Source organism: Rhipicephalus microplus, chromosome 3 (genome assembly GCF_043290135.1).
Source record: "Rhipicephalus microplus isolate Deutch F79 chromosome 3, USDA_Rmic, whole genome shotgun sequence".
Classification (NCBI taxonomy): Eukaryota; Metazoa; Arthropoda; class Arachnida; order Ixodida; family Ixodidae; genus Rhipicephalus; species Rhipicephalus microplus.
The window spans coordinates 216271670-216338061 of record NC_134702.1 but is presented as its reverse complement, the minus strand read 5'-3'; the positions used below and the strand labels follow the sequence as shown (position 1 = coordinate 216338061).

Below are 66392 nucleotides of genomic sequence, written 5' to 3'. Positions count from 1 at the left end.
GTACGACTTGGTCTTCCTGCTTACTGTGGGGAGGTGTACGGCCAATATGAAGTGGTAGCTATTGTGATCAACCACGTGGTTGGACCAGCGGCCGTCGGCGATATTGACGAAGCAGAGATCCGGTGTAGTGTCTATTTGCGTGGACGTACCGGTGCAAGTGGAGAAGGCCTTGTCCGAAATGAGAATAAGGCCCATGTCATTCGCAATTTTTCAAAGCTAGTTACCTTTGATTGTGTCGTACATGTAGCCCCAGGCGCTAGGCGTGGCAATAAAATGGCCCGCAATCACTAGCTGGTTAGGCCCCGCGAGACGGACAGCTTTCTGGAAAGAGCGTGTGAACCTTTGTTTATGGTGGCTGGGACTATGGTATACATTGAGCACGTACACGCTTTGTTGTGATATGTTGCCAGGGAAAATTTCGACCATAACATGTTCAATTTCGGGCACATTGAGACTGCGCCATGCAGGTAATCTTGTTAGCGACCAGGGTGGCGGTATTGCGTCCTCCCGAGGAGCGGGGCAACCACTGGTATCCGGAAAACGTGGGGGTTGGTACTACAGTCTCTTCTAATAGCATGATGTGAGGTTTGGCTTCGTGGCTACGGAGGTATTGCTGCAGGAAGGCTTTCTTGTGGGCGAAGCTCCTGCAGTTCTCTTGCCAGATTCACAACTCGTCAATTGGCCTGGCCATCTTGAAGCATGTAGGAGTCGGCCTGAGCACCCGGCGGGTGCTTAAGGGCCGCGTGAAAGTGGTGGACTGGGCACGGCTGTTCATTGTGACAACGGCTTACCCGCGGTAACGGCAGGGGCGACGACGTGATTGAGATATTGCTCCACTTGGCCCAACCGATTACCGTGTGCTGCGAGGGTAGACTGCACGAGAGCCATCCTTTCGCCAAAAAAGCTTTCCTTAATGGCCGATAGCGTGCTCCTAGTGTCGTCTAACTCTGCCTTTAAAGCTGGCTGGTCGTGGGCGACCGCGTGTTTCTTGGGTGCGCTCTCGCCGTCGTCGTTACGGGCACCTATGGGTGGCGGCTGCAACGGGGTGACTGCATTGTCGTCGTTGTCGGTTGTGGGCGTAGCAGCGCGTGCGTATCTGTCAGTGTTCAGTTCGGCAATTGCGACTGTGAGTTTGCGTATTGTTTCTTTCATCAACGCATTTTCGTGCTTTAAGATTGCTAACTCAGATGTGATGTGTGTATCATGCTCTGGGAGTGAACCCGACACTACCTGTGATTTAGTGTTACCTTTTCCCCGGACGGCGTCCGCCCAAGTGAGAGTTCCCCGCTTATTCTTGTTGGCGCTGCCTGGCAATGGTGGTGCCGATGGGTTCGGTGATCGTTGACGCGAGACCCCGGTGAGACTGGGGTGAGGTCAGAAACCGGCGTGAGGCCCGGAACCAGAGTGGCAACCGAAGCATGATCTGGAGCGTGACCCGGGCCGGGAACCTGAACGGGAACCGTGACGTGAACCGGAACGGAACCTGGAGTAGCCTCGCGATGTAGATCCGGCTAGGGTCCCACTTCGCGCACTGCGGGAATGGGTCCGAGGGTGGCTCCGGGACCTCGATACACGCATGGTACGGTTCCTGGGACGACTCCGGGATCGGGACCGGGATCGGCTGCCATCGGATCGACCGTCTGTAGAAAGCTTCGAGGCTTGGTCATCGTCAGCGATTGCGTTGAACTCGTTCATTGCTTTGTAACTGTTGTGTCGCGTCGAGTGTGCTCGCTCCCATCGTCGTCGGCGCACCACGTATGGAATGTTGTAGCGTTCTTTACATTCCTTGTTGGCAGTGAGGGGGGCTCCTCCATAAAGCTTGCATGTCGATGTGCAGTGGTGTTCTTTTTCGGGGTTCGGCACGCTGCAGACTCTGCAGATAACGTCTTCAGGGTTCGGGCACACGTCCGCTCGATGGCCGAGCCGACCGCAGGTGTAGCAAATATCTATCTGTCTACGGCATAGTGTACATTGAAGTAGCACCGATCCGTATCGCACAAAACTGGGCACGCGATGTCCATCGAAGGCCACGATTACTGCGGTGGTACTTTTGATGCGCTTGGCAGCCAAAGCTAGTGGATTGCAGTCGTTGACAATCTTCGCATCAATGTCCACCGAACCGTCTTGCACGGGAATCCCTCGAATGACGCCTTTGCATGTAGAATGTGGTGTCGCTTTGTAGGCACTAACTTCATAGGTCTTGCCAGTGATGCGGATTTCTTTAACGCGCACGTAGCGATTAGCATTTTCTCTCTTCGGCGTGCTTGCTACTAAGATATTCTGTTTAACGTTGGGGCAGAGCATGGCTGCTTGCTGTTCCCATAAGCTGATACCTGCCGAAGTTGAAATGGCTTCAGCGATTGTCGTTGGGCCAACCCTAACGATCTTAAGACCCCCTCTGGGCCTAAAGATAATTCGGATGTTGTTCTTTGGTAGTTGAGGCATTCGGCTTGCTCGAATAGTTTTGTTCTTCACATTTTCTCTGTTGCGGGGCTTGTGCTCGTTGCGTTTTGAAGCGCTATACGACGGCACACGTTTGGAGCCTTCATTTTGGGCTGGGCGACATGAGGCGGTCTGCCAGCCTTGTTCTGGCGTGATTTCCTTCGGGTCGATGTCTTCCCCGATCACTTGGTACTCCATCGCTCAACGAGACAGTGCAGCTACGGGACGCGCAAGCGAGCACGCGTCACGTTACAGCGAAGAAAACACTCGTCAGGGCTAGCTGTCGGCGGGCGAGCGACGACGGCGGAAGCGAAATAAAATGCAAGAAGCAAGCACTCACTGCGCCCAAAGCGTGTCGGCAGAGTCCTTGCAACATGTGTCTTCTGGAAGTCGTTGCACTAATATAACGTTGAAATCGCAAAGTGGGGTTGCAAAAACGTTGAATAAAGCAGGAGCCGTAGTGGAAGTGTTCGCACGCTTCGGCTTCTTTATGTTATCAATGTTCTTCTTTATGTTGTTTAAGTTATGCGAAGCATGTCGAGGGAAGGTGCCTGTGTTACATTTTTTATTGAGCGAAACACCATGAAACTACACTAAATATATGTACAAATGTTGCACGCACAAACATATAGTCTGTGCGTGCAACACACAGACTATATATATATATAATATATATATATATATATATATATATATATATATATATATATATATATATATGTATGTATGTATGTATGTATAACATGTGTTATATATATACCATGTTATTATAGTACCGATGTGCAAACTTTTGACAGAGAAATTGATGCTTATTTTGGTAATGGTTGAAGTACTGCCCATTCTGTTTTCCTGTGTTTATTGCTTAGTGGTTTTTTTAGGTGTTCTGTTTGTACTCATATTGTACTCCCTCACTGTTATGACCCTCAAGCGAGGGTTGACAGTATTAATAAATAAATAAATAAATAGTGAAGAGTTGCATATGTTTATAGAACCAGTTGTTTGCACTTGCGCAACAATGTCAACTCGTACATAGATATTAGCAACACTAGAAGCTGATATGAAGCACTGACGCTCGCTAGGATGCTTATCCTGGACACTGCTACTTAAATTAACTTCAGCGCATGGCAGACAGCTACAACTGACGATAACCTGACGTGACGGCTGTATCAAAGGAGTGCATATGTAATGTTTAAAAAATTGGGTCTAGTGGCAGCGCTGCAATCACTATTGACGTTTCAGGAAGATTAGCGTCTATCCGAAAAGTAATCCAGAGACATGGCGTATCTCGGTGGTAAAATACTTCATTGCCACGCAGAATACTTGGATTCGATTCCAGCTGGGACACTGGAATTTATGCTTTACATTCGTCGGGTCGACGCTACCGAGGTCGGGTATTTCGTAGCGCTCGCACGCTATATTTGTCCATGTATGTTCTCGTCGTTCTTGGGTAGAGACTAAGTGTCAATGACTTGTGGCACATACCCGCATACCAGCGGCACATACGCGTCCGTGTGTGTGTGCTACTGACTGACGGGAAATGTTTGACGAGATTAGATTAGATTTGTGGGGTTTAACGTTCCAAAACCACCATATGATTATGAGAGACGCCGTAGTGGATGGCTCCGGAAATTTTGACCACCTGGGGTTCTTTAACGTGAACCCAAATCTGAGTACACAGGCCTACAACATTTCCGCCTATATCGGAAATGCAGCCGCCGCAGCCGGGATTTGAACCCGCGACCTGCGGGTCAGCAGCCGAGTACCTTAGCCACTTTACCACTGCGGCGGGGCAGTGTTTGACGATGTATGCGACGAGATTGTGACATTATTCATGTTTTGAGGAGCGCGTCATATTTGTCAAACCGGCTTACCTTCCCACGCTAATTTTGGTTCACGCAAAGTTAAGGGGGTGACCATGAAAGCACCCAAATGTAAGCGGTTCTATAGATAGATATATACGCTAAAAAAAGTTCCCCGAAAACGCATCTCCAGCTAGAGCAGTATTTTTCTTGGCTGTGTGTAGCACGTAGGAATATTGTTTTTAATCCAACAAGCACACTAGTTAGCAGTCATTGCTTAATGAAGTTTTTAAATACTGAGTGAAGAGAAAAACTTTTATTACAAGATTTGTAGCTTTTATCTGGAAATAACAGTTTTCAATTTACGGTCGATAACAATGCTGGTTATTTTCATTGCATGGTATGTTTAAAGTGCGCGAAAAAAATACCACGTAATTGCCGCCTTGCGCGTGGCACTTTGAGTGCCCTTAAATGGAAGTTGAATGAATTTGCGAAGGATTCTCATGCACGAAGGTCGCTTGAACAGGCTAACGGTGACTACGATGGACATTAGCGATGGTTGAATGATACCACTAAAAGGGGAGGGGGGGTGCGAAAAAATGAAACGAAGACAATAAACTTCGAAGACAATAAATGAAACGAAGACAATAAACGGAGACAATAAAATAGACCGAAGGTAACAATCGGCGCAGCGCCGACGTTTTTGTTTTCTATTTGGGCCAACGATAAACATGATGGTGGGAAAGGGGGCGATATTTTGGTAAAAAAAGAATATCAAAAGCACGATGAGAATACGTGGTGCACAGTTTTTTTTGGACACGCTTCGACAAGGAAAAGTCTTAGGCTGGAACGATCCGTTTCACTAATGAAGAGCATGCGAGTATGGTTCTCGCCCTCGGCCGAGCGAACGGAAACAGGAGAGACGCGGCAAGATTACTTCGCAGATGACACCCCGAAATACGTGTAATTAGTTCGACATTGGTGCGAAATTTAAAAAAAAACGCTCAAGGAGACAGGCACATTCAAAAAGCGGCGTCAGCGTACAAAATGTGTGACTTTGTATCTTAAAACAGACATTGTTGCTTACATGGCAGTCCATCCTTATGCAAGCGTGCCCAACATCAGTGCTGCGACCGGCGTTTCCAGCAGTAGCATTAGTCGCGTACTCAAGAGTGGAGGACTTCACCCTTACCATGTTCACCTACATCAACAGCTGGAGGACAGATATTTCCAAAGCCGTCTTGAATTCTGCAACCTGATACTCAGTGAGGAAGAAGGTAATCCCGGCTTTCTGAAACACATAATCTGGTCCGACGAACCTCGCTTCTCGCGCAATGCCCAAGTCAATGTTCACAATGATCATTACTGGAGCGCTACAAATTTTCACTGGCTCTTGCGGTCACAACACCAAGTGCAGTGGTCTTTCAGTGTATGGTGCGGCATTTTCGATGGAAAAATTATGGGCCCGGTCTTTTTCAATAGAACACTCACCACAGAAAATTCATCATCAGTGAAATACTAATTGGCCCAATGAGTGGCTTCACCTGCAACATCCCTCTAGCACAGCTTGGGAATATCTGGCTCCAGCAACACGCAGCTCCTCTGCACAGCTGCACGCAGACTCGAGCATGGCTTTATCCAGGATTTCCCCAGAAATAAATCGGCCGTCTTAGGCCTGTAGAGTGGCTCCCAAGATTCCATGATTTGACTCCGCTGCACTTCTTGCTATGGGGATACATTAAATACCACGTCTACACTGAAGCTATCCTACTTTGTTATTTATTTATTGGTCGGTATTTGTGTATACTGCCAATCCTGAAGGAATCATAAGCGGGGGGCGTTCACATTTATGGCAGCTTTTCAACATTCGCGTTGATTTTACTTTTTGTAGCGTCACTCATAGAAACAGTGACTGTGGTAGAAAGAGTCACCCAATTAGGGCGACGAGGATGAAAAGTGCTCGTGGGCCAAATAACACCGACGGGTTACTCGCAGCTGAGTGAAAACGTCAATCTCCTGAAGTGCAGAACAAAAAAATACTGGAACTAATAATATCCGTGCGAAAAGAAATGGAGCTTTTTCATATAGAATATAACCAGTTTAGAAACAAAGCCACGGGTGTCATGTCGCAGTAATTCTCTTTTCTCAGGCGTGATCACTGGCCATTTCGGATGACTAGTTCAAAGCAGCGTATAAAATTTGGCCCTTTCAATTTACCTCTCATAACTACCACCTGCCATCGTGATCCTTCTTTTGACACTGTTCGCGTATATGATTCCCCCAGTTTCGTTGTCCAGTGCGACGCAACTTTAATGCGCTGTCTTCAAACGGGCCCTACACTGAGGTCATCTTATTTCAGAAATGTGCTAGGATCGTTATGCATCGTGTCAATGCTTTTATTAGGAATTATTCTTTTCCCGATCTTACTTATGTCTCACGAAATACGTGAGATTTTCCTAGTCCTGTTTTTCTGGGAAGTCACCACCATTTGGTCCGAAGAGTTTGACAAGTCCAGGCGCCACACTCTGAAGCCCCTGCAGTCCATCGAGTCGCACGATTCACAACTTAGAAAGCAGGTTGCGACCAGAATGCTGAAAATAGGAGCTGTAATTGGTGGCAACTTCCCGCACATCACTCGCACAGTTATGTATACCAACGTTGACCCAAATGTACAGTTTCGTTCGACGTTTATCAAAGAACTGTGCCGAAACCCGAAGGTATTTTTACTTCTTTTTTTATAAGAAAAAAAGAGATTAAGTCGTTGTTTTTCGCTTACAAGCACTGCCGAAGTAAACGTAGGTAATCTTAGATTCTAGATTACTAAATTTTCCCAAATGTATTTATTTGATGGAATGCTCTTAAATCATGCAAAACGAACAACACACAAAAAAGAAAACACATATATAATCACGAGCTAAAATGTGTTCTGCGCTCACGGAGTTTATTGTTTCTTTGTTTTTTTTTGTTTTCTCACACGTACCCTGCTCGTTTCGCGTAAATTAGGAACGTCTTACAAAAATTACCGAACTAATTCACCATAATTATACTGATGTACATTTATCCCGCTCTCTAAATGTGGATGATTCGTGTTTCTTTTTGTCCTCTGTCACTGCTATTCCATAAAGCGCGCTCGTTGTTGGCAATGAAGTGCTGGCTTAATCAGTAAAATGTTTAGTTGCTTCATTTTCAATAGCTGTTGTGTGAGGTACGGCTTCACAAGTGTGCACGTGCGCACAATTGTGCAATACATGTTGTGCGCTGTACAGCTGTACAAGATCAGGCCTAGCTGTTCATTGTGGGACTTCAGTGAATTTGCTGAAGTAAACCTTTTAAGGAAAAGATTCTGATTGCTGCTATAGTTCTCTGAAAATACGACTGTTCATAGCTCTTGGTGTGTGAACATTTTCTTTTTATTGCCTCGTTCTTTCAAACTAATTTCTCACGAGAGTGATTTTGATCTCTAGTGATAGTGCTCGTTACAGTGTTTGTTCTTGAATCGTTGGTGTCCGTCATAAGTTATGCTTTTTCTCATTATCACACTTAGATAAACGTTTTTACATTGTTAATTTAGGCTTGTAAGAGCAATAAAACTTGTCTACCTACTTATAGACCATACGTTAAAACGTTTGAAAAAAGATAACACTTTATTTGGTCATCAGGTTGACTTTCATAATCATGCACAAATATAAACCCTGTTATATTCAAAAAAGCTCCAGCAACAACACTCTCATGACCCACTTTTCACGATTAGTTTTGTGTGTTAGATATTCCCTGCAATCTCAAAGCTCGGTAAACTGCATAAAAAGACCCTATTGATGGCATTTTGTTTTTATTTCACAATTGCAAGCACGGTTTGCACGCGGGGCTTGCTATAGTCAAGCAGTTTATGAAACCTAATGAATGCCTGGGTGTACGAGTGCAAATATACATGTTTGGTAGGCAAGCACAGAAATTGTACACATTCGCAAGCGCATAAAGTATGTTTGAGAACTTTGTTGTTGACCACTATCATCTAAGAATACAATATAGACATCTATTTCCAGCATACAACGTTAAGGACTATATCAAATATTTTGGAAACAGTTTAGAACCATATAAAAGGCAAGGATCTTCCGTAAACAAAAAGCAGTAATGTATCGTGCAGTGAATAAAAGAGTAATTTCACGAGCATAATGTTCAGAATAAGAATTCTTCATGGCTCTAATGTTCTCATCTTTTTCAAATTATATGACATTTCTTTAAAAAATTATGTAATCCACTTTCTCATTTACAGAATACTTATCATAGAACTTGTTGGCTCATAAATAAATCACTTATTCTTGAGTTTTGTCTTTTCAAGCCGATGTACCTACGTTTGCGCTACACAGTTCACTCCACATTTAAACGTCAAACCTGACGGGAATATTGATATGGGTAGGTTAGGTATTTATTGTATATTTGTGTACATAAAACTTTAATATAAATACCTCAAGTACTGTATAAAACTCTGGTTTCTAAATGTTGACGATTCCGAGAATGAGGGCGTCCGAGAAATTTTTGATACAGCTACCATGAAGTTATTAAAAACTACTTCAGTGTTTAGGCCGATTAGTCAATTAGGTGATTGTTTAGCAGACTACAAATATTCTTGTTGAGCCGCCAAACTTGCCTAATAGTACAACTGCCTGATCATCATGATATTTTTGGGGAAATATGTATTTTCCAAAATAAAACTCTCTGCACGGGCAGTAAAATGTCAGAGCGAACTGGAAGAATGACCTGCTATGGCACCTACAGCAAGTACACGGCATAGATCATACTGTTGAATGTTCTCATCTACCGAAGCACGGCAAACATATGCAAGAAAGTATCAAGTTTCTAGCTAGAGATATGCTGTTTTTTTAGACCTTGGTAATACGAAAGTAAGCTCTCCGAAGACAAATGCTATTGCAGCCTGTCGACTGCTATACAGGATACGAAAGCACCCACGCAGGCTACAAAATACGCTACACCGATTTAAGGCGGCAGATGAATTTTGTTGAAACCCGGAATATTTGGGTACCTATGAAGCATCCTCGTTAAGCCTCCGCCATCAACGTCCTTACGAGACCACTCTTCATGCACTTCGCCACAGCCGTTCGAATAGATTTAGCATCTTTCGAACTCGCTGCTACCACACAGCAAAAACGTGTCTGCTCCATCAGTCTATAGGCATCGCTATAGAACGAAAGGGAAGTGTTTCACAGAGGCAGTTAAGCGTTTATTTCGCATTATTTCACCATAAAGGTGAAGGAATGAGTACAACCGCAACAAATAGGATATTACAAAGTGTAAAGCAGCCTGAAATGTGCAGCTTGCACCTCGAGCACAAACCACGCACTAAATGAGCGTGCTCAGGGCGAGCGCAGACCAACAACAGTCAAACAGAGAGATGCACGAAAGGAACACACAAGTACATGCAGGACGTGCGCGAACTGGCATATGTCTTACTTGTTCATGCGTAAGCAGTGCACTGCTTTCGTGATTGCGACCGCAGCAGCGTGCGAAGTGACCTGTGTGCTCACTCAAATCACAAGACAAGCACGCGCACACTGCAAAGCAAGGGGCAACAACCTTTAGAGTGCGCTCAACGCTCGTCCTTAACGTCATCTCACTACTGATGACGAAAACATGTTGAAGTTGCTGAGCTCTGAGGACTGCCAACGGTATAAATAAATATATATATATATATATACATATATATATATATATATATATATATATATATATATATATATATATATATATGTTCGATATAAGGGAAAGAAGTGTATACCTAAGGGCTCGTTTTTCCGTGTTTTAACACAATATTAAATGAGATATAACAGACAGTAATGCCAAGGAATGTACAGTGGAAGTTATTAAAACCAATGGAATGTAAATAAGAAGAAAGAAAAGTGGATGAAAAAATTACCAACTGTGAGCAGGAATCGAACCTACGACCTTCGAATATATATATATATATATATATATATATATATATATATATATATATATATATATATAGTTATATATATATATATATATATATATATATATATATATATATATATATACATATATATATATATATATATATATATATATATATATATATATATATATATATATATATATATATATATATTTATATATATATATGGGAAAGAAGTGTTCACTTATGGACTCAGTTTTCCGTGTTTTGACACAATAATAATGAGATCTAACTGACAATATAGCCAAAGAATGCATAGGAGAGTAGGAGAGGTGTTACACCCAATTTTAATGTGATTGGGAGGAAAGGAAAATGGGTGAAAAGATAACTTGCCGAGAGCAGGAACCGAACCTACGACCTTCGAATAACGCGTTCGATGCTCTACCACTGAGCCCCCCCCCCCCCCGCCACTATTGGGTTTTTATGTGAATATAAACGTGGGCGGGTCAGTCAGCGCCACCTGTAGCTATGGCGGTGAGTGTGGCACACTCTTCATGAGCCTGTTCGGCGTCACGCATAAACTTATTACAAGCTTGCAGCTGACCAGTAGTCCCTCGTGTACAAGCTAGGGGCACCAAGTCTGCCAGTACGTTACCCTCGTTAATGAATTAGGGAAGGAAGTGTATACCTAGGGGTTCGTTTTTCCGTGTTTTGACACAATAATAATGAAATCTTACAGACGTTATGCCAAGGAAAGTAAAGGGGAGGTTATTAGGCCAAATGTGAAGAAAGAAAAAAAGGGGTGAAAAGATAACTTGCCGAGAGCAGGAGCCGAACGTACGACCTTCGAATAACGCGTTCGATGCTCTACCACGGAGCTACCACGGCGGCTATCCCCCCGCCACTTTATCGGGTTTATATGGGAATTTAAACGTGGGAGTGTCAGTCAGCGCCACCTGTAGCCTTGGCGGCGAGTGTGGCACGCTCTTTATGAGCCTATTCGGCGTCACGTGTGAACTTAATACGAGCTGGCAGCTGACCAATGTATATATATATATATATATATTTATATATATATATATATATATATATACATATATATATATTTCGAGAGATAACTTGCGGTTAAAAAATAAAAAAGGTACTCTTGACGGCCTAGTGGTTTTGCACCGCGAGTATGGAGATGAGAGGGCGTACGTTCGATGCTCAGTAAAGGAAAGTTTTCTGCTTGTTTTAGGCCATCAAGAGTACCTTTTTTTCATTAGCAAGTTATCTATCAATATATATATATATATATATATATATGTATATATATATATATATATATATATATATATATATAGAGAGAGAGAGAGAGAGAGAGAGATACAGAGAGAGAGAGAGATAACTTGCTGTTAAAAAAAGGTACTCTTGACGGCCTGGTGGTTTTTGCGCGCGAGTATGGGGATTAGAGGGCGTACGTTCGATGCTCAACAAAGGAAACTCTTCTGCTTATTTTCAGCTTTGCAGTGCAATAGCAAATATTTTACAATGTCACATCCGCGACGGAAAGTAGTCAAAGGAGCCGTGTTAAACTCTGGTATAGACCCCTTTCGTGTTAAAAACGTTTACTTCATGCCATATCGACTAAGGCCACGAAAAGCTGCTAGCGAAGAAGATAATGATGAATCGCCACTCAACCTTTATTCAATAACAGGTTGCTTAAAGCAAACCAAATGTGGTATAGGGTGCGTCTGCATCGTTCTCAGCTCCTGGCCGAAGGCTTTACCTCTGGAGGGATACAACGCAGCTATCGATGCCGCTATTGCGGGTGGTGACGAGATTCAGAGTACCCATTAGCAATAGGTTGAAATCAATAATGTGCCAACACGTGTCCCTCGACGTGGCGTCACAGCTAGCGCAATGCAACGCCCCTGCCATGCATGTACCTCCGTACACCCACTCGTTACCCCTCGATAGACAAACAGCAATCTTGCATCTAGTACTGCGGACCTGTATAGCTGGAGCCCTTTCGAATGACATGACGTTACTTTTGTTTTGCTTCCAAACACACCCGGTGGAGCACTCAATGCTTTCAGAATATTTACAAAGGCTTTTCGAAAAAAAGAAACTGGAACGCACTCATATCTGGTGCAACAGAAGTTATGCATATAATACCTCTGTGATGCGGTAATAGTTATATTAGGCACCCTGAAAGACGTGGAAGTGATAGGCTACACGAGCACCACAGCAAGCGCAAAAACAAAGTTTCATTTTCAAAGTTATGTTCTCATTGTACGCAACATCAACGCAGGCCATCTTTGAATGAGAGATTGTTTAGCAAGCCGTTTCTTCTGAGTGAATCGCAGAAAACCATGATCATCTTAACGGATATGTCTCACAGTATGAGAATAAGACCCTTTATCCACCCCTGGTCTACATCAAAAGAAGGAGGCACCAGTTAGCCCAAGAAATAATTGCGATGTGATGACGGTGATCATAACATCCCGAGTATATACAACGTGAGAATCCTAGGGAACAGGTAAACGCAATGGCGTCTGCGAGAAGACACCTAAGCAATCGAAAGCTTACACCCCCCGACAACGTGCCCGTAGGTCTACGAGAGTGCGAACGCTCATTCTCAGCGCGAGTTTTTTTCGCTGGGTTGCGAATAACCGTGTCATGTTTCTGACAGTCTGTGGTTAAAATTGTGTTTTTTAGCACTGAAATTCAACGCAGAAACAACCAAGTATTACCTAGATAAAGCCTAACGATAACTTGGAAGCAATCTAGAACCTGCATCATCTTTGACTCGGAGACAACCTGGAATCAACCCGATTCTTCAAACAAAGAAAGTAAGAGAACAAGAAGAAAAGCAGCAAAATAAACCAGGGCTGAATTCTGTAGGCTACACTAGGTCTGCACTGGAGACTGCAGCACTGTAGGCCTGCACTGAGGAAGGGTAAAGTGGGAAAGAAAGTTATAGAGAAGCAGGCCAATCACTGCTAATGTGCAATGAGAGACAGTAGACTCCGACGTGACAGAGAAACCTGCCTTTCGCTTTTAGTGAACGTGCACGCTGCGAAGTTTTTTTATTCAACAAATGACAGGCAAAATCTCCCCCCGGTAGTACCTTAGAGGTAAAGATCCAGTGCCTGTATATACGCAGTGATCAATGAACGGTTTTACAGCGCGAGCAGTCGCTGTTTTCAATCAAGGAACTCACTAGCAGATACTGCCTGCGTCGGTGCTGCGAGGAGAAAGAGGGGAGAGCATAGGAGAGAAGAGAAAGAGAGATAAGGGCATGCGTAAAGGGTGTGAAAGAGAAGGGGGGGGGGGGAATGGTTTTTCAGAAAAATTGCGGAAAAGTCAGAAAAAGGAGTGTGCAGTGCACGATAACTGTCTCTCATGTGAGGACACCTCAACTGATACACTCACGAGGGAACGGGGAAAAAGAGACAGTTACAGTGAAGAAAAGAGAGTAAGCTAAAAAGAATTGGGGGAGAGGGAATGAAGTCAAGGAGTAAAAAGAAGAAAAACTAGCGGGATGAGAGGAGGACACCCTTCACCGTCGCGAGCGGCTTATAGTGTTGGTCGCTCAAGTGGTATGCTCTAGAAAGTCTAGTAAGTCCGCTAGGGCAGAGTGGTGATTGTCTTCGTATCTGGTAGACTGTAGAATGTCCTTCAAGGGCGCACATGGCGGTTCAACGAGGCGATATTTCTTCACAAACCACTTATGCACTTCATCTAGAGTAGGTCACTTAAATAAGAGGTGGGACAGTGTTTCTACCACGCCGCAGTCAGCGCAGTTAAGTGAGCTCGCGCTACGCAGACAATGCCTCCGTTCCGCAGGCCGCTGCAAGCTGGTTGTCAGGGCTAGGAGAAGTTCTCGCTCGTGGCAGGTGAAACCAGTCGCTAGCATGAAAGGAGAGGATCGTCCGGCATCAACTTGAGCGTTAGGATGCTCGCGCGGTAGCTCCCGGCGAAGGTTGTTGCGTGCCGAATCGGAAGAGCTTGCGTGGTCCATCAGCTTGGTCTCGGCGGAGTGGGCTCATTTGGAAAGTTCGTCTGCAACCTCGTGCTCTGCAATAGCGACGTGTGTTGGGAGCCACTGAAGCACAAGATCACAGCCGTGCTCTTAAGCGCCAGAAGCGGGCCGTGTTCTTCTCTCGCGAGCTGGCTCAGGGCAAGTTTTCCGTCGCAGACTATTGCTGCGCTCTTGACGGCTGGCGACTCGCGTAGGAGGTCGGCAGCCAACGAAAGCCCGACTAGCTCAGTTGTTGTTGAGGATGCACAATACAGCAAGTGGCACTGTCGCTCCATGCCAAGCTGAGGTGCTATAGCCAGGCACTGCATCAGAGCCATCCCGCAGGATGAACCCATCAATGAACACTTGCGTTCTTCAGGCCAGGTTCCCGTGCATTTGCGTGGTGTGTAAAAAGCACGAGAGATGCCTGGAGGAGAGAGAGGGGGAGCGTGCGTAGACTAGAAGACGCTGCTTGTGTCGGCGTTGCGATGCGAGAGAGGAAGGTGCAGGAGATGAGGGGGATGCGCAGTAAGGGTGATTACATCTCACACCGAATTGAACCCCGCTCTAAGATGCTTCTCAGTTCAAACTACTTCGTCGATACTTTGGGCCATACAACTTGCTTATATGCTTATGCGGCTAGGATACCAGGTTATTTTACCATTACATGACTATTGGCGGCGCAATGGTACGTTCAAATTGCGGACGAGACAGGATTGTCGTGAGCGTGCACGTCAGCGTCGCAGAGCATGAAGACGCCTTCATCGGTTCATCACTTCTGAGATTCCAAACTGCGTCACTCACTGCGTCGCAGATTATCACCGTGTGACAGCTTCGGAGCACGGCTACAAGGCGCCGCCTGCATCACTGAAATGAACAAATTGCGTACGCTATTATGAACTCCCAACGGCACCGTGCGCGGCCCAATGTCGAGCATGTCGCGCGCCTCAAGCTATTTAACGCGCGCACTTGCCCTTCATTATTCTATTTTTTTCTTGTATTTGTAGTACTTTCTTGCCTTATTGTTGTTTTTTGCATGCACTCCCCTTCCTCCACCCCCCCGTGTTCTGTTTTAAGCATTGGGGCAACATTTTTTCAGAGGGGGACATGCCATGCGTGTTATTGTAGCGTGCGTTTTTAAACCAAGACCTCTGTGAGATTTACTTCGTGCAGATCACGCCTCAGACTGTGAGATGCTTCTTGCTTGTAGTAGATCATTTTAACGCAATAGCATTGAAAAGCTCGTTTCGCTGAAATTCCGGCTTTGGTGTAGTGTCGTTTGTTGTGAGCGAAAAACTATCATCCTATGCACGACCGAAAAACTAAGAATGATGTAAATAGAATAAAAAATGTTAAAAAACCCTGAGCAAAGTTGGGACCAAACCAGGTTTGATAGGGTCCAAGTGGGAACTGAACCCGGCTCGTTTGCTTCGCAAGTGAACGCTTTACCACATGGCTACATCTCTACTTGTGAAAATCGTGCAAAGAACTTGCTCTGCTTGGAAATGCAGTGAAAGTGGCTTTCAAGCTTCACAAACACACTTGTCCTGCATACATGCTTTATAGCAATATTGCGACATGAATGATTGCACTAGTAATGAGCGGTACATCGTTCATTGCGAAAAAACGTCAGAATATGTGATTATCATAGTGGCTCCATGGTTGAAAGCCGGTATACCCCACTAAAAAGGCACACACGCTAATGCGCCTATTACTTTAAAGCCACATGAGCAGAGGCTTCGTCTTCTGGTAGAATGTTGCTTAAAGGGGTCCTGCAACACTTTTTAAGCATAGTCAGAAAACGCCTATTCGTAGTAGAGGTTGCCGACAACACGCGAGCAAGTTAGAGTGCAGCACGTGGCCTGGATTTTACAATAAATTATTAATGTCAGCTAAAAATTGCTTTCCCTTCTCTCGACAACAGACAGAAGACGCTCGAAAATCACTCTTTGAAAGCCCAACTATCAGCCATTGGCTGAATCGAGCATGGTGCGCTTGGTCGGTACGAAAATTGCCGTGGGAGTCCGTTACTCCTCCCCGCGTACACGCGCAATCACACTGAAAAAACTGGGCATTCCGAAAAAAAAGAAGAAAAAATGCTCAAGCTCACTAGGCTATCTTTGTGCTTAGCTTTCGGCACTTTTGTCGGATTGAGAGAACAGAGAATAAAATTGCAGCATGCGACAAATATTTGTACTCTAGTCGCACTGGACGGACTCTTAAAATTTTACGGCGTCGAGTTTGTAATATAAAGCTGTTCCAGTATATTCATTCCGTAGTTAAATGAAAAATTCTTTCAGGGTCTCTTTAAGGACCCGTAGTGCATGCATAGGAAATTCGAAAAAGTTTAATGCACGAAATGTTTGAAGTACGCACTAGGAACAGGTTGCGCTATCACTTTCAACTCCTAAAGGCAAAGCTTTAGAAAACCCTATTTTTTTTTGTTAAGGTAGCGCGCGGGACGCGAAAAACCAATAACACTCCACACCCAAGGCGCATGCGCAGTAGGGGTGGTAACGCGGCACACCAGGTTGAGTTCGACCATGAGAAGGTTCGCCTATAAAAGAATCGTCATCTCAGGTAGCTTAGGATCCATCGTAATATTCATTCTCGAAGCTCATTCAAGAGTAGCGTTTCTAATATAGCTAGATGGGGAATGTTGTTATAAGAACCTTTTACATCAAGAAAGAGCGCAACTGCTTGTTTTTTTATGAATTTATGCTGCGCTACTGGTGACACGGTCGATAAATGAAGTGCCTCGTGGAAATCCCACAATGGAATCGGGATGGTTGTGGTGCCGTACAAGAAACCATTCCAAGTGCGTGAGAATAAGGCGCTTCATGAATTTTCCAACACAGATGGCGAGAGCTATAAGCGAGTTTATTTCAGCGCTAGAGTGAATTTGTCTGCTTTCAGCAGTTAGGCTTGTGCACTTCGATTCGGATGCACAAGAAAGAACCACAGGTTGTCGAAATTTCTAAAGATCTCAAATACGGCATCTCTCATAATCATATGGTGCTTCCAGTTCGTTAAACTCTACATATAAATCAATCAAATCTGTATTTAGATGGGGCACCAGAGGTCTGCGTTTTCATTTTTGAAGTGCAACGCCACGTTCGGTTGCTTGAATAATTTGTATGCTGGGTATAACGTCTAAAAAAATGCATTAGATTATGAGAGACGCCGTGGACGAGGGCTCCGGAAATCAAGACGGCAACTGTCCATGACCAATTAAATAATTTTACTAGTTGTCTTCCAGCTGCTTAACCTACGTGACGCAGATACCGATATGTTTTTCCGTGGGATCCTAGTCAAAAATGTCTACAGAGTGCAATAGCAGCTTCTAGCTATTCAATAGAGAATGGAGCATGCGTACTCATCACGCGTAGACCAAGAGGATGAGGAGGTGAAAAACAAAAAAAAGGGGTATGCGAGGTATGCGGCGACATCGCACAAAAGCGTGGCGGTGAAAAGGACTGTGTCATCGGTGGTGCTCGTACAAAAATCTTCTGCAGCGCCAATATCACGGTGATTTTGAGTGGCTCCAAGGGCCTAGAAAGGATGACGTTCCTGTTTTCTGTGGAAGCTTTGCAAGTGTATTTTTTTAGTTATGAATGTGCCCGATAGACACAGTGACACGCACTACAAGGTTCTTGCTAGGCATGCACCATATCAACGAAAATGAAGCGAGGTGCGTCAGCGAAGGCTCTATTGACATAGTAGATAAAACACTTGATTCTTTCCATACCAACCACAGGTGCTAAATAAATTGCTGTGCTGCTCGTGTTGTTATATTTCGCTCATAATCCATTTCTTTCAGCATGCTGGTTCACGTTCGCAAGTGTATAGCGTGTCAGAAAACTTCAGCTGAGACAGTGGTGGTCATCAGTGCTACTTCGAGAAATATGTCTCGCACTTCCCTCGGCACCACGCAATTTGTTAGAGGCCTCCTTCTTTCTGCTTGGTGCAAAAATACTTCAGGTTCGCTAACGCCGCAAAGCGAGCACTTGGTGGGGTGGGACCGATTATGCTCTCATTTGCGGCATAGTCATAGAAGGCTCACCGGACAGAGGACTGTGGCGGGCTGCTACAAGATTCCGCAAAGTACATCTGGCGCGTGGACGATGGTTTCAATATCTGAGAAAACCGGGGGCCAAATTCACAAAGCTTTCTCTTTGGCTACGCATTTTCGTAGCCAAGAATTCTCTCATCTGAAGGGATTACTATAGCGCGGGTATGAATTTAACTTATTCGGCACTTAAGAGGGCAAGGAGGACGCACGATAGCCGATGAAACGACAAGGAAAGAAAGAAGTGTATGCCGATAATATCAAGGTAGCACGCAAAGCGTCTAGCATCGAGAGTATAGGATGATAGCCAATGATTTGCTGCATCTAAGTTGCAGTTCCGCGAGCGTCTGCTACAGCGCTTACGGGATGCCGCGTACGTTGTAATAGACGTTTTGGTGGGCTGTGCAAAGCCAAGCACTCGCCTTTAATCAACGACTGTAGCTAAAAAAAATGCTCGATGGCCTTAAGCCACCGAGCAATCCATGCACTATCTCGCCAAGTACAAGTAAACAACACTCCAGGTGCACCACATAAACGAAACCACACATAAATCGATGCATGCAGTGTTTGAAAATGTGCCTCGAATGTCTTCCCCTATTTAACGCGACCAGTTACATTACATTCATTGAAGCTGTGCTGCTACTTAACTAATTCGGTGCAATCTAGCACGGTATAGTGGTGAACGTAAGGGTGTTTTGTACCTATAGTCAAAGGTAGCCTTTGTTACAATATTCTTATTACAAGACACATGAGCGACTTTGGTGCCTGCAGACGAATTGTGAATAGATAACAGCAGTAATCAAATGAAATTGTGAGCGCAATTTCGCTGGTTCCATGCACCGCAGCATTTTTATAAAGCCGGAATGCGAGAACGTGCATACGCTTACGCTTAGGTATATGTCTACGTAAAATGAGGGAGACTTGTCGGGAGGTGTCTCAGTGCTAATCCTTTTCACAAAACACGGTGCAAATATTTCGTCCAGCGTTGTTTGAGTGCGCAAACAAAGCAAGGGACGTGTATACGAGTCTTAAGGTCGAGAGACGTTATCACACGTGCGAAAACAATGAAGAGAGAGAGAGACTCTCGTTTCGGCTTCAAGAAAGCTTGAAATTGATAGATAACAAAGACAATTTTCTGGCCCAGCAGACGTCAAGGAAAGTCTCCGCAAAGCAGCGTCAGATGCTCGGAGAGAATAAAAAAGTGGAGTACGCGTTATATAGGAGTGACAGCCACTCAGAAAGCGAGTTGAAGCGTGACTGTCCTTAGATGTGAGAATCAATGCTAATTAGGAGAGTTGAGTTAATGAGACAAAACTTTCCTAAATAACGACAATGGAAGCAAACTGAGCATTTATCTAGTGAAAGTGACACTAGTGACAGTGAACTCATAATAGTTGATTAGCGTTGTCACAGGCCGATATATATTTTTATTTTCTTATTTATATTTGGCAAACTATGAGATGGTAGCCTACGTTAGAGCCGGCTATCCCAACATCATGACAGTAATGTACAAGAATAAATAGCGCACGGTTATACAGTCACACGTGGCAATTTCTATCTTCTAGTAACCTTGGGCAAACGCATTCTAACTATTTTTTCTATTTTTGACAAAGTTTCACCGGACGTTTTGCCATTTGGCTTCATTCGAAGGAATGACGATATACTAGCAATAGGGCGAATGCAAGCTCTGCTGCACTGGACGAGCGGTTACAGCACTCAACAACAATCTAGGAGGTACTTGGTTCAATTCGCAGAATCACTGAGCACTTTTTTTTTTCAAGTGGTTGCCCGGCCTGACAATATGCGTGGTGGCGGGTACTAATTTTTTGAGAAGTAGGCTTTCGCACTTGCTTCTTTCACTCCCCTTTCGACCCAAAAGCGCTGTTCTGTGCTCCTTCAAAAATTAAACAATTCAGGGTTCATAATTTTCTCCTCCATCCTCTCTTATCGCAAAAGTGTCCAGTGCTGAAATACCAATATCATACCTGGTATATTACTTTTCACGTGTTTGAATATTCGATCAGCAATCAGTCTTCACGGTGTTTTGAAGAAACTCTACACATGCAGTGAGCTAACTGCTTGCAGCCAAGTTGACTGCCTTTGTAGTGACACGCTTTAGTGCTAATTTGATGGGCATCATCACATGCAGCAAGACCAAAGAGCATGGACAGTTAGAGCTGACGCAAACAGAGTGATTAGTTTGTGTCTTCTCTCCCGCTATTTGTCATGCTGCACGCTTCAGTGTAATGTCGCTGTCAATGGTTAAAATGAACTATAGCAGTTAATCGAGTTCTGCTGAGAGGACCTCCTATTGTCCAGAATGGAACAGAACAATGGCAATTTGATTTGTGCGATAAAGAGATACCCTGCTTTTGGTTACTAGAATAAATTTCTAAACTGAAGTTTATTTTTTATTAACAACAGTTCCAGCGCAGATGAAAGGTGCATGGACAAATTTCGTGTATTCAGCTTGACTAGGTTAGTGACCTTAATTGTAATTGCGAACCGGTATCACAGTATGCATAAATACCACACACATATACAACCACAGGTGATAGCTTGCGTATTCTGATTAAAATTGAAAGGTTGAAATCAACATATTCAACCAACGCAATGTGTATGAGATATGCCATGTAGAGTAGCTATGCTCTAAACTAACCTTCGCAGGTTCGTTCCATTTTACCCAATTTCTGGCCCATGACTGTAGGTTAGTAAATGAAACAACTTCTTCGAACACACATATTCTGTGTAAGGTTACATTTATTTTCATGCAGTACAAAACAAATTGAAATGTATGATGGCTCAAAAGAAAATAACTAGAAACAAGTTCAGCCAAATTATTACCAAACTTACTCACCATTGATAAACGGATTCTCATTTAAAAAATACATACATACATACATACATACATACACGCACACACACATATACATATGTGCACCCATACATACATACACTCAGGTGCAAATATTAAAATGAATGCCTATAAAACAACAATTCTAATACACTCATTTTGAATATACTACAGAAGGTAACTTACGAGAGAAATCCACCGGCACTGTTATGTCTGAACACGGTGTTTCTCTAACCATCTCGCAAAAGCTTGATGCATAGTTTTCCGCTGCTGCCCAATGACAAGCAGTTTTTATAAAAAACACAAGAATGAAGCCCTTGACAATGTCATGCTAAATAGAAGGGCTGTGCATCAATATTTTGTACATGTCTGCAATATCACTCTGTTTTTTTACATAGCTCGGCTCATTCACAACCCACTAATAAAGCATGTTAGGGCACTTGGGCTGAAAGTTGGCACAGCGCGAGTGAATTCTAGACAATACATGAATAATACAATTATAAGCTACTAAGCTCCTTCGTGCAAACAGTGTTTATAATGACAGTTATAGGTGCCATTTCGTTTCCCCAAAACACTTCTCAAAAGTAGAATCAACTTTATTAAGCTAAAAGTTTCTATTCTGGTGTGTCGTGGTGGCTCAATGGTGGAAGTGACTCTTTCGGCCAAGAAAACAAAGACCAATGATTTTTCCAGTTCGTGAATTCAGCCCATTCTAACATTGAGGCAGCTGGTAAGAGTGCTTTTGGAGAGAGGAAACCACCACATTCCCACCAGTTGTGGCCTTGGGTAGCTACTTCACTTGGACAAAAATGATGAAAAACACTCCTCAAGAAGACTTCAAAGTTTGCACATCAACACAGTTCCCATACAGCTGTCTATTAGTCTGCTTGAAAAATATTGAGTTTACTGGTGGGCAAAGACTGTACACTATGGGAGATGATGCTCCAGTGCACTGCATGTATGTCTTGCTGCTGGCCTCAACTGCGATGTTGCCCAGCACATATGTGTAAAATAACAACTAATACTATGCCACTGCAAGGTAACTATATGTCATTTGCATGAAACAGGGACCACAATAAAAGAACATAACAACATTGCCTTCACAAAGTTCAAAAAATGTAAATAAATTTCCACAGAGTTTTCACAGTTCATCTGAGGATAGTAATATTGGTTGTAAACACATTCTTACTTCCACTAACAAACTTTTTTAAGATGCCAGATTCAATATTAGAGTATACCAGTACTTTTCTAGGGCTAAACAATTGTACAGGCACCTAGAAAAACACAATTGAATGCATGCTATAGCTACATATAAAAATAAATACTTTTATTTTTAGTCTGACTAGAGCTGCATAGATGATAAGTCACTTGCATTGCATTATGAACAAACCTGTCCGAGCAAGGTATACATTTAAAAAGTTACACTTACACAGTAGATAAGTAGACTGTTGAAGGACGGACAGGCAGTGGGATAATACCCAAGGACTGAAATCTACTGTTAAGATATACTAGGAGTAGTGATGATTCTCTTCCTTCCAAATAAAATAGTCCACATAGATTCACTTCCCAGAGCTTATACACTCATGGCATCATTGGTGCTATACATATGAGTGTACACTGAAGGATTACATTGACTAAGTACATGATTACTGCATCCATGGCTTTACTTCTTGTACTACAAAGAATGCAAACACAGTTACCATTGGCGACCATGGATGCTGTGATTTCTGGCATCTAAATGTAGAGGCACGCAGGCACTTAACACACATGTTAACAACTTCAGCTCAAAAATATTTGCCCACTAACACTGCAGCAGCCTTTAAATTAGTGTCATAGTTTGGTATCTTCCATGCAAAATTTAAATAATTTCGAATGCAAGCAAATGAACTGCTGAATAATGCACTGCTAAGAAGTTAAGCAGCAGCTGCTCTTGACATCACAATGTGCTCTTTCTGCTGTTGTAAACTTTGAGCAGGAGAACAGTCACTGGCAGTCCCTTTATACTTGATACTTGTTAATCTTCTGTGCTCTGTTCTTGATACACTGTACATGACCGTGGAGCACCGAACCCCTTGTTACTGCTGGAACTTAGAAAAATACAGATCACTGTTACAACCGTGCTACATGCAAGGGTGTATAGTTGTCAATTATGTGCTCATATTTACAGATATTGTACTTTCAGAAGCCAATGACAAGCCTCAACACACACACAAACAGTGAAGACTGAAAATATATTTAATATGATACAAGAGCAAAACTACAATGTTATATATGAAGGCATCAAACTTCTCCCAGTCATAAAAAGCCAATAAAGTTTCTTCTATTTTGACTTTACACTAGGTGCGAGAAGCAGACCACAAATAAGTTCACTAAGAAACACAAGTTAGGCTGCATTACAACACAACAGCCAATGTTCATTACATTAAGGCTGTCTAACATAGCCAGCTCACCGTACTGCGTATAGGAGCAAATGGGCAGTCTAGAAGACACAAAGAACTTGTGGATTATGAGTGTGCTTGGTGCTGACATCTATTATTCTGAATGAAGGAAACCTTTCAAAAATGCACTTCATCAGGGGAAATAATCATACGCAACAAACACAACGGGCTCCTACAGGTGCCACCGACACTCACCATTATTGTTGATACCAGTGTCTTGCCGGATGGATATGCTGCGTCCTGCACAGAACACCAAAGGAGCGCTCCATGACTTGGATTGCATGTGTGCTAGCTGCATCGCTCTGCTGCTGAAATAGGCTAGCCACAGACAGAGAAATGAGAAGCCATGGCTTTGAAACACACTGAACGTCACCTTTAGAGATCAACAATGCATACTTAGGTCAGGTAAAATTTTTTAGAAAAATATATATCACTATGCAATCGTGGTGAACATATTCGGCTGAAACACAAGCAACAGCACTGAGAGAGAAAAAGCTACATTAGGTAAAAGATGCAGTTACTGGTCCTATGTCATCTGAGGCTTCTTTAATAGGTCTTTCTCCTTGCAAGTTGTGAACAGCCAGGCAATTTTCACCCACTTGCTATTTTCTTCCAGAGCACTTGATCCACAGAGAGAGTCACAAGCTCGAGAGCTCAATAAGGAATCAAAGTATTTGTGCTCGTTTCAAAGCACAAGCTTTTGAGTCTCAGATTATTGGAGTTTCATTCATAAGCTGCAGCCTTTCAGCTTTCAACATTCTCAATTATCTTGCGATTTAGTTCTATAAATGTTGAATAAAAATTATGTGTAAGAATATTACAGGTATCCACTGAAAGCAACCATGCTTGGATTTTAATTTGTGCACAGTAAGTGGTGTTCACGTAATCGTATGCATTAAAGAAAAACTAACCTTGCAGCCAGCCGTTAGGCAGTTTTGTGCCCTCGAAGCTCCCAAGCAGATCGCAGTTCTTCCAGATGAGGCTGCCATTCATGCTTCAACGCCACATCCGCTGAATGATAACAGTCTCAGCAGTGACATAGGCTTGCATAGTTAGGGAGAACGTGTCCTTCCTATTTTTGTACAGGTGCTCCAAGTAATGATGAGGATTGATGTGCCAGAATGGGCCACCGATGCATCACAGGACCTTAACAAACCAATCTCTGCGATCTGTGAAGAGCCAAAAACGAGATATTTAAAAACAATCTATAAAAGCACTCACTTCTAATACTTATTTGAGGAAGTTATCACTTCGTTAAGGTGACCAAAATCTGCTATAATCACTTTGAAATAAACTGAAGCCTCATGTAAAATTTACGTACCACAATATATATGTCCTACTGAAGTATAGTACTACCACAGTGATAATCGTCTATAGAACTAATTTTCCAAAATAACATAATTTTTAGGTGCAACCTGGCTCCTGAAAAATAAATTCACATTAACTTTCCAACTATCAAACGTGGTCAATCGACAGGCCTAACCTCATATTCAAACAAGAGCTCACTTGTATTAAATCACAAAAAACTTTTTATGTATTTGCTCCATAATATATGTATGTATATAACAGTAGTAGTAAATGTTTCATGCTTCAACTTACCATAGAGAAACATTACATCTGATGGGCTTAAAAACTTGCACACGTTGTAGAACTGCGTGAAATATAGTACTGGTGAAATTTAGTTTAGCAAGGTGAACTCACCGATGGCAGCATTTAGTAGCCGTCGGTGTCGTGAGGAACCAAGTACGGCCAACAGGCAAAGGGCATCTGCAGACTGGAAGCTGCCAATGACAGCAATGAAGGGCTGGCCAGGCGTGCACGCCCATTGATAAAGTGTAAGAACTGGCCATGACCGGCTGTTGTCAAGGCTCTAGTGCCGCGCAAAACGATGGCCAGACGAACTCTGAAACCTGTAGTTAGGCGATATTGGCCTACAACTTCATCCAAAGCAAGGCACCGGTGAAATCTTTGCTTTTTCTGGGGGCCGGGGGGAAGCTTAACGTTCACGGGCTCTCGCTGCCACATAGGACTCTCAAGTTGTTACCGAAGAACAGTCTAGGCGCGCTTCCAAAGTAACACGATCCACAACAGAATGTAGCATCTCGCAGCTTTGGTTGATCACATCACAGCGCAAGGTCCGGGGGCCGGAGGGAAGCTTGACGTTCACGGGCTCTCACTGCCACATAGAACTCTCAAGTTGTTACCGAAGAACAGTCTAGGCGCGCTTCCAAAGCAACACGATCCACAACAGAATGTAGCATCTCGCAGTTTTGGTTGATCACATCACAGCGCTAGGACTATGGTGATCACAAAAAGGAGAAGTGACTACTTAACAAACAAAAGCGCCAAGCTCCACCACCGAAGCTTCGCAAGGCAAAACAGTTATCAACGCTGTCTTTCAACTCTCGGTCACACGAGCACAGCTTATTCACAAGTCTTGGAACGTCAACACAGCACCATTGTTCACAATGAACATCGTTTCACTCCCGAACAGTACATTGCTCTCAAGTAAATAGAAGCGTACGGGCTAACTAGTGGCGAAGCAAAAACCGAGCGCGTAGTTCATACGTTTCCGTACGTACTTGGGGTCACTCAAGTAACGTGTCAAAACGCTGTCAATCCAAAATGTCGCACAGCAACCAACTGAGAGACTGGAAAGTCAAGCGAACGAACTGTTACCGGCACACAAACACACATTGCAGGCTTCTCGAGTGCTAGTTGCCGTCGATACATCGATGCCGATCCCCGCTTGATAACCACACCGACGCACAGGCTTCGCTGCGCTTCCCCGTACACCATTTCACTGCCACAGCTTTCCGCACTGCTTACACGCACCGAAAGAGCTGCTGTAATCGCAACACATTCGGTCAAACGCTGAAGTAACTCGTGCGAGAAGCGTTTGCTGAAAGTCGCACCGACAGATAAGCTGTTTACGACGCCATGTTGTTTTCGACAACTGCGCAGCACATAAGAGAGCTCTTAAGCTATGTTCACACTACGGTCGTAAGGCGTCGATTTTTCATAACACGCGTAAGCGGAAGCACAACAAGCGTATGCGTCTAGTTCAGACTGTGAACGTAAAGGTACCAACGTTCGCAACGAACGCATAAATCGTGGGTGAGAGTGTTAAAGGCTAGGCAACTTTTGCGACTGCGATACTACGACCGTTACGACACAGCCAATGACCGATCAGCTTTCGGTTTTCAACAACCGGTCACGAGACCTGACGGGACTTCCGTCCTCCCGGCTGCAGCAGCATCGCGGAGGCGATGGCGGTAGCTGCCGGCGCGGGAAGTGCTACTTCGCCATTCCGCGGTGACGATTGGGTTGGCTTTGTTTGCTCGCAACGTGCGTAAAAAGTTGTTCCGCGCTGAGTGGTCTCACTAAGTTCTCAAGGAAGTCGAACTGCTGGGGCGACATGCGCATGAAATTATGAAACATCGCAGCGTCTCCAAGTCGGAGCTTGACGAGAAGGTTGTGAAAGTCGCCATCCACGGCCCTGTCGAGGAATACTTGGCGCACCCAAACTCTTCTCTGTCGCCTTCGCCGTCTTCGGGCGATTGAATACACGACTATAAGCTCATTTTTAGCGTGAATTTCTTCCAACTCGGCCAGCGCTCGCGTGTTGATGGGAGCCATATTGGACCGCTAGTGACGTCAATTCTACACCGACAAATATGATTGGCCTATCGTAAAAATAGTAATGTACGTAGCTGTAAATGTGAACAAAGGTATCGGCATAACTGCGGTAACGCTTTTTATAGCCGTTGCGTTCGATACGCCGAACGAGCTGTTACGCACGTTACGACCGTAGTGTGAACATAGCATTAGAAAGTACTTGCACTATTTTCACGGCGTGAAAAAATTTTGTCTTATGTGTGAGGGGGGTGATATGACGAACAGGACAGGCGTGCCAGATGAAAGAAGTGTTTTGGCAACGTCACGGAGTCAGCTGATGTAGAGGGTATTGCTTCACAACTAATCAGAAGCTGTGCCTGTCGGCCAAGCCGTTGTCTGCTCGCGTTTGTCGTCTGCTTCGATCAGAGCATGCAACAGGGGATTCGCCTTCGCAACGCTATTATTCTCAGGTCAAGTGGTCGCTGCGTCACACAAAATACATGTCAGTGGCTCGCTCTACCTTTGAATGATGTTCGTGCGCCAAGTTAAATGGATGGTAATTGACGCAGGGACGAATTCAGCCAAGGTTTGCTCCAGAATCGTGAGGGTTTGCATATTTTCGGTGTCATACAAAGTTACTAGGGTCATTTCATTCCGATTGCTTGCCATATTATCACGGTCCATATCGGTGTCTGAACAGTGAAGGGGAAGATGCATGATTTGTTTGTAGTTTCATGCGTAATCACGCGCACCCCTAATACGCTTTGGTTTACAAAGTACGCTTTGTTCCAGATCGTCCCAAAGTGTATCGAAAGCTGTATTTCAGAGATCGCAACCATTGGACAGTTAGAGCCAATGAAAGTACACTAGAGCACAAACTCTATGAACCACTCACTGAAAACTTCCTCTAATTTTTATTTCCAATAGCGTGCAAAGAATATGCTCCCATTAACCTCTTTTGTGGTAATTTCCACCAATGAGGCAAGGATCTCGAGTCGCACTTTCAATTGGATGAGATGGGGTGCCACACAACAACATAACAAATAAGGTTGATCCTATGCCACGCCGCGTTCGAATGCACCGACCATTCACGTATCACATTTGTTTTCATCCAACCACAAATCTTTACATGCGTAGTTTTATGCCATTGATGCCCAATAGAATTCTTCAATTACTGCAACTTCAAACTTATTGGACGATGGTGGTTGTCAACACCATCCACTGCGTACAAGGGAAACAACACGCGAAGCTCAAAGCGCCGAAAGAAATAAAAACGCACCAGCAGTCATCAGGCAGCCCTGAATGGGCGTGAATTAACTCAAAACCAGCCAGGGCACCAAAGTATACCGCCGCGGCAGCAGGTTCTAAGTAGCCACATTGTTCCTAAGAGTGGTCCGGACCACTCAGGATTTTCTCTCAGCCATGCTGTTTTTGCGCACAATTTCGCTTCGTGAATTCACTTACGAGCACTTTTTGGTGACCTAAGCAAATATAGCACTGCACCACCATCGCTGACATGTTCTCGGGCAGTCACAGCGCGCTTTATTTGCAGCGGCCGATGTGACAACGATGGCCTCTTACGACGTTTTTTCGTTTCGTGAATCGACTTACGCAACAAAATTTCTCTTGCGCAAAAATGTTTTCGTAAGTGAGTTTTGTGAATCCGGCCCCGGGTTATCGCGCGATATCAACCACACGACACGCATAGAACGGCGCCGCGAAAGAGGGGATGATGAGGGAGGAGGTTAACGGCGTAACGCCAGTATTGCAGCGACGATAAATATGCGCCGCTACTTTCACACGTCGCGCATTTGCCTCGCCAGGCTTTCCTGCACCGAGAGAGGGGAGGGGAACCGGGGCAAAGTTTGTAGCGCCACCGCTAGGGATCCTCGCGAAGCAGAACATTATCTGGCAGTAGAGAGTCCCGGAGTTGGTTGACCTAAAGTATTCTATCACCGTGTCTTCCTGCCTACATGTAGGCTTTAGTATTGTGTGCGTGTTGCGAGCCCTTTTTTTTCTGCTTCTACAGATTCAACTGGAGCAATGGGTGACAAGATAAGACGAAACAATGAGTGATTTGCCAAGCAGTCATTGTGATGTTGCAGTGTTCACCTACCTCTTTTGCTCTGTAAAAAAATCCCAGGAAAGTCTTCAAAGAAGTCAAGCGTGTATTGGTGAAAGTGGGTTCGTTAGGCACTGCTCTTTCCGGGCTCATATTTATTTTCGTGCCAACATTAAGATAAACTATGGCTGAATTTGCGAGGACAAACCATCTAGCAATGTAAGTGTATTATTCGAAAAGCAAGGTGCCATAACCAGTGCCGAAATAATCTGAGGTAACTGCTTTCGATTCTGAATTTTGTGAGCAGTGCCTTATTGACTGCTAATTTTAATCTAATCAGGTGGTTAAAACTATTAGCTTGGTCAGCTACAGATGTCATGATGATTTATTATTCAGCGCTCCGAAAATCTTGCGACCACGCAGGCCCCGACCGGTTTCTGGCAACACGTGAACGGGCTAAGGTTTTCTGGGCACACAGAGAACTTTCTGGGGGACACTGTGGAGTCGCTTCTTCATAAAATAAAGAAAAAACGAGAGGAACAGCGAAAAGCAGAACAACGTTATAAGGCCTTGGTACTGCCGCACATTAAGACTGCGATGTACAACCTAATAAAATTGGCTACTAGCAACAGTGTTCTGATCTTTATATTATCTCATGGTCGTGACGGGGAAAATGAGCCTAGCAGAACTTGAAATTACGCAGCTTTCCATTTGAGTGATCTTTTGCTCGGAAAATCGAAACCGAGTGTACAAGGAATGTAAGTTGTACATTGATAACAGTCAACAGATCATCGGTTCTAGATAGGTGACAAGTGGTAAATTACTACCGCTTTTAAGCTGTGCTATCAAAGATTGCATGGAATAAAGTTCTGCAAAGAACTAGATCATTCTCGTCTGGTCCACAATCTTGACAATATGATCTTAAACAATCGCGAAGCTTCTGCAAGGATGCGGCCTGGCTGGTGCTGAGCATAGCAACCAGTGCTTGCTGCTAAAATTTGAATACATCAAAAGGACACGCGTGGCGATATCCGCGTCGAACAAGTTGTTTAAGCTTTGTACGCGCATAGATGCCGAGGAGAGAAAAACAGCGCATTGGAGAAGAAATAACATACTGCCTAGCTGGCATTTTTTGTAGGTGGTTGTGTATTAGTTGCCGTTGAGCTCCAGGCACTGTTACTTCGGACAAACAAGCCGGGATGTCAATTAAAGGATACGTTAGCATGAGCTGTCCCTGAGAATTTGCGAGTGAACGCATCTTTCCAGCGCATTGTGCACAGCGTCACCAAGCTATATGTAAACTGGTAGCGTAACTTGAAAAGAAGCCCATGAATCCAGTAGCCAGCGGCATGCTTCCGCCGTTGCCGTCTATGCATGAACGAGACAACTAACAACATACAAAAAATACTGAAATATTGATAATGACGTCAAAAGTACAGGCAGTAGCAGCGTCGTGTATTTGCAAAACAATGCGTGAAATCAAATTTTTTCTATATGACGTCATTTTAGGTGCCGTCATATATACGCAATTATATTGCGCGCTGCGGCTCACTAATTGCATGCGGTAGAGAAAATAAACAAAAAAAAACGAAGATTGAGGAAACAAAGTGGTTTTATTAGCCAAATAACGTACTTACATGATTTGCCCAAAAACTTCGCAATTGCAATTCTGACACAACTGTTCACGAGCACAATAGCGTAATACTTGGAAAACTCACGTTCCCAATAGTCAAAAACCACTGAAGTGAGACAGCGTCTTTCAGAATATAGCTTTCGCAACCATAAAGTGCAGCATACCGTTGTTTATTGTATTGCGTTCAACATTATTAAAGGTGATGGCAAGCCGGCCGTTCGCCAGTCAAAGCAGTCAGCAATCACAGAAGCGGCTATCTGAACCTTCTGCGAGCTAGTTCAGCTCCAGAATGTCCCACCAGAAAACAGCGCATGAAAAATAAGTAAACTATGGGAGCCACGCAGGAAACCACAAGGGAAAAGGGAGCGATGCCTCGTTGACCAGGAAATGTGCCGAACCAAAGAACACGCTGAGCTAAACGCAAGCTCTGATTGCAAATTGCCTGGATACGCCCCCCAAGTTCCACGTTTATGGTACTTGACGAAAAGTGTGGCAATCAACCATTTAGCCAGGTGTCATATACACCGTAATGTATATTTATAGTTAACTTTAACACATATATAATTATGACTGTTTGAGAGCAATTGTATACAGAACATTTAATTTTGGTTGTTTTTGACCTACTTATCTAGTTGCGCTTCAATCATTGGCGGGGTTTCATGCCTGTGGCAATAAATTTCCGACACTTTTTCCTACAAGTTTTGCGACCCATGCCATGCAATTTGACCATTGTGCGACTCTGTTCAGTCAAATGAAGGTACATTACCGCAGCGGAGACGTCATGGCAAGCGATCTTTTGGAGTGGCTTGACATAAAAATCATTGCATATCAATGAAGTGAATGATGTTGTGTGAGCGAAGCAGCGGAGATCAATCGAGTAACCTTGAATACCCGTACGTGGCTTCTCGAACATGAAAAAGTGTAACACGTGTGTACAATACAAATTCGCTGCTTCGAAATCGTAGGCTCATGTGCGTAGGATTTGGGTGCACATTAAGGGACCCCAGGTGGACGACATTTCCGGGTCTCTCCCTATGGCGTCTTTCGTAATCATATAGTGGTTTCGGGACGTTAAAACCCACGTGACAATTGATCAAGAAATCTTTCCCGATCAGCTTCCCGGCAAATACGTTGTGAGACTGCCTGGCGTTGGCTTGACGGTGCTGTCGTTTCGTTTCGGCTTCCCGAGTCCTTGTCGTATCCACAACATCTTGCCGCATTTACGGCGCGCTTCCCCTTCTCTAGCCCAGAGTTTAGGATTCCCTTGGCGCCAATGCCACTTTGCGGTGGGGAAGCGATCATTTTCATGTTGTTGTTCATCAGACCCTTGACGACAATGAGTAGAGACGAGCGAGCGCAGGCAATTTTATACCGATTAACTAACGCATTAACATTGGATGGCCAAGTGACGGATCAAGGTAGTGTCGGCCATAAACTGCTTTGCTTCTAAAAAGACAGTGATTGTGTTAGTGATGCCTCCTTTATTTTATCAATGCCAGCCAAATGCACCCAATCCAGCCGTTCACCACCCTCTCCTCTAGCCCTTTACTGCTCTGACCTATCGCCTAGCCATCGCGTGGGCTTTGCTGTCATGGGGAAGGGTGCCCCACCCCCTATGCAGTGCCTCACAATAGAAATCATACGAAGTAATTTTTCGTTCAGTTGTGTACAAATCCGTGAGGTGGCGTCTGGCATTCCTCAATTTCATATGTTGGCGGTCACGCTAGCTAAAAATACACTGTTTTGAGATAGCGTGGTGCCATTTGTGGCGCTATGTGGGGAACCAATGGGGAAGCGTCACTGATTGATTTGTGGGGTTTAACGTCCCAAAACCACCATTTGATTATGAGAGACGCCGTAGTGGAGGGCTCCGGAAATTTTGACCACCTGGGGTTCTTTAACGTGCACCCAAATCTGAGTACACGGGCCTACAACATTTCCGCCTCCATCGGAAATGCAGCCGCCGCAGCCGGGAATCGAACCCGCGACCTGTGGGTCAGCAGCCGAGTACCTTAGCCACTAGACCACCGCGGCGGGGCGGGGAAGCGTCACTGCAATGCTATTCCATGCGCTGCGCCGTGATGAGGTGGCAGCCTTGCTTCGAGCCACACACACACAAAAAAAAACGAGCACGCAGCGACAAATCTGACAGACGAACTATAGTGTAGTAGGAAACGCGTCTATCGCATCATCGGCGGAACGTACTCAAAAGCAGGTATGATTCAAGCAGCGTGGCCCCTCATGCATCGTCGCAGCACTATTATTACCTGAACAAAGGCAGACCGGCGGCTCCCATGGGTAAGTGTGCGTGTTCACTGGCATTAAAAGAAATAAAAGACGCGTTGGTGTTATCCAAACGTTGGTATGCTTGTAGGTGAGTTAGTTTCAGTTGACTTAGCGCGATTATTTGTAAGCTTTTGCTATCTACCTCAATTTATATGTAGACGCAGGCGCGCCCATGGTGTTCTGAACTTCATAATCTCATGTTTTTTTTCTGAATCGAATCATCTAGCTGTGATCGCTCGTGTCGTCGTATATCCATATGTTCATTTTCTTGCACGCCAATTTCAAAGAATGTCGTTCAGCTCGTGTCATCAAAATATTGCAAAAGTGTTTTAAAATTTATTAGGTTGAGCGTAGAACTTAATTTTGTGCGAAGTTCTAAATTAAACTTAGATTGCTTTATTATTTTTACAACATATCTAGAATTATATGTTTCATTGTTCCACTTTAAAGATCCTCTAAAGCTCGACTGGTGCAGCATAGGGCATGAGTTTGGCCATCATGGATCTGTGTCCCGAAACTAACTGAAGTTTTTATGTGCAGGGTGGCAGCGTGGTTTTCTTGGAGCACGTGGGTTTTCCCAACGGTACGTGGCAGAAGCTGCTGCAGAGCGCGGTAACCCCACTTTGGAAGATAACTTGTTGCAACTGTCACCTGAATCGAGATTCCGTGAAGGAAATTGAAAATGCCGGATTCTTGAAGGTCACGGCCCACTATAACATTGCAGACATGAACGTTTTACTCAGGCGTCAGGCTTGCGGGATGGCCGTCTTATAAAAAACGAAAGCTTGTCTTCCGATTCTTGACCCTTAATCGCCGCACGGCCTCCCACCAGCATTTTTTCCGGAGCATTTGATATTGAAATAAATTCATAAATCAAAGTTATTCCCAAACCATATCTTCTAAAGTGTTGTTCTGAACTGTCGGGCTTGCGCTACTTCTTGCCCGTCCTTGTGTGTAAGAGCACCTGATACACGTATCAAACTACAAAAACGCTAAAATGCAGATGCAAAACTCAATCTTACTTCTTTTTCAGAGGACGTAGTACCCTTCAAACAACCCTTAAGTCACTTTATGGATTTTCGCAGTTCTTTCATATCTCCATCACGTGGACATGCAGATCGTTAGTCTTCGACCCTGTACGCTGCACCATGCGATTTGTGATAAGCTTTCATTTTCCAGGTTACACACAAACACCCCCCCCCCCATATATATATATATATATATATATAAGGGAAAGAAGTGTATACCTAAGGGCTCGTTTTTCCGTGTTTTAACACAATAATAATAAGATCTAACAGACAGTAATGCCAAGGAATGTACAGGGGAAGTTATTAGAACCAATAGAATGTAAATAAGAGGAGAGAAAAGTGGATGAAAAAATAACCAACCGTGAGCAGGAATCGAACCTACGACCTTCGAATAACGCGTTCGATGCTCTAACCACTGAGCTACCACAGCGGCCTTCCCTCCATCCGCTTTTTTGGGGTTATATGTGAATTTAGAAGTAGGAGTGACAGTCAGCGCCATCTATAAGCCAAACGACGAGTGTGAAAACACTCTTATGCGCATGTTTGGCGTCACGTAGCACGTGAACCTATTATGAGCGGACAGCTCAATAATAGTCCCTCTTATACAACCTAAACACACCAAGTCTGCCAGTATGAGACCCTCGTTCAATGAAATAAGGGACAGAAGTGTATACCTAAGGGCTCGTTTTTCCGTGTTTTAACACAATATAATGAGATTTAACATGTTCATCGTAAAGCCGCCACCATCATTGCGGCCCGGCCGAGACAGCACAATGAGGCACATGCTTTGGTTGTTCGTACGCGGAACCTTAGGGAGCAGTACATTCATTGGGCACACTGGCGCACGAGCGGGTTTGTCACGAAATGTTTTTTTTGTATTTTCCAGGCATTTGTAATTATAAGAAAAACCCCAATGCATACCAGATATGAAGTTCAAACCTGTCTAATTAGGCGTCTTGGAAACCAATCTACCACTTCCTCTATAATTGTTGTATCAATCTTCGTTTTTTGAAAAGTTAGTTAAATAAACAGATCAAATAAACTAGAATTCAGAAAAAAAATATAGTCAGAATAACTCCAGCAGGCAACGGTGAGCAACATGCACTTGGTTGCGTCGTGCCGGCATAATTCTAAACTCTGGTTAAAGTTGCATGGAGCACCCTATATATATATATATATATATATATATATATATATATATATATATATATATATATATATATATATATATATATATATATATATATATATATATATATATATATATATATATATATATATATATATATATATATATATTCGGTTCCTGCTTACGGCTGGTTATTTTTTCACTCACTTTTCTTTCTTATTTACATTCCTTGGCATTACTGTCTGTTAGATCCCACTAATATTGTGTCAAAACATGGAAAAACGAGCCCTTACTTATACACTACTTTCCATTATTCATTAACGAGGGTCTCGTACTGGCAGACGTGGTGTCATTAGGTTGTACACGAGGGACTAATAAACAGCTGCCCGCTCGTAATAAGCTCACGTGCTACGTGACGCCACATATGCGCATTAAAGAGTGTTTCACACTCGTCGCTTGGCTTATAGATGGCGCTGACTGATACTCCTACTTCTAAATTCACATATAAACCCCAAAAAAGTGGATGGAGGGAAGGCCGCTGTGGTAGCTCAGTGGTTAGAGCATCGAACGCGTTAATCGAAGGTCGTAGATTCGCTTCCTGCTCACGGCTGGTTATTTTTTCACCCACTTTTCTTTTTTATTTACATTCCATTGGTTCTAATAACTTCCCCGGCACATTCAATGGCAGTACTGTCTGTTAGATCTCACTAATATTGTGTCAAAAATACGGAAAAACGAGCCCTTAGGTATACACTTCTTGCCCATATATATATATATATATATATATATATATATATATATATATATATATATATATATATATATATATATATATATATATATATATATATATATATATATATATATATATATATATATATATATATATATATATATGACGCAGGAGGCGTGATGGCTGTACGATGAACCATTTATTTGTCTTCATCTTCCTCCTTCTCTACCATTCCACCACACCGTTCTCGTGTGGTTCGTCACACGCTTCCCCCCTCCCCCGAAAGAGACGTAGGTGCAGGGGTGGATGATATCGTTTAAGTATCCCGACATGAACGATGTCAGTCTGGCGACCGAGTGGAGCCACGCTGCGGTCGATCTCGTAGTTAACTGCCGAAATCTTGCGTATGATCGTATAGGGTCCTTCCATGATTGCGCTGAGTTTGCCGCGGTTCGGGTGCCAGGGCGTTTCATATAGAACAAAGTCTCCCACTTGAAGCTCTAATGGAAGGAACTTCTTGTCATATATGATCTTGTTTTTCTCGTGATATGCTACTGAATTGCGGACTGCGTTTGTACGAGCTTCCTGCAGATTTTCGGTAACGCCTGGAAGAAGATAGGGATACGATGGTGTGCCATACATAAGAAAGCAGGGTGGGTAGCCTGTGACTTCGTGAGGCGTTCTAGTGTACTCGTCGACAACGTCCGAGAGGAGACGCGGCCACGGTTTTCGGGGTTCATCGTTGATCTTGCATCGGAGGCGAGTAACGATCGTCTGATTAGTGCGCTCGTTTAGGCCATTACACTGCGGGCGTTGTGAGCTTGTTAAAAGCTGATGAATATTGTTATGCTTGAGGAACTGCTTAAATTTGCCGGCAGTGAATCCTGTGCCGCGGTCGGAAAGGAACTTCCGCGGCTTTCCAGCAGCGAAGATACTCTTCAGTCAAGAGATGTACGCGTCGCAAGTCTCATTCTTTTGTGCGAAAGCCCAGACATAACGGGTGGCATGATCAACGGCTAAGTGAATGAATCTTTTGGAAGAGCCGTAGTTGCCAAAACCTCCGATAGTGTCCATGGCCAGAAGATCAAACGGTTGTTCCGCTGGTGGCAAAGACTCCAAGGAACCAAATCGTTTGTTCTTCGGTTTATTGCAGCGCTGGCAGGTATCGCAGTGGCGTATGTACTCGCTCACGTCGGTGATGATGTCGGGCCAATAGTACTGTGGAGAGAGAAGCCGCAGCGTCTTCTTTACCCCGACATGACCGAAAGCGTCATGAGCTTTTTGGAGAAGATAAGACCGGAGGGCAAAAGGCACATAGACTTTTATTTATTTATTTATTTATTAGAATACCCTCAGGGCCCGTAGGGCATTACAGAGGGGGTGGGTACAACATATATAACACACAAGAAAAAAAGACAAAATAAAGAAACAAGTATCAGATGCGCAAATCAGGAAGGCAACATAAATCAACTAAAAATGTATAAGAATTCAAGCACATACAAGACAAAGATAGATAATGGAAACTGCGTATAGTTACAAGCATTGCTGAGAAATTGCAGTCTTGAATAACAAAGGGTCTGTTATTGATACAACGGAAGAGGGAAGGTGGTTCCAATCGTGTCACTACAGTTAGTGCGTTCTCAATGGTATGCTTTCTGGGTGGTTTGTCGTTGTCATGCTCTCGCAGTTGCTCAGCAGATAGGAGTTGAACTACCGGGCTTCGAGATAGTGCATCAGCTTTAATGTTGTCAATGCCCTTTTGGTGTTTGATGTTCACGTCGTACATGGAGAGTTTCAAGGACCACCGGAAAAGTCGGCCTCGGGGATTCTTGATGATTTTAAGCCATTGCAACGCTGCGTGATCTGTGATCACAGTGAAAGGTTTCCCGTGTAGATAGCAGTGCCATTTATCGATGGCGTCAATAATTGCCAAACATTCGGGTTCTGTGATGGCGTAATTAATTTCGTGTTTTAGTAACTTCCGTGAATGGTATGCGATTGGGTGCTCTCTATCTTTATCATCAGCCTGCTTCAAGACGGCGCCAATACCTCTGTTGGATGCATCGCAGTATAGCACACAAGGCTTAGTGGCATCGTAGATGTTAAGGATTGGCTCTTCCGTCACGCATTTCTTGAGCTGAGTGAAAGCCAGTTCACACTCCGCATCCCAGTTCCAGGTGGCGTCTTTGATGAGCAGGCGCGTCAGTGGGTGAGCGATTTGACTGAAGTGGTCGATGTATCGCCGGTAAACCTTGACAGTGCCGAGAAAACGCTGCAACACTTTAGGGCGTGATGGTGTCGGAAACCGTAAGATTGCGTCCACGTTGCTTTGCTTTGGAGTGACGGTGCCATGCGAAACCTTGTGTCCCAGGTACTCAATGGAGGTTCGAGCGAATTGACACTTCTTTAATTTCAGCTTGACGCCTTCGCTTTTGAAAGCTTTCAAAACGCCCTCCAGATGCCTCAGATGGTCTGGAAACGTGTCAGAGTAGACAACAATGTCATCGAAGTAATTCGTGACGTTCTGCAAACGGTGTTTTGCCAATACGAATTTGACAGCCCGTTCGAAGGTGGCCGGAGCATTCCAAAGGCCAAAAGGCATGACGAGCCACTCGTAGTGACCGGTACGTGTGACAAACGCCGTTTTCGGAATGTCATCAGGGTGAATCTTCACGTGCCAGTAACCTGACGTTATGTCTAATGTCGAAAAGTACGTAGATTTCCCCAGAGAATCGAGAACGTCATCGATGCGAGGGATGGGCTGATAATCAGGCACCGTCAATTCGTTCAGCTTGTGGTAGTCGATGCAGAAGCGCGTACGTCCTTCCCCTTTTTCCTCTGCCAGAAGTGCTGGCGCAGCGTATGGGGAGGTAGATAGTCGTATGACACCTTGCTTGAGAAGCTCATTTATCTGTCTGTCCATTTCAACGCTGTCAGTTTCTGAGCATCGATAGGGAGCTCTACGAATGGGAACATTGTTGTTGAGATGAATGCGATGCATTTCGCCGTTGATGCACCCAATGTCTGTCTGTGACTTGGAAAAAATGTCATCGTACTTGTGGATAAGCTGCTTCAATGCCAACTGTTGAGTTTTATTTAGATGTAGTACATCACAAACTTCAACACCTTGCAAAGACGCGCCCTTGTTAACCGTGGTTTGGTTCTGTGTACGAGAATGGAGGATGTCTTTCCCTTGGCGTAGAGTCATAGTGTCAAGGTCCAGCGACAAGTTAAAGAGGCAAGCACTATCCAAGCCAAGAAGTAAGTTGCTCTTCATGCCTTGTAGAACATGAGCCTGAATTTCTCTTGTCACTTTTCCTATGTGTACCTTTAGATTAACGCGACCCAAAGTTTTGGTAGATGATGTGACTTGTTGAACTGAGATGCATGAATTCCTCATTATTTGCAGGTGAAGTGCCTTCAGCACTGCTTCGTTGATACAGGTAATTGTAGCTCCGGTATCAAGTGTAGCGCTGACAGGGTACCCGTTAATGAGGGCATCAAACTGAATTACATGAACTCTGGGTCGCCCTCCTCGTTTCCCTGGTTGGTGGAGAGGGCGGAAATGCTTGCGCGTCGTGGGCATTCATTATGCCAGTGCATCTGTCGGGGTAAGCTATCAATCGCGCAGTGTTTGCACTCACGCACGGGTGTTCGTACCGGGGAATTACGTGGACGCTGACTAGTTCTGTCACTTGTTATGTTAATCTGTGTATTCCGAGCTGGTGGAAAGCGATGTAACTTCATTCTCTGCATGATTGACTCTACACGAAGTGCAGCTGTAAGCCATGCCTCTGGTGTAGACGAGGTAAGCCCAGCAAGCGCCATCTCCATATGCGCAGGAAGGCCGTCGATGAACCCTGATATAAGGTGCGTGTCCTTTAAGTCGGCGAGGCGTCCGAGAGACATTTTTTCATTATAGTATTTCTGCAAGCTCTGGCCTGTTCGCAACCGGCAATGAATGAATTGGCGAAAAGGATCCGCGACGTCGCTCGTAAAGCGTCCCTTCATGCGTTCACATAAGCTCTCCCAAGACGCGTCTGTGTCGAAAACCTCGGTGAGAAACCATCGGAAAGCCTCACCTTCAAGGTAGTCGGAGAAGTAGCACAGCTTGTCTCGCTCCGTCCATGCTGCGGCCGCAGTCCTCACCTCAAAGAGTCGCAGCCACTTGTCAAAGGGGACGTCCGTAGATGCTCCCGAGTACTTCGGGATGTTGATGACTTTCTTGGATGTGGCCATGATGAAGGGCACGGTAGATCCTGTCGACTAGTGTGACGCAGGAGGCGTGATGGCTGTACGATGAACCATTTATTTGTCTTCGTCTTCCTCCTTCTCTACCATTCCACCACACCGTTCTCGTGTGGTTCGTCACATATATATATAAATATAAATATAAATATATATATATATATATATATATATATATATATATATATATATATATATATATATATATATATATATATATATATATATATATATATATATATATATATATATATATATATATATATATATATATATATATATATATCACGCAGGTCTGTATAAATGTATTTGAAACATGACGTACCTTCTGGCGCAGTTTAGTTCAATCTGCGTTGCAGCCTTTGTAACGGCCTTCATCTGGGAATAGAATACAGAATATGAAAGTCACGCATATGTGCGTGCCGGTCGTCGGAGGCCCTCAAACACGTGGTTTAGTATAATGAATAAGACGATTCTGCATCGGCACAAAAATATTTTTCTCTGATCAAAAAGACAGCATGGTGGGGCATAATCGTTTGGCAGTCGTTTGTACGTGATGCGCCTTAACGTGATACATGTGTACATCGCGACAAATTTACGATTGGCATAAGGGGTTTCTTACAAAGCCAGTAGTGCCGATTGGTTGGCTATAATATGCGTTCAAGATGACAAGTAAAAAATAGTATTAACGAAAAAAAAGACTTGATGTATGAACAGGGAAATCACTGAATTATCCAAACACAGAATCATGAAAAACAGCGGAGACAGTGATTATCATTGCAAAACTTTTTGCTTTTTGACTTTCTGAATTATCAGCAGAGCGTAACTCAGAAGAAAAGCTCTAATGCCTTCATACTCGCTTGTGATAAAGGAGTAAACTACCGTAATGTACTTTATGTTGAGGAAGATAACTTCCATGGAAGGAAGACAAGTCAATGTGCTTACGTTCTCATTCAACCAATGTGCTTGAGTAATATTAGTCTTGTGCGAATATTCGAATGCTTCGAATATTCGAACGAATAGGGGAGTATTCGAATTCACTTCAATTCGAATTTAAATTATCGAATGTTTCTGAAGTATTCGGAATAAACAAATAATTGTTTATTGGTGCGCCTGTAAAGATGGTTCTTTTGCAATGTAGTGTTGCAAAACGCCGAAAACACCTAATCAGTAAAAATTTGCTTTGCCGCGAAGCCCTCTTTCAGAATTAAAGGGCCCTGCAACACTTACTGAGCATGGTCAAAAACGCTGCTGATCGATGGTCGAGGCTACCGAGAACACACGCGGCAAGATTTATAGCGCAGCATGTGGCCTGAAGTTCACAATGAATTTTCAAAGCTAAAAATTGCTCTCTTCCCTCGGCAAATGACACTACAACTAAAAAATCACTTATCACAGCCAAGAAAGAAAATACGGCTCTGGTCACAGTCATTGGCTGATTTGAGCATGGCGTGCTCGTCGCTATCGGACCGCCGCGTGGGGCCGCTGTTTGTCCACAAGTACGTGCAGAATCGCACTGAAAGGCTTCGTATTAGAAGAAAAAAAAGGGAGAAAAAATGCTCAAGTCACTAGGCGCTCATGATGTTTTCTTTTTCTTTTTCCGTGCCATCCTTTCCTACTTAGCTTCTAGCTCTTTTTACGGGTCGAGAATGGAGAATGCAATTGCAACATGCGACAAATTTTTGGAACTCCGCTCGTACTGGACTGATTCTAGAAACATTGCGGCGGCAAACTTGTGAGGCGACAAGCATGTTTACTGGCTTCGTGGATACTTGAAAAAGTGTTGCAGGGCCCCTTTAAAGGAACATGTTAGCCTCAAATCAATCCTTCATTTTATGAAGCTTGTTATGATAGTTTATATGATTTAAGTATAATAAGTTTTAAAACGTTATGTATTTTACAGGTTATCACTCGTATCCTACTGAAACTACTAATCAAAGTTGTTTTGACTTCCTTTCAACAAAAAAAGGTATTTGCATAGAGCCCCTATTTAATTTCAAAATAAATATTATGCGGGTTAGTTAGGTTATGATAAATATTCCCTTTTTATATGTCATACATTCTATTTGAATTCGATTTGAAATTATTCGACCAAAATAACTATTCGCTCCAAAATCACTATTCACCCCGAAATTCACTATTCGCATAAGCCTAAGTAATATGCTAAAATCTCAAGTATAACTGCCGAAACGTGTTCATTATTTGAGCGGAAACCAGACTCAATAATTGTATCTTCAATTTGGCCGGTGAATTGGCCTCCCAAGTGCTATAGCGAAATTGAGGAAAAATATCTCCATGCAATTTGCGATTAATATGGCATATTTAGAATTGAGTTTCCGTGTGTGCGCTAACTTATGGTATGATGGTGTTCTTCGCTCCGAATAAACTCGCCTATTTGTGGTCGCGTGTTTCTTGTCGTGCGGAAAAATAGGTTTATAAAAAAGGCACGGTTGAAAGCTTCTCAACTGTTACACGGGGGTTGTCTATATGAAAGCCCATTGATCTCTGGTAGGTCAAATATAGGCCAGACTTGTCGTTGCAATAATGGCTGGGTGGTGGAGCATTCACGAACTGTTAAAAAGGGTTGACGACAACAGGGGTGCTAAATTGGCAGAGCATTGCGCAAGCTGCGTGGCATGTGAGCCGAATCTAGGCCAAATTAAATTTCTGGTAGAGGTAGGAATCTTATTTCGAAGGATCACTTGAAGCCTATCAAGGAGGAAGCGAGGAGGCATGTTCGTCAGTGATGCGTCCGCGGAGCTTTGAAAAGCAGAAGCTGAATATCCCACTTACTTTTTGTAGGTGAAACCATGTTTCATAATGAAGTTGACTGGGTGCGCATTGATGCCTCAAATACGTTAGCTTAGAGTAGCGGTAGTCATGTTCTCTCGTCTTGCGAATGTATTTTCATGCTCGAAATATCGGTCATCGACATCGAGTGTCACCAAAAGGGAACCCGATCCGGCTTTCGCAGACATCGGCGTTTAGTTCACCTGTCTTCCACGAAGTGCCACACGACTTTATCTTTTTAAATATCGTGCGATGTCGAGAATTGCGTGGCGGCAACTAAGAAAAAAAAGTTTAGTGTATGGCTGGTTTCGCTGCCGTTCGTCCTCTAAAGCGACCGAGATAAGATCGGCGAGTTGTAACGTTAGAGAAGCTGGTCGTTCCCCAATTCTACGGCAACGAATCGTTATACGCATCAGAAAAAAAAGCTGCCAGACTGCCCCGACAATTTCAAAAAAGCAGCCAAACGTTTATTTTTTTTAATGACAAGTCTTTCTTGGAGACCTTCGACGTAAAATTTTTGTCTGTCTGTCTGTATATTTGTCTGTTTGTTCCTCCTTAATGGTACCGGGTAATATAAACTGCACCAGCGGGTATCCCAAACGGCCGACCCCATCCACAGCGCCCACCAACGTTGTCCAAGCTTGAATGTTCATACTTGTGCGATTGTCAACTAAAAAGCAATTATCGCGCATATCTGAGGCACCACAACAACACGTATATATTCTGTATGTGCCTTTTCTACTAGAAAAGGCATACTTAAGTTATTCTACGGACTATAGCGTTTATCACGCGGCACTGACTATCCAACGCTTGCACGAAGAAGGAAGTGTTTCCAACGCTTTTCTAAGAGGACACGGTGGTGGCACCTACCCGTCACCTTGCGTTCTACACCTTATCACCTCTGAGACAGGCGTGCGCGCCTGTCTCAGAGGTGATAAAAACTGACTACTTTGACATGACTACTTTGAGACAGGCGTGCGCGCCTGTCTCAAAGCCGCGCGTTTTGTGGTTCAAGATAACTGCCAGATAGCGCTCTTGTCTCACGTGTGACGTGACTTGGTGCGCTCGTTCGCCTCCGCTGCAGCACGAGGCACTCTAACGCAGCGCCTCCAGAATGCCATTCACCGATTTTCTTGTGCAGACTGACATCAAATAAACGTTTTGTTCAATCTCTCCAGACGCAAAACTATTGTCTTTCGACGACATTTGCATATTACCATGCAAATACGGGAACAATGTTTTTCTTTACAGCATCGGTAGCATCTTTCCGTTTGTACGATTCGTGGCGAAGAGAAGAAACCATGAACTTGCTTGCGCGGCGGCAGCGTCAAGCCAAAGTAAAAACAGCTATGCCGATCTGAACCAACGCAACGATAGGCAAGCCTTATAAATCCATGTTAGGCACCTTAAAGCCTAATTAGCTACGCATAACTCAGATACCAAAACCACACTGTATAAACACTATTTAGGCCGAGCTGAGATTCTTTTATGCCTAGTCATTCCGCGCAAGGTAATATCTGTAGAGCTTAGTCACATACTAGGTAAAGCTGAGGCTAATTTGTGCTAATTTGCTTAATTATCTGACTAAATTTAAATTAACATATGATGAGGCATATTTGAGATGAAGCCTTGAATATGCAACTCAGGGCAAAAACTAATTTGGAGAAATAAGTTACTTGGTACTGCGATGGTGAAGGGTTTCTCAATGAAACCCGATCGATATCTAGCCAATACGCATGAATCACAATGTGATCGCGTCAGAATTTTCTGTATAGGCGTGTGAGTGAACGTATGCCTAGTCAAAATTAGACAAGCCAGTTCCAACTAGCCTTGATCTACCCCAGCCTTACACGACTGGGCGAAAGCAGAGTAAATTTTTACCGTGTCAAAAGGCTCGATCTTTGGCCGGTCTTAAAGGGGTTGACATATATTTAATGACTTAACAGTCAAATGGTAGCATTTGGTAATGTTGAGTTTTAGATTACTGAGCTTACAGCGTAGGATAACATGTTATTCCTGTGTGTTTCGAGCTTTTTTTGCTACTTATAGTTCTCCAGCTGCAGAGAAAGTGATTATATTCTTATGTAAAGTGCGACTGTGGTTATGTAAATTGTGAATGACACAAGGCACACTCACAACTAATCTGCGGGTGATGTAGCCTAGCCAGGCATAATTCGGACCTTTCGCAACGTCTCCTAAGATAATTGTAAATTGTGTTCAGTAAAGTCCTAGTGAATGAATGAATGAATCAATAATAATTGTTGGTAATTTTGCGTCCAAAAACGTGATATGAATGTGAGAGATGCCGTAGTGGTGGGCCCTGTAGTTCGACGGTATGGAGTTCACGTGCTTCTAACTTGGAGCACACGGGCTTCTAGCAGATTACGTCCGCCGAAATGTGGCCGCCAACTGGGTCCCCCGAACTAACATGGTGTTACCTAACATATAGCTTAAAGTAGAAAATATGGCTGGTGTGGCCGCATTTCTGATGAAGGGGAAATGCTTGAGGTCCGCGTCCTTAAATAAGGTGCACGTTAAAGAATTGTGGTTGAATTTTTTGGACCACCACTACGGCACCTTTCATAATTTTATGGTCGTTTCGGGAAGTTAAATTTCCAAAATTCCTATGGTTATTGAAGTACAAGGGCTTGATTTTAGAATGTGCCCGCGGTACACACAAACTCGTGGCGCCTAGAACAGATGATCACGCACTTTTTCCACCACTACAGATCTGCCGGTCACTTGCCTTGGTACATCAAAGTACTCAACGAAAGAGGAAGGGCAACTAAAATAACGTCCTTCCAACGCTACATAGTACATCACATCAATAATTAAATAGAAATATTTATAAATATAGCTGGGTTCTTACATGCCAAGACCACGATATGAATATGAGGCCGGCGGTAGAGAACTTTGGAAAATCAGACCCTCTTGTCGAACGCATTTCGCTCGTCTCAGTGCTTTTCGGGACTTTTCGCGGCAGTTGTGAGGTGTATTGCACCGTATGTTGCAGTAATGGATGTACAACCTCACGAGATGACGTCCGACTCCTGTTCGACCGCAGCCACTACCTCGAGGAAGGAAGGAAACGCATCCTGCGAGAGCGATGACACTGAGCTGTAATGCGCATCCTGCGACGAGTCATCACATGACGGCTTTCAACCTTTCCATGTCCACCACCGCAAGGCCAAGCGACGCATTGTCACGCCATTGTCGATGTCAAGTACGGCCACCATGAAAACGGCGCTCCAGCGATGGCTCCATTCCGTCCTGTTCGTGCCAAAGAACGCCACCAAAGTCTGCGTGTTCTGAACAAACAATCTCTTTCACTCTATTTTGAAAACACTGTGCCTAATGAGATCAAAGACGTACGGCTAAATATAAGAAGAAACATCCTGGCTGTCGAAGTGCTGCACCCGAGCGCACTGAGCATGCCGCAACAAGTAACACAACTGCGAAACTTAGCAGTTAGATCCATCATGCCAGCCGATGGTGCGACCACATCAGGAGTCATTCACGATATTAACACGGAAATCCCAAACGCAGATTTTCCAATACTTACAAAATCAGCGAGTCAAGACAACGTAATTTGTCAGCGTTGGAGGCCTTGGAAACGCAGTTTGTGTTAGAGTAACGTAGAAAGGTGACTGTCTTCCCGCCTACATGAAGGTTGGCCACTTTCGTCAACAAGTTCGATCGTTAATTCCTAAACCTTTGCAAAGCTTCAATTGTCAATAGATCGGCCATCTAAAGGGTGTTTGCAGGAGCTCCGCAGCGTGCCCACGGTGCACCGACCCACACGCGGAAGACAACTGTAGCGCAACCACACTGAAGTGTCCTAACTGTCATGGTGCTCACAAGGCTTCTTCCGAAGAATGTCCGCACATAAAAAATTTTCTATTCTGAAGCAAATGGTACAAGACAGCTCAACTCAGAAGTAAGATTCACTAGTTGTGTTTGCGCTACGTTCAAGTGGACTCACGATGCCGAGTTACTCTGCGGCATAGGGCTGCCATGCCACTTTTCAAACCTACGAGATCAAGACTTCAAACACTTACAAATTACGAGATCAAGCGTGCTCTGTCCAAGCACTTCTCTGACAGCAACTACGTACGAAGCCCGGCTTTCATGCAGCCACTGAAATTGGCGATCAAGTGTATGCGACTTAACAGCGACGAGGTTCCTCCCGTGTTTTTTAATCTGAGAGGGCCCTCGCTTCCACCACGAGTTGCCCCCGTGAAATGAAAAACTGAGACCAGACCGTAACACTATGTAAATGGTATTGCAGCACGTAGTTAGTAGGTGAGCCTGCGCTTACCGCAGCCGTGATCAGTTCACTTTGCTGCCTCGTATCCTCGACGCTCACTTCGAATCTCCATTGAAAGTGCGGATTGCGAGCTGTTACTTAGACACCGTTCATTGCACTTTCTCTCGATGTGGCACCCAGTAGGACGCGATCTCCCAGTTTCACGAACGCTCGCAATCACGTTGTTAAATATATTTATCAAAGCACGTCTTGATCGCCAAAGAAAGTTAACTTTAACACGGGTGTCTTATGCAGATTCCTGCTTGGGTATTGGCTTTAGATCAAAATGCAGAATATTCAGCATGCATTGATTCAAAAAACGCTCATACGATGATCCAGAAAACATATAATCGCTACCGTAACATTTGATCACTGCCGAATGCCACACCATGAAGCAATATAGTCTACCGTGTAGCATAGCTGAGTTTGTTCTTAATAAAGACATTCTCGATCTCGGTCATTGCCGATGTGACAAATTTGATTATAGTCAATACTTCCGTATGTGCATATTATAGGTGAACATACCGTTGGCATCTGAAGTGTTCATGCCCCTGCTTTTTTGTCAGAAGCTCAGCCTCTACAGCATTCTTCTGCTGCCTACAATCTACACTGTGCTGAAGGGGGCTTGTCATCGCAGTAGTGCTGGTATTTATTAATGCAGACGTGCTACGTATCAGTGTATTAAAATGAACGTGAGAGTAATGTTATAACAACGCACAACAAAATAAATGTGGCACTGCAAAGTAATATTCCAGCAGGAATGTTGAGGCACGTCGTGTTTCGTATGTATCCTCCGCTTTCGCCATTTGGACAGGAGTGGGTATATGAGCACCTGTGGCGAAATTGTGTGTGCACGGATATCGGTGAACAGCATTGAAATCAGGCACTCTACACGGCAGTCGCATGCTTCTAACGCAGCTAATATACCGCTGGCATTTTAACTTACTATCACTGTTGTACTAGCTAAAATTTGCAAAACGTGAAGGTATTCTGAACAATGGAACTACACTATATGAACCAGGCTATTCATGTGCACGCTCGCAGTGCAGTTCCGAGCACATGTGACCATTGCGGCAAAGTGCAGCACTCGTGTGGCTTTTTTTTCTCGTGGTAGCACACTGACTCATCGTATGTTTCTTGCCCACTGCTATTGGCGATACTGACCGCATCAACAACGCTGCTCTCTGAGCAGTGAAATCCATGAACAGCTGATGTTTCCGATGGAAAATATGTGGCTAAAAGGGAGTGACGATGCTGCTGTTCCTTGTCGGATTTATATTCACGCTTGAACGTATCATTTTTATCAGATCACTACTAGGAAATTAGGCACCGACATGCACCCTATATGTACCAGTCTATGTTTCCGTCTTGAAGAAGGGGGCTGGTTGGGAATAAATCTCTTGTGTCACATCATCACCGCTGACATTGTCCTCGGTCGTCATTCATGCAGTTACGACCGGCTGGAAAATGTACGGATGTACAGTGAATTAGTTACGCTTCCACAGTTCGCCATACCAACAGCAGAAAACAGATTTCAACAGATAAACCCGGCATCACCGGCTGCGAAGCGCAGTCAGCTGTCCTCATCGTCCCACACATGATGTCATGAACCTTCGACCAATCACAGCGGCGGCTAAACTTGCCACCTCCGGTAATCGTGCAATGCGACGAATTCGCCGAAACAGAAATACATATCGACGCAAGCAGTTTAGGACTCGGCACCGTTGTTATGAAGATGACTAGTGGACAACGAAGAGTCATCAGCTGTGCTAGCCGGTGGCCATCAAAGGGGGCCCTACTGAAAAAAAACCTATATAATTCCATACAGGATCCGTATGCTTCAATACAGGGGTTACAGGAGCTAATACAGGAGCTGTACAGGAACCGAATGGGGGTAGATGGGTCTTATATAGGAGCTAGATGGTGGTATGTAGGAGCTGAATGGGACCTGGGCAGGACATATAGGAGTATGTAGGAGCTATATAGGCATTCTGGGTTTGGTATGTAGGACTCTCATCTAGCACAATATAGGAGCTAATGGGGCTGTATGGGGGCCATACATAGGACTTGATAGGGCTCAATGTCAACCTTGATAGTCAATGTAGTACATCAGTAAACTTATTAGACCAAATACCTAGGCACGTATAAAATTTTTGTTTTTTTGTGTTGAAAGGTCTAAAATACTCAGTTTTTCAGCTCCATTAGTTAGCTGTACACAACCTCAAGAAATAATCAATTTTAACTAGTTCATATCATGAGATGCAAATATGTGCAAAAGTATAGCAGATAAGTATATCAGACAATTACCAAAGTACTTTATTTCATTTGATCACCTTAGTTGTACACGTGTTATATTTGCACAAATATTGCTGTTCAATTTATGAAAAAAAAAACAATATTTTAAATGTTGTATTTGTGCAATGAATAGTCTCTCTATCAGAAGTCTCTAACAGAAAATAGTGAGTGAGTAATTTTCTATTATATGAACATACACAAGAAGATAAAAGAGAATTAATCCTTATATTCAGGAGAGATAGACCAAGCCTCGCTCACGTGCTCTGTCATTGCACCAAGGCACAAAGCACAAGGGGCCATGCAGGACTACCAAGGAAGAGTGCGAATGAGCTCTACGAAGCTTGGACCTCGAGGAAAAAGTGCACATGACACAGTCGAGGGGCAAGGCGTCTCTGTTATGACATAGCAATTGCGCTCTGTGGTCTAAACGCATACACTGAAAGATATCGATGAAGTCTTTAATCTGTACAAGTACAAAATAATTACATACAAACACATTAAAAAGGTTTTGCAATACTGGTGTTGAAACAAAACTACATCCAATATTCAGATCAATTTTTCATCCACTGCTCGAAACGGTTGATCTGAGAGTTTGGTTGGCTTTGCGCAAGCTTGCTCACTTGCGAACGGTACTTGACTGTGTTTATTCCTCAGAATCAAAACAAGAGCAAATAATTATCAAAATTTTGTTTGGTGTGCTTCCATCTGAGCCTTTGAAAACAGCTTATTGTACGTCTGCATGAAAGTATCTTCACCACTGGCCAACAAAGTATTTCTAATGCTACTCCTGTCTTACAACAAAATTGTTCCAAATATTCAGTTTAACTTTCAACACATTACTTTAAATAGTTGAATAAGTGTTTGGGTGGCAGAAGCTTGCTTGCTCGTGAAATGTACTTGGCTGTGTTTATTGCTCAAAAGCTAAATAGGAGCAAATAGTTCTCAAGATTTTGTTTCGTGTGCTTTCATCTGAACCTTTGAAAACTTCTTGTTGTACGCATTCATATGCCACATCATTCCAACTCAACAGCTAATGGTCACGATACTCATGTCTTCCAAACAAGAGTGGCTCAAGTTGTTGTTTTGAGCTTTCATGCATTACTTGAAAAGGTTGACAAGAGTGTTTAGTGGCATAAGCTCTCCTCTTCCTCATACTTGGCTGGGCTATCACAGAGAAGGTGTACATTAGCAAATATTTCTCCACGCTTTGTTTTGTGCGCTTGCAACTGAACCTTTCGAAACGGGTTGTTGTATGCTTGCATGTACAGCATCATCCCCATTAGTCAGCTATTTGTAACAGTACTCTTGTCTTGCAAATAAAAGGGGCTCAATTTTTCAGTTTGAGTTTCCATGTATTGCTTGAAATGATTCATGAGAGTGTTTTTGTGGCCCAAGAATGCTTGTCTGTGATACTTGGCTGTGTTTATCACTCAGAAGGTGGACAAGAGGAAATAATTCTCCCCGCTTTGTTTTGTGCGCTTCCATCTGAACCTTTCAAAACGGCTTGTTGTATGCTTGCATATACAGCATCATGCTGATTGGACAGCTATTTGCAACGGTACTCATGTCTTGCAAACAAAAGGGGCTCAATTTTTCATTTTGAGTTTCCACGTATTGCTTTGAATGGTTGATCAGAATGTTATTGTGGCACAAGAATTCTTCTCTGTGATACTTGGCAGTGTTTATCACTCAGAAGGTGGACAAGAAGAAAAAATTCTCCACGCTTTGTTTTGTACGCTTCTATCTGAAACTTTCAAAACGGCTTGTTGTATGCTTGCATGTACAGCATCATGCTGATTGGACAGCTATTTGCAACGGTACTCATGTCTTGCAAACAAAAGGGGCTCAATTTTTCATTTTGAGTTTCCACGTATTGCTTTGAATGGTTGATCAGAATGATATTGTGGCACAAGAATTCTTCTCTGTGATACTTGGCAGTGTTTATCACTCAGAAGGTGGACAAGAGGAAATAATTCTCCACGCTTTGTTTTGTGCGCTTCCATCTGAACCTTTCAAAACGGCTTGTTGTATGCTTGCATGTACAGCATCATGCTGATTGGACAGCTATTTGCAACGGTACTCATGTCTTGCAAACAAAAGTGTCTCAATTTTTTATTTTGAGTTTCCATGCATTGCTTTAAATGGTTGATGAGAATGTTATTGTGGCACAAGAATTCTTGTCTGTGATACTTGGCAGTGTTTATCACTCAGAAGGTGGACAAGAGGAAATAATTCTCCACGCTTTGTTGTGTTCGCTTCTATCTGAACCTTTCAAAACGGCTTGTTGTATGCTTGCATGTACAGCATCATGCTGATTGGACAGCTATTTGCAACGGTACTCATGTCTTGCAAACAAAAGGGGCTCAATTTTTCATTTTGAGTTTCCATGTATTGCTTTAAATGGTTGATGAGAATGTTATTGTGGCACAAGAATGCTTGTCTGTGGTACTTGGCAGTGTTTATCACTCAGAAGGTGGACAAGAGAAAATAATTCTCCACGCTTTGTTTCGTGCGCTTCTATCTGAACCTTTCAAAACGGCTTGTTGTATGCTTGCATGTACAGCATCGTGCTGATTGGACAGCTTTTCGCAATGGTACTCATGTCTTGCAAACAAAAGGGACTCAATTTTTCATTTTGAGCTTCCAGGTATTGCTTGAAATGGTTCATGAGAGTGTTTTTGTGGCACAAGAATGCTTGTCTGTGATACTTGGCAGTGTTTATCACTCAGAAGGTGGATCAGAGGAAATAATTCTTCACGCTTTCTTTTGTGCGCTCCCATCTCAACCTTTCAAAACGTCTTGTTATATGCTTGCATGTACATCATCATGCCCATTGGACAGCTATTCGCAATGGTACTCATGTCTTGCAAGAAAAAGTGGCTCAATTTCTCATTTTGAGTTTCCAAGTATTGCTTGAAATGGTTCATGAGAGTGTTTTTGTGGCCCAAGAATGCTTGTCTGTGATACTTGGCTGTGTTTATCACTCAGAAGGTGGACAAGAGGAAATAATTCTTCCCGCTTTGTTTTGTGCGCTTCCATCTGAACCTTTCAAAACGGCTTGTTGTATGCTTGCATGTACAGCATCATGCTGATTGGACAGCTATTTGCAACGGTACTCATGTCTTGCAAACAAAAGTGGCTCAATTTTTCATTTTGAGTTTCCACGTATTGCTTTGAATGGTTGATCAGAATGTTATTGTGGCACAAGAATTCTTCTCTGTGATACTTGGCAGTGATTATCACTCAGAAGGTGGACAAGAAGAAATAATTCTCCACGCTTTGTTTTGTGCGCTTCTATCTGAAACTTTCAAAAGGGCTTGTTGTATGCTTGCATGTACAGCATCATGCTGATTGGACAGCTATTTGCAACGGTACTCATGTCTTGCAAACAAAAGGGGCTCAATTTTTCATTTTGAGTTTCCACGTATTGCTTTGAATGGTTGATCAGAATGTTATTGTGGCACAAGACTTCTTCTCTGTGATACTTGGCAGTGTTTATCACTCAGAAGGTGGACAAGAAGAAATAATTCTCCACGCTTTGTTTTGTGCGCTTCTATCTGAACCTTTCAAAACGGCTTGTTGTATGCTTGCATGTACAGCATCATGCTGATTGGACAGCTATTTGCAACGGTACTCATGTCTTGCAAACAAAAGGGGCTCAATTTTTCATTTTGAGCTTCCAGGTGTTGCTTGAAATGGTTCATGAGAATGTTATTGTGGCACAAGAATGCTTAATTGTCTGTGATACTTGGCAGTGTTTATCACTCAGAAGGTGGACAAAAGGAAATAATTCTTCACGCTTCGTTTTGTGCGTTTCTATCTAAACCTTTTAAAACGGCTTGTTGTGTGCTTGCATGTACAGAATCATGCTGATTGGACAGCTATTTGCAATGGTACTCATGTCTTGCAAACATAAGGGGCTCAATTTTTCATTTTGAGTTTCCATGCATTGCTTTAAATGGTTGATGAGAATGTTATTGTGGCACAAGAATTCTTGTCTGTGATACTTGGCAGTGTTTATCACTCAGAAGGTGGACAAGAGGAAATAATTCTCCACGCTTTGTTTCGTGCGCTTCTATCTGAACCTTTCAAAACGGCTTGTTGTATGCTTGCATGTACAGCATCGTGCTGATTGGACAGCTTTTCGCAATGGTACTCATGTCTTGCAAACAAAAGGGACTCAATTTTTCATTTTGAGCTTCCAGGTATTGTTTGAAATGGTTCATGAGAGTGTTTTTGTGGCACAAGAATGCTTGTCTGTGATACTTGGCAGTGTTTATCACTCAGAAGGTGGACAAGAGGAAATAATTCTGCACGCTTTGTTTTGTGCGCTTCTATCTGAACCTTTCAAAACGGCTTGTTGTATGCTTGCATGTACAGCATCATGCCGATTGGACTGCTATTTGGAACGGTACTCATATCTTGCAAACAAAAGGGGCTCGATTTTTCATTTTGAGTTTCCACGTATTGCTTTAAATGATTGATGAGAATGTTATTGTGGCACAAGTAGTCTTGTCTGTGATACTTGGCTGTGTTTATTACTGAGAAGGTGGACAAGAGTAAATAATTTTCCACACTGTTTTGTGTGCTTCTATCTGAACCCTTGAAAACAGCTTGTACGGATTGATGTACCGCATCATTCCAACTGAACAGCTAATGGTCACGGTACTTACGTCTTGCAAACAAGAGTGGCTCAAGTTGTTGTTTTGCGCTTCCACTCATTGCTTAAAATAGTTGACAAGAGTGTTTAGTGGCACAAACTTTCTTGTTCCTGATACGTGGCTATGCTATCACAGAGGAGGTGCACAATAGCAAATAATGCTGCACGCTTTGCTTTGTGCACAAGATGCGCTGTGACATGAGTATCGTTACAAATAGCTATCCAATGGGGATGATGCTGTACACGAAAGCGTGCAAGAAGCCGTTTTCAATGGTTCAGATGGAAGTGCACAAAACAAAGCGTGGAGAAGCTATTTATTTGCTATTGTGCGCCTCTCTGAGATAGCCCAGCCAAGTATAAGGAAGAAGAAAGCTTGTGCCACCAAACACACTGATAAACCATTTAAAGCAATGCATGGAAGCTCAAAACAACAACTTGAGCCCCTATTGTTTGCAAGTCAAGAGTATTGTGACCATTAGCTGTTCAGTTCGAATGATGTGGTGCATGAATGTGCATTGTTTGAAATGTGTTATCTGAGTAATTGTGTGACACAAACTTGTGCATTTTCTGCTTGCCTGTTTTGAGATTTCTTTAAAGGCCTAGAAAACGTCATTTGAAGACATCTCTCTCATTTTATTGAGGAATGTAATCTTGCAGTGCCATGCAAGCAGGGTTTAAGATAAACGTTGGTGTAGTGTAACTGCAGAGAGAATTCATTCTTCAAAGAATTGAAGAGAAGTGTCTAATGTTAGCCCTCTTTATTTACTTTAAGGAAGTCTTACACTTATAAAACAAAACCAAGAAATACTTTCTCTTAACCTTGTATTTCCGTATTATGATGGCAATCGAGTCTTATAACTTGTGAATTCTTGTGCGTCGCTTCGACATCAGCATGTTAATATTGATTAGCACTCATGAGAAACACTGGATCCTACGCCAGCTAGGAGTCACATAGAGAAGCATACCGGGTTGTTTCTTGTTTAACTTCTTATTAACAAGATTGTCAGTATCTATTACTCATTTTGTTTTGCACACTTATGCATGGGCTTCAGTAAGGGGAAAAAAATGGGGTAGTTGTCCCCCGCAAGCCTCACTAGCACTTGCACCCACCCAAGCTATGGCATTGCTTTCGCCCTAAACCAGCCATTTGCACCCCTCGAGAGAGAATCCTGCCGATGACTATGCACTTATGGCACCGATAATACAGTTGTGTGTGAGAGCTGATTTCAAGGCGTGTGCTCCTGGGTCATGCGGCTTCGCTGTCTGCGTTGGAGGCGTAACCGATAGATCAAACAAGAGAGAGTGAGCGCGGAGTCTGTAGATATCAAGAGCGACTGGAGCCTCGTTTTCTTCCTCAGTCACGCAGGCTGTCTCCCCACCCCTCGCTTTTGTTCCTTATGGGTGAAGTTTGTGCGCATGCAGTGCGGCAGGCTTCGATTGTCGTAAAGTGGCTGTAGGCGTTTCGCGTAGCTTGCGGCTCCTTGAACGCACATAGTGGTGTGCGTGAAGCTTGAGCACTGGCAGTTTTAGTGGCAACATGTAGCGAATTAATGTTATGTTTCTACAACTGCGGAGTGCATGTGGCTGCAGTTAGCATTGCTTCAACAAGAAGCTGCGCGTAGAATTTGCGTTAAGTAATATCGTAATCTTCGTAGAATTTTTGGTTAGTAAAAATGGAGCGTGACTGGAAAAAGTGCACTAGAAATTGTTGCGGCTAATACGAGAGGGATCACTTTTTGGCCACGGGGTAAATCATGTGCTATGAGAGGAATCACGGACTTGCAGCTCTAGAAACATAAGAATTGTGCCAGTCATGTAAAACTCTAGTTGTTTGGTTACCATAAACGTTGCTGAGGGATGTGCAGGCCAGTCTCGTGCGTTAAGCTGTCTCACGTTTTAATTGTTCTTCCTACTAGCAGCACTTTAAAGAAGCTCCACGTTATTCAAAACAGAGCTTTACGCATAATTTGCAACTTAGCCAAAGATAATTCTTCTCCACAGCTCAGCTGTTTTTACACTATTACGTACGCTGAATTCTGGCATATGCATATACAAGATAAAGAATATATTAATGCTTACAGATACAGTAAGGTCAGCTGAATACATATCTATGTAACACTTACGGCTCGTGAAAAAATTCTAAACACCACACACTAATTACGGGGCCTAGACGAGAATATCTCTACCATTACCCTGTGTATTGAACAAAAAATAGTCAACATCTCGCAGATCTGCGCTTTATGCTTTCGTCGTTAATTTAGAATAACACGGATGAATTTTATCTTTGATGTGTTTTTTTTTCTGTTGGTCTCCTCGAAGTTGGGTGTACTGGTCGCGTTCTTTTGGCGATTATGTATGCTTATGTACGCCAGTTAACGTATGCCGTCACGGCATGCTGCTGAACAATAATCTGCTGAAAAGCTTAGTGAAGTTCAAAAAAGCTTTTTTTTTCACATGCTCTCCGCTGTAGGTAGGTCCAGTTTGTTACTGCGTCGATGAGAATCAACGGGATCATTGCAGAATGCTTAACTGCCATTTGTGTTTTTGCGCGACCGGATGTTTACGAGCCACAAGTCAAGACTACCTGACAGCCGCACTACGAAAGCCAAAATACAAATCTTTTGTTGCGTGAAAAAAAAAACTATTGAGACCAATCAAACTTATTGCATGCTTTTTTATGCGCGCAAAAAAACGTGAATTTACGAATTTGAAATTTTGTCAACGAGTTTTCTCTTTTTCGCCAGCTACGAGTTTTTTTTTTTTCATTGTAACTTCAGGAGAGTCGGTTAACGACAAGCGGCCAAGACAAGCCCATTTCGGGGTCATTCGTCGTCAATATGGCGCTTGCAAGTTGTGCGATGGGGTTTGTTGCTTGTGTTGTGCTACCGGGTTTAAACGTTTCCTGTGTGCAGCCTCTATGCCTCTTCGAACTGTGCGGCAGGTGTGAAACAGATGTGGTTCAGTAAAACCGTGAAGAGTCATTTGAAATGCGGGGTGCACCAAAAGTCACGTTCGTCGTTTGCGGAGACGGTTACCGCGCCGTTGTGGACAACCTCGAGAAATGCTTCATTTCGCTGAGCGTTGCCGATATGGCAAAAAAGGCCTTTATCGGCAAAGTGAGCCGGGTAAGGACATCAAGAAGAGCTGCTATTACAGGGATGTCCACCTTCTTTGAGGTGAGTGTCATTTTATTTTCCATGACGTTTTCGCTGGCGTGCGGTTAGGCGAACAAAGGAAGGCACAACGAAAACATGTTTGAGTCCGTGTGTGTTTTATTTTTTATGTGGCACATTTTATCCGTGTGCTGTGTATGTTGGCATGCTGCACCTGATACCGCACGCTCGTGTCCCATGGGATCTTTCGATCGCAATCATGACCGATCTGGATTAAAATATATTATGTGCGGCTGCACAGTGACATAAGTTGTAGCTGGCACTGTTGATCGCGATCAAAAACCACATTCGGGTCGGCCCTGATGGCGCTGGAAATGTCCGGTGTGACACCGGTAGAGTTATTATTATATGAACAAGTCGACGTCGCTATTCCTGATGACCAACCTGCATTACATTGCATTTACTTATTGTTCACGTGTAATAGTCACGAATTCTACGTTTTCATTTCTGTGGGGTTATTTATAGTAGCCATGCTTTCCAGCTTTATGTGTTCTATGATTTTACTGACCTCGTGCAGATGGAGAAAAAAACGACTCGCCGTGCAACACAATCTTTTCTACCAGAGTGACTGTGAAAGGAACGTCAGAACTTGGAAGGTAAATGTGGTTTAATAGTAAAACTGATTTTAACAACTTATAAAAAATGCTAACTTCCAATGTCCTGGTTGCTTTCACAAGCCGCACGTCTATACAATAGTCACTCATTCAAGTACATTTGTGCTAATTGGCTAGACAAGGGTCACTTATTCTATGTTGCAATTTTTTTTCAAGTTCTCTTCGGTCGTGAAGTAGTAACCAGAGCGAAAATGAAGACTGCTTCATTTGAAACGTTTAGGTACATATACCAGCTACATCTGTACATATTTGCCATTTGTCAGTGTGTAGCAGCAACTCATTAATTCCTTTATTCACAATACTGCAGCCTAGAATAGCCCAAGCTGCAGTAGAATTACAAGAAAGGAGAATGGTACAGAAATAATAACAATACTGGCACCACACGTAAATAGGTCCGTTTTGCCAGGATGATTCTTACAAAGAAAAAGAACAGCACTAATAGTTAGCAACCACACTTTGACTTAGTAATGTAAGATTCTCAGTGATTTAGTATTCAGCCCAACAAATGTTGATCAAGGGCTTCATCAGAACTGTCTGCCTTGCAACTTCCATTACTTTCCGCCTAGAAGTTCAGTAAGCGAGTCTGCATCAAGCAGCAGAGCGAAGAACAGGACTAGGTGAAAGCACAGGCCTCCTAGCCAGCATTTCATGTTAGCAAAAATATGGCAATCAAAGATAACTAAGTTAGGTCTGTATGGTGTTGGGCGACTGAACTTCCCACTGCTTCCTCTGTGGCCCCATGTTGTCATGAAAAGAAAAAAAGAAAGACAGTGTCACTTATGACATCTCTCTTTGCTTATTCTTAATTGCGCTCTGTAGACATATGAGAGTTAGACCTACAATACTGCAGTGAGGGTCATGCCATGTCCCATGAATAAGTGAGGCATAAACTTGCAAAGGCTCATGGGATGCATGCAGTCTGCACCAGCTACCATTTCAGTGGCTCTGCGTGTGCTGCATCACTCCTTCAGTATTGGCGTTTATCCATGTCACTCGCTTTCTTCATGGTAACGCAACGCATATGCTGCAAATTTCTAGCACACAATAGCACGGCCGCACCTACGACTGACCACAAAAGAGAAGCATGTGCTGTGATTGCCAAATAATATTTTCATTTGAAGTGGCAAACAACCGACTGTATGTGCTATCACAATTATGTGTTTTCTTTTAAGTGGCGTGGCCTTGGTTGTCACGGCTTTGAACTAAATTTACACTTACATATTAATGCACATCACCGACTAATGTGCTTATTTTTACGTGTTTGCTTTAGTGAGGGCGCTCAGCTGTTTTTTCATTTGCAATTGAAACACTCTGTCGCTGTCTCAGATTGTTGGATATATAGTATCTTGTATCAACGTTCACCATGTGCAATGAGTATTATATGTTACTAAAACTACGTGCAGCGGTGACGGCCTGGTAAAATGTTCAAATGTGCATGAATGACAACGACTTTTATTTAGTAAAGTCGAGCTTCTTAGGCGTTTCGGCATTGCATCGTTTTGGTGAACAAGCTGGTCTAGGCGATGCTCACCTCACAGTCAGGCACCGTGTTTGTTAAGCCTTGTTACCTGTCCTGCTCGCATGTGCACCAGATCAGGTATGAATAAATTGACTACTACGGAATGAATTTGGAGGAACAGTTGAAATCACTAGCAACACATTGTATACCTGTTCTATAAATAGAATAGTGGAGCGCCCTTTCTTGTCTAGATAGCATTACTGACACATCATTTTTTCCAACTGGTGCGAAGTCGTCGCCTTCTTAACCACTACTAATTGTGTATACATCACTGCAATTGGTGCCGTGGATTCCACGGTGTCACCCCTGGCATGATATTGTCACGGGGTCGTAACGTGGCCAAAGACAGAAAACGTCGTGTTGGGATTCAACTGTTTATTTGGGCGAACCTGTGCCTGGTAAAGGTAAAGTCTAATTACAGCAGTAGTCTTGCACAGATAACAGTCTCGGACTGATAGCGGCGAACGCAGCGTCGGCCTTCGATCAACAACTGACAAGCGGCGAAGCGCGTCGGCATTTATACCCTTGCCGTCGAATGTTCTAGCGTTATCGCTGGCGGTGGCGTAGGTTCCAGAACAATCTGTACCGTTCGCACAGTGGGCGTGATCTTATCGAAATGATCTACTACAGTCCGGAACCTTCTCGAAACCTGCAGGCGCGGTTTGCGCCGAGAATCGTGTGGTGTTTCGGAACGATAACAAAAACTTGTGAAATGGAACGTGGCCTTGCCCCCCTCTGAAAAAAGGCATCGTCCCGATGCTTTAACTAAAGATAAAGGTACAATAATAATGCAAGAAAGTACAATGAATAAATTACAATACAACAATAATACAAAAAACACTGTTTCAGTTTGTTAACGTGCATGAAACGGCTTGAGGCGCGCGACATGGACGACTTCAGGTCGCGATCGGCGTCGTTGAGAGTTCGTGATGCCGTCGGGGACAACCTCGTAATCAAGTGGGCCGAGACGTCGAACCACCTTGTACGGTCCGAAGTACCGTCGCAGAAGCTTTTCACTTAGTCCACGTCGGCGTATCGGCGTCCACACCCAAACACGTTCACCGGGCTGGTATTCCACGAAGCGTCGTCGAAGGTTGTAACGGTGGCTGTCGGTCGTCTGTTGATTCTTGATACGAAGACGCGCAAGTTGTCGGGCTTCTTCGGCGCGTTGAAGGTACTCGCTCACATCGAGGTTTTCTTCGTCGGTGACGTTGGGTAACATGGCATCGAGCGTCGTTGCCGGGCTCCTTCCGTAGACCAATTTGTATGGAGATATCTGCGTCGTCTCCTGCACTGCCGTGTTGTATGCGAAGGTCACATACAGAAGAATGGTGTCCCACGTCTTGTGTTCGACATCGACGTACATTGACAGCATGTCGGCGATCATCTTGTTAAGCCGCTCGGTGAGGCCGTTGGTCTGTGGGTGGTACGCTGTCGTCCGGCGGTGGTTTGTTTGGCTGTATGCCAAGATCGCTTGAGTTAAGTCGGCAGTGAATGCCGTTCCTCTGTCGGTGATAAGGACCTCCGGGGCGCCGTGACGTAGGACAATATTTTCGACGAAGAACTTAGCTACCTCGGATGCACTGCCTTTTGGCAGGGCTTTTGTCTCGGCGTAGCGGGTGAGGTAGTCGGTAGCTACCACAATCCACTTGTTTCCGAAAGCCGACGTCGGGAACGGCCCCAGTAGGTCCATACCAATCTGCTGGAAAGGTCGGCAAGGTGGATCAATTGGCTGCAGAAGTCCCGCTAGCCTTGTCGGCGGTGTCTTGCGTCGCTGACAGTCCCGGCATGTCCTCACATAACGAGTGACGTCGGTGGTAAGACGTGGCCAGTAGTACCTTTCTTGTATCCTCGCGAGCGTGCGGGAAACACCGAGGTGCCCTGCCGTCGGATCGTCGTGCAGGGCCTGCAGGAGTTCTGGTCGAAGAGCTGAAGGCACCACAAGGAGGTACTTAGCCCGAAGTGGTGAAAAGTTTTTCTTTTGTAGAAGACCGTTTCGTAGAAAGAACGACGCATGTGCGCGCTGGAATACCTTCGGGACTTCGGCGGTCCTGCCTTCGAGGTATTCTATTAGGGCTTTAAGTTCCGGGTCGGCCCGCTGTCGTTCAGCGAAGTCGTCGGTAGTTATCGTTCCCAAGAAGTAGTCGTCATCCGAGTCGTCGGGTAGCGGTTGGTCGACAGGCGCACGAGAGAGACAGTCAGCGTCGGAGTGTTTTTTGCCGGACTTGTAAATGACAGTAATGTCATATTCTTGAAGTCTCAGGCTCCATCGTGCGAGGCGACCTGAAGGGTCCTTCAAGGTGGCTAGCCAACACAAGGCGTGGTGGTCGCTCACAACTTTGAAGGGCCTGCCGTAGAGGTAGGGGCGAAATTTCGACGTAGCCCAGATGATGGCGAGGCACTCCTTTTCTGTTGTGGAATAATTTGCTTCTGCTTTGGATAGCGATCGGCTGGCGTAACTAATAACCCTTTCAAGTCCGTCAGCCATCTGCACAAGAACGGCGCCAAGACCTGCGCTGCTTGCGTCAGTATGTATTTCTGTCTCGGCGAATTCGTCGAAATGGGCAAGTAACGGAGGCGTCTGGAGGCGATGTTTAAGCTCCTGGAAAGCGTGTTCCTGTGGCGTTTCCCACTTGAACTCCGAGTCGGCCTTGGTAAGGTTAGTGAGAGGATCGGCGATGCGGGCGAAGTTTTTCACGAACCGCCTATAATAGGCGCACAGGCCCAGAAATCGGCGCACGGCCTTCTTGTCAGTGGGCGGCGGGAAATCGGCGATGGCGGCTGTTTTCCGTGGATCGGGACGAACTCCAGACTTGCTGATAACGTGCCCCAGAAACAAGAGCTCCTCATACGCAAATCTGCACTTTTCTGGCTTCAGTGTGAGTCTGGACGTCTTGATGGCTTGAAGTACAGCTTCAAGGCGCCGAAGATGCTCGTCGAAACTCGAGGAAAACACGACGACGTCGTCCAAGTACACAAGGTAAGTCTCCCACTTCAATCCTGCCAGTACTGTATCCATAACGCCTTGAAAAGTTGCAGGCGCTGAGCAAAGGCCGAAGGGCATCACCTTAAACTCGAAGAGGCCGTCCGGTGTTATAAACGCCGTCTTCTCTCGGTCTCTTTTGTCGACTTCGATTTGCCAATAGCCAGTCTTGAGGTCCATTGACGAGAAGTACTTGGCGTTATGGAGCCGATCAAGGGCGTCGTCTATTCGTGGGAGAGGATACACGTCCTTTCTTGTGATTTTGTTCAGGCGGCGATAATCGACGCAGAAACGTAGGGTCCCATCCTTTTTCTTCACTAACACCACGGGGGATGCCCACGGACTCTTGGACGGCTGGATAATGTCATCTCGCAGCATTTCATCAACTTGTCTCTTCATTGCCTCACGTTCTCGCGTCGAAACCCTGTACGGACTCTGACGGAGTTGTCTGGCATTTTCTTCGGTTATGATTCGATGTTTCGTGATTGGGGTCTGCCGAATTTTCGATGACGACAAAAAGCAATCTTCGTATTGCAGGAGCAGGGCCTTGAGCTGTTCTTGCTTATCGTTCGGAAGTCTGGGATTGACGTCGAAAGCTATGGGAGGGGCTTGGTTCCTCTGAGCAGGTTCCGCAGAATCGGCGAGGGCGAAAGCACTGGTGGCTTCGACAATGTCTTCGATGTATGCGACCGTTGTTCCTTTGTTCACATGTTTGTACTCATTGCTGAAATTCGTGAGCATAACCGTTGCTTTGCCTCCCCGCAGCTCTGCAATTCCTCTTGCGACGCAAATATTTCGGGTGACCAACAGATGCTGACTGCCTTCAACGACACCTTCCAAGTCAGGTGATTTAGGAGCGCCGACTGAAATAATGACGCTTGAGCGAGGCGGAATGGTGACTTGTTCTTCCAGCACATTCAAGGCATGGTGTCCTGACGGCGTGCGCGGCGGTAGTGCTTCTTCTGTGGATAACGTTATCGACCTTGTTTTTAGGTTGATGACAGCACCATGGAGGCATAAGAAGTCCATGCCAAGGATGTCATCTCTCGAGCAACGCTGTAGGACTACGAAGTCTGTAGGATAAATACGGCCGTTACTGGTGACTCTCGCTGTGCAGATTCCTGCAGGCGTTACGAGATGACCTCCGGCTGTGCGGATTTCAGGGCCTTTCCAAGCTGTCCTAACTTTCTTTAACTTCGCGGCGAACGACCCACTGATGACAGAATAGTTGGCTCCAGTATCGACGAGAGCAGTCACACTGTGGCCGTCGATAAGAATGTCGAGGTCGCTAGTTCGCCGTCTCGCTTTACAGTTAGGGCGTGGAGTCGGGTCACGGCTGCGTCGGCTTGTTCCGCTGCTTCCATGTTGCGTCGTCCGGCCACCTTCGGTAAGTGAGCTTTTGCCTTCAGGGCTTTGCCTGGTTGGGGTTGTGTTCAAAAAGCTCCGTCGCGTCGGCGTCGTCGTCGGAGGATCTTCGGTAGTTTGTCGCACAGCAAGCGCACCTCCATCGGTTGCTGCCCTTAGTTTCCCGGATACGGGCTAGGAGACCGGCCCCGCGTTGGGCCAGAGTACTGCCGGGGGTGCGGTGTCATGCGGCGGCTGGGTGACGGCGAACGGGAAGGACTTCGTGGTGTCCATTGAGTTCCTGCCAGGTAGTCGGCGATGTCACGTGGCCGATCTCCTGGCTCCGGATGCGGTGCATTGACGGCGAAGCCACGCAGTCCCATCTGTCGGTACTGGCAACGGCGGTATGTGTGCCCGGCCTCGCCGCAGTGGTAGCAGAGCGGGTGGTTGTCAGGTGCACGCCAAACGTCCGTTTTCCTCGGTGCACTGCGCTGGCCCGCTGGGGAACGGTAGGACGTCGGTTGGGGTGGTGGCGGCGGTGGCGTCTGGCGACGGAAGTGTGACGGGGCGGCGTTTTGGCGTGGACGGGGAGGAGCGTTGTGGCGCACTGCAGCGGCATAGCTCATAGTTTCTGGCTCGGGCGGCGGTGTTTCGAGAATTCGAAGCGATTGCCGGACTTCTTCTCGCACAATGTCGGCGATCGAATCCACTTGAGGCTGCGCCGAAGGCAACAGTTTGCGCAGCTCTTCCCGCACGATCGCTCGGATCGTTTCACGCAGGTCGTCGGAGTCACTGGCTTGAGCAGCAGCGCATTCTGGAGTCAGGCGACGATTATACTGTCTGGTGCGCATGTCCAGCGTTTTTTCGATGGTGGTCGCCTCGGATACAAATTCTTGGACGGTGTTCGGTGGAATCCTCATTAGTCCCGCGAAGAGCACCTGTTTGACCCCTCGAATGAGGAAACGAACTTTCTTTTCCTCAGGCATGTCTGGGTCAGCGTGACGGAATAGGCGGGTCATCTCCTCTGTGAAAATTCCAACCTTTTCATTAGGTAGCTGAACCCGGGTCTCGAGTAGAGCAGCGGCCCTCTCTTTGCGAGCGACGCTTGCGAACGTTTGAAGAAATGCGCCGCAGAAGACATCCCACGTTCGGAGCGTGGACTCCCGATTCTCAAGCCAGGTCCTTGCGGTGTCTTCCAGGTAGAAGTACACACGGCGGAGCTTTTCTTCGTTGTCCCAGTGGTTGAGGGCGGCCACACGGTCGTATGTTTCTAGCCAGGTTTCCGGGTCTTCAAACGATGAGCCATGGAACGTTGGTGGTTCCCTGGGTTGATGAATGACGATCGCGGGTTGGGACGCTCCGGTTGTCATTGTCACTGCAGTCGAGGTCATGGTCTTGGTCTTCCGCGCCTTGTCTTGTAGCAGGCCGTACTCCGGTGGGAGACCTTGCTGTTGGCGGCTCGTTCGCTGCTCTTGGTTGGCGTCGGTGTCTTCTCCGCGAAGGGGGCTGGGTTCACGGCTTGACGGGGGCGTCCGGTACATGAACGAAGCAGCACCTCCACCAGATGTCACGGGGTCGTAACGTGGCCAAAGACAGAAAACGTCGTGTTGGGATTCAACTGTTTATTTGGGCGAACCTGTGCCCGGTAAAGGGAAAGTCTAATTACAGCAGTAGTCTTGCACAGATAACAGTCTCGGACAGTTAGCGGCGAACGCAGCGTCGGCCTTCGATCAACAACTGACAAGCGGCGAAGCGCGTCGGCATTTATACCCTTGCCGTCGAATGTTCTAGCGTTATCGCTGGCGGTGGCGTAGGTTCCAGAACAATCTGTACCGTTCGCACAGTGGGCGTGATCTTATCGAAATGATCTACTACAGTCCGGAACCTTCTCGAAACCTGCAGGCGCGGTTTGCGCCGAGAATCGTGTGGTGTTTCGGAACGATAACAAAAACTTGTGAAATGGAACATGGCAATATCGTGTGGCTGTTGGCTGCTCTGTCTTGCTATTTTCTGTATCAAGCTCAGAGCTGGCTGCACGTTGCATAGCGGCCGTGCATTTTAAAGCAAATGCTGTATGCTTGCCGTAGCTGTGTAGATAGTGATTGTGGTTGTGATGATGAAAACTACACATCCAAACGACTTTTGTACTTCAGTCTTGGCGCCTTAGATTCTCTTTCGACGTGCCAATATGTTGACGGCACGTAGTCAACCTGCCATGAATCTTTTCTTGGAGCGCCTGTACATAAATACCGAATGTGTCAAACGAAACCATCCATGCAGGATTGTCGATAAATACTACTCAGCTTACGCTAGGCATCCAAAGGCATACCACTCACCATATCTCTCCACAAAATCCACTTCAATTTTATATCTTTGTTCCAAGGAAATCTGAACATTTTTTCGAGTTTGGCACTATTTTCGACAGCTGCAC

General features: G+C 44.5%; 1 protein-coding gene across 1 annotated transcript; it reads left to right on the top strand.

The window, feature by feature from the left end:
* Positions 1 to 6670: 6670 nt before the first annotated feature.
* LOC119178499 (thiol S-methyltransferase TMT1A-like) lies at positions 6671 to 33935 on the top strand. The gene is made up of 4 exons (XM_075888236.1): positions 6671 to 6958; positions 26719 to 26855; positions 29302 to 29338; positions 33680 to 33935. The coding sequence occupies exons 1-4, from the start codon at positions 6671 to 6673 to the stop codon at positions 33911 to 33913; spliced, it is 696 nt and encodes a 231-aa protein (XP_075744351.1). The 3' UTR covers positions 33914 to 33935.
* The last annotated feature ends 32457 nt before the right edge of the window (positions 33936 to 66392 follow it).

Bases quoted from the DNA above. Each gene is read 5' to 3' on its own strand.
- LOC119178499 (XM_075888236.1), top strand. From the start codon at position 6,671: ATGTCTCACGAAATACGTGAGATTTTCCTAGTCCTGTTTTTCTGGGAA. The intron at 6,959-26,718 runs GTATTTTTACTT...GTTACGACACAG, and splicing joins AACTGTGCCGAAACCCGAAG to CCAATGACCGATCAGCTTTC. The intron at 29,339-33,679 runs GTGGGTTCGTTA...TTTTATGTGCAG, and splicing joins TCAAGCGTGTATTGGTGAAA to GGTGGCAGCGTGGTTTTCTT.